Below are 71926 nucleotides of genomic sequence, written 5' to 3'. Positions count from 1 at the left end.
ACAAAATTTATCCCTCAGGATGTTGTTAAAGCAGCTGGGAATAGTCATGTTCCCTGGCAACTTGCTTTGAAGTGAGGTGGAAACCTTAATGATTTCAGTATCCCCTATAGAATGGGAACTTGTGTTATACTTTCACTATGGGCCATCTGAAAATGGAATACGGTAGAGAGACATTATGCCTGAGAGCTTCTGGCTTAAGTAGAGCTGACAGGCAAAGACTGGGAAAGGAAGGTAACTGATGCAGAAAGAAGTCAAAAGATTTGCTCAGGGTCATTCTGCAGATCAGTGGCAGTTCTGGAAATACAATTCACATCTAGTGTCCAAGTCACACTCCCTATTAGAAGAAAATCCATTTTTTCACAGGGAGCTTTTGTGCAGTGTAGGTAGCATTTCCCTTCTAATCACAAACCATTATTTTCCAGTACAGAAAGTCTGGATTGTATCCTACCAGCCATGCGTCTCACCTGGTGGATATCCGTGTCCTTTCAACAAGCTGCAAGAGATGTCTGCATTTTTAGTGACCTTAAATCCTGGTGATGGGCTAATAAATCTGCACCTGGGTGCCTGAATCTGGGCACAATAAACTTAAGCACGCTCATGCACAAACAGTACAGGAAAACCTGGATGACTTTACATCAGTCTGTGAAACAAGTATGGCATAATTTGTTTTATTTCAGCAGTACTGATTATCTAGTGAGGTATTCCAATATCTTTTCTTGCTGCTAGGTGCAGAATAGCAGAGCCAGATTTAAGCTGCAGAGACTGATGCTGCTATGTTGATAGTGGGATAAATAATAAATCAAAGCCAGATGGGATGGCTGTTTCTTAATCAAAGGCCAGTACTGGACAGTGCCTTTCTGTCACTTGAATGGTGACATGCTTGGATTACTGTCCAGAGGAACCGTTGTTCCCCTGCAGAGTCCCATTAGCTTCCCGTGGGCAAAATGGTCTGTCTTTGAGGACTTGGTTGCAGACTTTATCTTCTGCTAGAGATGACTATAAGTACTTTCTTTTATTATTTTCCTGAATTGAACACCATCCAGTGCTTGAATGCAGTAAAAATGACATTTAGAGAGCAAATTGGGACATAATTCTAAGTTCTGAAATATCTTGGAATAGAAAGCTCCATGAAAGGACAGAGTAAAAAATTATTGAATATCTTTCTAAAAACTATAACCTTTCTGTCCCATGAGATGACAAATATTTTTAAATTTCTCTGCTTTTATAAATGCAATACATTAACTTTATTCTTGCTTTTTTCCTCTTCTGGAAATTCCAGTAGTACACGAAAAAGATGGCAGCTAAAGATCAGCTAGCAAATTGTGCTAATACTTTTCTTCTAACGTCTTTTTTTCTGATTGTGGTTGTGGGGGGGGAATAAAAGCACTGAATGTGATTGTAAAAGACTTTCATTAGCATATTTTTTCTTGCAGTGCATTGCACATTACATGTGAGTAACGGAAATGCAGGAGGGCAAAAGTTGGTACCTTGATGTAGCTTCTGTATGCCTAGATCAAACAGGAAATCTGTCTTTAATGACTTCGAGTCCTTCAGCAAAAATCTTCGATTCCTAGACTTGAATGTAAGGATTAGCTACAGAATTTTATAACAGTAATTAGTCCAGAAAAGCTTGCACAAGAGCTAGGGCATCAGCGTAAGTATTACTTCTGAATGGAAATGTAGCTGGTTTGGATCTGGTTACTGGAAGGGGGAAAGAAATAGTTTTGGGATGAGGATGAGAGAGGAATATGAGTTAGCAGCCGGACAAGGCTGTGTCAGTTGCTGTGCGACTGTAGAACAACAACAACATGGTTCCTCTGTGCCTCCTGACTAATCATGCGTGTATGAAGCACAGATAGCTATGTAGTGCCAAGCACACGAGGCTTGAAAATGAAGCTGCTAATTCTGCATACAGGTGAATGAGTCTTTCTGCTGTGGAGCAGTGAAAAAGTGGTAAAACTGGCGATCCTTGTAACAATCCAGATCTTTAGTTTACCCCTTTAAGGCTTCACACTGTGACTTAAGTGTTCTGGGGCTCCCAGGCTTTGGGTGAATTTGACCTACAATGAATAAGGATTATCTAATTTTGCAGCACCTGTTTAATAGATACAATTAGAATAAAGTGCTTCGACTCATCTGGAGCTTTGAGCCACACGGGGAAGTATTTGTATTTGCTTTTATTGCTGTGTGACTATTAATTCTTTTTCCATTTCATATTATGAAACCTCATTAATTAAAGCACCTTTCTCTTATGAATGCAAAGCAGTTTGCAATATTAAAGGCCATTGGGCTGAATATGCCCAAAGATGGCATACTGTTAGATACAACATTAAGGACCTGATTAGATTATTAACAAGTAATGAGTAATTTTCTCCCAATTAGTGTGCTGCAGCTACATTTACACCCTCTACTAAGGGGCTTCAGTGTTCCAAGGCCCAGGGCTCCTCATATCAGCCCTTTCCAAGCTATGGCAGGTCAGTCAATGCTTGCCTGACAATAATGGAACATCAATTTAGTCTCTTTCGCCCCTGTGACTTGTATTTGGCAAAGCCAAGGTGCAACAGGAACTGAAGATTGACATTTCAAAATCATTTGAAAGCAGTGCTCCTAGTTTGCAGATGTGTTCTGAGCATACATGGTACACAGATGGGAATTAAGCAACCATCTCATCCCAGGATCTCGAGGGTTTTATGTACTCAGCCTCCCTCTTAAGTTCGTATTTGGAATTATAACTAAATCTAGAGCTGAGTGAGCTAACAGAGAGAAGAAAAAAACCGGCTTATACGCAGAGCTGCAGTGGGACTGATTTCCAATCCTGCTCACTATATATGAAGTGAAGACAACCACAGAGCTTAGAACTGGAAATTAATGCCAAAGGAATCCCAGATTCTGTGCAAGCTCTTAGTGCTGTCCTTCGGTGCTGTACTCCAGCTCCCAACTCTAGAGTTTAACCATTGTGTTTCAAGAACTGTTTAATAGGAACAGGAACAGTTTTACATTAAAAAATGAACCTGGAATCCATAACTGTTCTTTCTTTGGCCCAGAGATCACCACTGCTAACAGAATGCAATTAAAAAAAAAACAAAACAAACCCAAACCCCCACAACACTGAAGGAGGCAGCTGGAATGTGCTCAGATGCAATCTGAAGGACAATAAAGTGCCCCAGACCCTGAGGACTGGTATATGAATTTGGAAGGTGTGCAGAGTAGCAGTCCATGAGGTACTGTGGTCATCCCTGCCGTATTCCTAATAGGCTGCACTGATGCTCTGCAGTGGAAAGAGGGAAATTATGCTGAATGACAGCATCCAGCTGGGACTGCTGTTCAGGCAGTCACTCAATAGAAGAGGCTGGGTTTGTTTTTATATTTTATTGTAACCAAGAAGACTTTGAGCATGTGATTTATTTGCATTTTTAGAGCTGAAAATAAATTTGAAAGAAAATTTTTCTCTCTGGACTCAGTCTGCCACACTAGTCACTGTGCAAACACAGTGCCTGCCCCCGACAGCTGCTGGACTGAGCACATCGAGGGTTGAAAGGAAAAGATTCAAGTCCTTAGCAGCACAGCATGCAGGGAGAGAGGCCAGGGCTTGTTATCTCAGTTCTAAAGTTTTAGCCACACAACAGCAGTGTCTCAGGTTGGCGGATTGTTTTGGAAGTGACATTAATTTGTGGTTACATCACAATCTGATTTCATCACTACAGTGTTTGTAAGAAGCACGTTCCACTCAAATAGCTGATGTAAAGCTTGGCCTCTGCATCGTAGATTCAAGGGCAATATCAAATCATCTTAAAACAGCTCTGCTGCTTAAATTTGGTTGTCGTGTTGAAGGCAGAGCAATGTGAGCCTTATTCAACACTAAACTTACATTATCTGTTTAAAAGTCTAAGCCAAAGTCTGTGAAATGAATGGGGGTAGATCTGGTGTTGTCTGGTCTAGTACTTTCGGTTTAATGGTTATCAGCTCCTAACATCGTAAAGTTAGTGTAACAAGATCACATGGATCCTGATCCTTGATCTGTGCACGCCATTGTCTTAATGGTGTCTTTTAAATTGCAGCTTAGTGGATTAGTTTGAATCTAGTAAAAATCCAAGATCAAAAGGAAACCTAGTGCATTTAAAAAAAATAGTTTGGAGGGAGGTGATGTGAAGTGATAGAGATAGTTCAGCAAGGTTAAATACCTGCTGGAATCCATACATGATACATGTAACATATAATCTAATGATCCATCTGTGATGAAGTGTTGGGAATGATCTCTGTTGAATATGGATTGGCAAGAACCACTGTGCTATAGCTAAGCTTCCTTAGCTATTAACTGAAAGCTGAGTTTATGATTTTTTTTTTTTTTCCTTCTGGCTGATTTTTCATGTTTTTATTAGTCAAGACGGGTCTAGCAGCTCTCACGTTAGCTGGGCTCAGCAGGCATGACTCAGAATTATACCAGTGCAATGCAGTGGACAGCCAAGCCCATGAAACCAAATTTCCAGGAGTGTAAATCAGCACACTTGAGGACATGGGCCAATTTCTGCAACTACAGGCCTAGCCCACAGTGTACATGCAGGGTCTGCCTGGAGGATTCACTGAACACTGATGTTCAGTCTCTTGTTACAGTGACTGATTTGAAAGCCACTTCCAGAGAAATTCAGGCTGCCTGGAACTTTGTGTTCTTTCCAGACAAGTACTGTCTCATTAAGGAAGTAAATGATGATAACATCTTAAAACTGCAGCCGGGATTTGTCTTTGAATGAGTTTTAGTCCTGACTCTTTTTTTCTAATAAGCTTGGAAAACCTCCAGAAATAATTAATTGGCTTCCTGAGAATCTGTTGAATTCCTTTGTGTCCTGAGCAATTTTGTCTTTGGAGCACTGTAATAGTGTACTGAATGAACATTTTCTTTCTCCAATGACTGTATGAGCATGCATGACCTGCTGCTCTGTCCAGTTAATTTTGCATTTTCAAATTGGACCTTCCATCAGGACTTGTTCAGGACAACGGGAGTGTAGGTAACTGGTGATGCAAGCCAGTAACAGATATTTTGTAAAACCATGGAGCTGTTAGAGTTAACAAAATCAGTTTGGTTTATAACCTTGAGGAGGAGGTGTTGCTGCACCTCTGCATGGGATTTTCATGTTTTGTGTTAAGGGGATGCTTGTTGCAACTGAGAGAACCTACAAAACTTCCAAGTGCAGAGCAGCTGAAGTGCTGAGGAGTCAAATAACGGAGTGGCACCTTCCACTCAGATGTGATCTTGCAAGATCACATCTATCCTGACCTCCTATTAATTATCTGGCTTATTTCAGGATAAACTATGTGGAAGGCCATAAGATGGTACTTCATGACTGCGGCTGGCTTAGTTGTATGCACTAAGGCTCTCTGCTGCAAATTTTCAGTGCTTTCATGCTCCCTTAAACACCCAGCTCCTTGGTTTGTCTGAATCGGCAAAGCTTTGACTTCAACAGAATTGGGCTGGGGAGGAACTGGTACTAAAAAAAGCTCTTGAAATGGACTGGGGACCCCAGTGAATGCAGGTGAAAAATAGAGGCGTAAGGGGCCCATAGGCCTTGCACGAACCTTCTGCACAGGGAAGAATTTTCCCCTAAAGTCTTGGAAGATGAAAGGAGTGAGCACAGGGGAGATCTGCATTTAGTTTAGGGAGATATTATAAATGCTGTGCTATCTTATGATGTGCTTGGTATAATTATTAATTGCATGATTAAGTGTTTGATGTTCTTCATAGCCAAGTTATCAACATGTTCAACATTAATTTTGCTTGTACTGCTTTATGCAACTTTCATGCCCCATAAAATGCATGTTAAGTACTAGGGATGTTTAATAATGATATTTTCACTGGGGCATGATTGTAAAACTCCCTTGGGTTAAAAAAGATGAAAAATAGCAGTGAATAAACTTCCTTTGACAGGATAGGTAAGGAAACAGAGCTGGTTGTTATTTAAGAAAGGATCTTGAAACAATAAAGGTAAATGGTAAAGTAGCTTTTATTTAGTTTGTCAGTGGAACGGATTTGAACCAGCATCGAAGACAATGTAGTGATTCGGTTTCCTTGTATTAATATTAAAAGGTGAAGAGCTCTTTAGTGGTGAGTAATGAAAAACCTAATTCAATAGGAGCAGGTCGTCTTAGTTATCTTTTCAGTTGTGCCCTGCATTGCCTTTGATAGCAGGAGTAATTTTTCTGGTCATTTTAGGATATGTATATATTCATGTATATACTTACTTAGCCTTGGCAGCTGTTAAGTGGATAACAAATGGATACAGCGTCTTTTAAACTGCTCATTGACAAAATGAGATGGGGAAGATTGTCTGCGTCAGAATAGCTGAAGAACATGTAAAAGCTTCAAGCAATGTTGTTTTAGATTATTACTGCAATTTTATGGGCCAGTGAAAAGCAAAAAGTCTATTTCTCATACCTTGCTACTCTGTATAGTAAATCAATAAATAACTAATGGCAGTCATTTTAACTCCATCCCTAATGGATTCTTGTCCTCTTATTAAATGTGTGCAAATTGAAAATCCAGCAAGAGTAGAGGAAAAAATGATCTTGTGTGGTAGTTGCCCCAGAACTGCTGGGAAACACGAAATATAATTTAGGATTATTGTTTGATGTAAATATTTGTATGAAATCCAAACATCAGTAAGAAACATTGAAAAGAAGAGTTTCAACTCAAGATAGTGCTTTCTAATACTGAAAAAAATTAAAAACTGTGGGCTGGTCTGTCTTGAAGTCACGAGAAGGGCAACTGCTGGCATGGGCGAGAATGGAAAATGGCTCTTAGGGTGGCCAAGGAGATACTAGAATAAAAAGTAAAGAAAATTAATTGCAGATCTGGATGCTGAGGTTCATTTATGCTGCAGTTTCAGCTAGGAGTATAATTTGCTTTAATTTCTGGCTATAATTTGATTTTCAACATTGCTATTGAGCAACTTCTTTTTTCTAACCTACCTGCCTGTTTCAGTGTTTGATAGACTGGTTTCCCCATACCATGTACTGTTTACTCTGTAAATACACTAAGCCTTTGTTTGTAATGTGTTGTTTTATAAATATCTCTGGTGTATTTACCACAATTTACCATGTGCTAAAATTAGCTGTGGAAGCAGAGCATTAATCAATTGATATCTATACCTGACATTTTGCTGCACTATCTCTCAAAGATGCAGAGCTGTGTGTAAAAATTGCAAGCCATACCCCTGAACTAAACTGATGTTTTAGTTGAGTAACCTTCTGATTTGGATGACTTCACTTGTAGTAGAGAGTGAGCTGTCTCATAACCCACTCAGTTTAAATGTTCTCCACTGCAGAGAATTTGTTCTCTTTTCAAAGTTTTGTAACGAAAAATGCTGTGGGAAGTTGTGTAATTCATCCATGTCTTCAAAATGGTGTATTCATTTCTGCAGAGAAAGCCTGTCTTTGATATACTTTTGCCCTTAATAGGGAAACTGCTCAATCTCTTTTTTTTTTTTTCTTTTTTTTAAAAAAAACCCCAACATAACAACAAAATTCACCATTGATATTTGCGGGCTCGCTGCCATTGTCTTCAGCAGAGTTGCATCTATTTATCCCAATGGCTCAATTCATCTTTGAGGCTCAGTCTCCAGTTCCCTTCCTAGCAGGGGTGATTGTTTTTCCTGCTTCTCTGCAGACAAAGGAGCTATTGTCTACGCAGCACAATACAGTGCCAAGCAAGGACAGTTGAACTAGCTTTGAAAAAACTAACTATTAGATGCATGTAGCTTCTCCAGAGTATAATGGTTTCTGATACCCACTATAACTTGTTAGAAATTGATTGGTTTTGCTTAGTACTGTAATGAAGACATTCTCAGAGCCGATACTAGCTGAACCCCTGTCTTGCCTAGTGAAATACTGCTGTGTTCATGTGGTGGGGACTTGCAGGTTGATATTTGGTCAGTAGGCTTAATTGAATTTATAGTGAAATCAGTTTATAAGAATTAAATTTAAAGAGGGGTGGTATATGTGATTTCACAGTCTTGAACATGTGTTAGGTCAACTTCGCATGGTAATTTTAACAAATTGCCAGATTGAGAGAACTTTTACAGAATAACTTAATGTATTTGACAACATTGCGATATGCAACTGTTTTGTTCCTGCAACTGAGACTTTCTCTTGCCACAGTGCCAATACTTATTATTCATCTCTTCTTGTACATAAGGCTGGACCTTCTGTCTAACACAGATCTCTTCAACCTTCAAGAGCTTGTCAAGAGTATCCAAAAGTAGGACAAAGCTGTATGCTGTCCTACTAATGTGTTGCAACATTTGGTTTCAGTTTCCTGCCAGTCTAAATCGTAGTTCAACGTATAAACATCTCTGCAGTCATAGTAGCAAAGTGTCATCTTTTAACTTAATGCAAATAGGGTAGGTAGCTACAAGAAACTTTGGAGTAAAAATCATTGCTGGGTTGTATCTCACATTATTTTGGTTTAAAGACTAGAAGTTCCTGTGTCTGAGACAGAAAATAGCTGTCAGTAGGGTTGTATGTGGCTTTGACCTTGCTGGCTTGTCATTTATGGAGATTTTACGAGATGACTAATAATTTCAGATAGTTCTAGCTCAATAAATGAAGTTTATTACTCTTGACTCCTGCTGATTTGGAGACCCTTATTTGGGAAATGGCAAAGATTTTCTAAGTTTCCTGATGTGGCCCATATAGCAAATTTACTGCAGTTGCCTTTCAGGTGACATTCCCTTACTTTACAAATGTGTCTAGTATAATTGAGTTTTACAGCATTAATATATTTAAAGCAGTTTAATAAAATAAACAGATAAGTAAATAATCTTTTATTGCTTATAGAATATAATCTAAAACTGGTTAAACCAAATAACCAGTAAAACCAGAACCTGGTATTTAAATTCTTTCATTCAGTCCATCAACCTGGAAGGAAACCAGAGATCCAGGTAGTATTTCTTTATCTGTATCCTTGTTCAGACAAACCCTAATGAATTGGTGGAAGTGGTTCTAGCTGTTCAGAACAGGTTTTTTAAGTTCCCCAGTATCATCAATTGCAATAAATTGCTACCTCAATCTCTGCTAAGAAGGACAGAACATTAGAAGGGTAATTTGTGATCATGTTTTGTGAAGGAAATGAGTACATCTTCTTCTTCCCCACCTATACCACCCGTAGCAGAAAATTGGTAAGGCAAAATTAGACTTACTGGAATCCAGTCTCCTTTGCCTTTTAAAGCTCTGCTCCTGCAAGCTGCTTGCCAAAACCTGCTCTGAAGGGTTGGTAAGTTCTCACTCTGCTCAGTCTGTCCCGCACTGTTTCATCTTGCCATAGAGTTTACACATCTCTGTTTCACAGAAAACCAGTGAGACTTGAAGCATTTTGGTTGTTACTTTTGAACTAAAACTTGGAGCACAGGAGCTGGTCATAACTGGGTAAGCTAAGATGTGGATTTTGCCATGTGCTGGGACAGGTGAATATGAGGTAGTTGGCATTGAGTGAAGGATGTTGCTGTCTCCCAGAGGAAAGGCACTATAAAGTACCTCCTACAACTTGCTTATGCATTTTTTGGACACACATCCTGTCCCCTAAAATTAACAGGACACTTCTCATTGACCTCAATGGCAGTCTGTCTTTTATCTGTATTGGTGCTGGGCCAAAGTGCCTAGTAATGCAAATGTAAGGGTTGAAAATCCAGGGCTCCTTCTGGTAACCCAAGCCCTCGTTCAGTGGCCTGGTCGTTTATTGCAGGTGTTTTTGCTGAAGATACCAACATCTGTGACAGCCCATTTTGTCACGTATCAAGAGGAGAATTATAAAAACCACCCAGAGGATCAATGACGTTGATCTAACACTGAGCACTCTGCTGCTGCCATGTATTTGCCCAAGCTGATGGCAAGACAGCTCATAACCAGCTTGACAGGGAAGTCCAGTAGTGGTTTGACCCCAGCATAAACCATTAGCATGTCTGACAGCAAATATCCATTTAAAAAAAATAAGTCAAAGGGCAGCTGCAAGTCCAGAAGTGACTGCAAGAGACAGACAATTGGGATCTTGATACCCGAGTGCCTCAGTCTCGAGTGTGCGTGCTGGCTGCCAAAGCAGATCTGTTTTCTGGTGACACAGGGAAGAAGGGGACCTGTATGTTGCTGCTCTGCTAAGTTCAGTGTGTGCTATCGCAGTGTTTTTGCAAGTCTGTACAATTGTATTACTCTGTTGTCAGCAGCACAGGTATTGCTTTGTGCTAATTGAAGTTCATCTGAGCTTTTTGCCCCTCGAGTGGGGAGAAGAAAGGTCGATTCCTAGATCTCTCATCAGCTTGTGACTTCTGTATGGCAGCGACTGTCATTTTCGGTGAGTCCATAGAATTGCTTTGTGCAGCAGTCCCTTGCCAGGTCACCTCTAGGCATGACGCCAGTATAAATGGTGAAGGAGACAGAAGACAGAGGCTTTTCTGTCTCATTTGCTTTACCCTGGTCAGAAAGGCAGAAACTTGGCACCTGAGGGCTCCTTGGCTCTGCATCTCATGTGCATACAGGGAAGATGTGACAGTGTCCAGTGCTAGTACTTGACCCCCATTTATGTTTCTCGTAGTTTGTGAATTGTCTGGAAATAACTGAGAGGGGGACTTGAAGGTTTGTTAATAATTCACAATGTGCTCCTTTTTAAGGTGTATTTGGTAAATAAAGTTAATTTCGCACTGAAACTACGTAAGATAAACTGTTCATGGCATTCCTCATCCCAGTATGTCCAGAATTGTAAAGAGGAGGTAAAGATGGCCATCCCCTTTGGGGTCACAAAGACAAGCAAAGGATAGCTAGAGCTGGTCCTGCATGGAGCTGGTAAAAGGCAGAGCCAGAGGTGCAATGGGGTCACCTACTTCAGCCTGATTGATTTCCCACTTTACTAGTAAAATAGGTGATAGTATCTTTGTAGTATTATATATATATAATTAAATGAATATTGTATATACATACATATGTACGTGAAAGAATACTTTCACAGTATATACAGATGCACATTGAAAATTAAAACCAAAATCTTAAAAATAAATTTCAATCTTTAAATTTTTGAACACCACCACTTTTTATAGAATGCAAACTATTGTCATAATGAGCCTTTCATGTTTATGTTTTCTGCGACATCTTTCCATGCCCTTCAATGTCTTCAGTTTCATAGCTTTTAATATAGTCCTCTTGAGCATTTATTTTCAGTATAGTAAATATTGATGTAAATATTATGTGCACATGAAAGATGAAACAGGAAAGAAGTCTAATCGAGGAGGAAATATTTAGGTGGAGACTCAATGTGTAAAGATTTAATGAACACACAGAGACTCATTTTGGAATCGTGCCTTTTACAGCAAGTGAGATTAGACTGTACAGTTGTTGTAGAGCACTTTTCATTTGGTAGGACCCCAGGCCCTGCACAGAGGGGTAATGATGTTCAGTCCCTACTTAGAGAAGAGCATTTAGAAGGTACATGTTGATTTTTGTCCTGTAGACCTCACTGTCTGTTTTTAAGCTTTCTGGAGTATATAGTACAGCTGATTAATGAACTTTAAAATATTTTTGTGTATTTTTCATAATTAATGCTTGGTTCTTCATAATTGACCTCTAATTAAAACGTGTTGTTTCTAAATCCCATTAAGAATGTTATTAATTAAATGAACAGCTGGAGTGGGCTGCCTGGAGTTGCAGGCAGCAATATAACGAGTTACAGCAAGGATTCAACTGCAATGCAGAAGAAAGAAAATTCGGGGGGTATGGGATGTGGAAATTCCATGATTTATGATATATCATTCAGAATTAATTTACAGCCGTATCTTCCTCTGTCTGTAAAGTAGAGTGTTTTACATTAATGCATGGTTTGGCATCAGTAGGTTTCTTTCCCCTCCCCTACTTCTGGGAGAAGGAAATGCTGTTCTAGGTATTTGAGAATAGTAAGTAGTTTAGGAAGGTCAGACTGTGAAAACATGACGTCATTTGTCCTATTGGTGTGAGAGACAAGTGCTGATGCCATCGTTTAGCATTGCTATCTCTCTGCATTGCTGAGATGGAGTGGGAGAAATGCAATAAGATGAGGAGTATCTGAGGGTGAGTGAGATAAGATACTGGTTAATTAAAAGCCGAATCCGTGCTAAGATACTACACTGATTTTAGAAGTTTCAATTTTAAATTAAACTGACCTCAGTCTGTTTTCAAGGTTAGGATGTGGTTGGAAGGAGAGAACCAGTGAGCCCAAGGAAAATGGTGTGTTCATGGAAAAGTCAGCTAGGATTAAAACCCAATCATACTGTCAAACAGTTTCGGGGAACTGGGACAATATTTGCAACCAGTGCTTTGCATTTACAACCCCAACAGAAGTAAAAGGCCTTATCTTTGTCAGAGAATGAAGTTAGGTAGGGTATTTGTCATTTCATAGGCAAGGGAAAGTGCATGTAATTCAGAAAGTGACTTATTTCCAGTCACACACACTGTCTGCTGTAGGGTCACACGAGCTTCTGCATCCAGGCTCTTTTGTTTTATTACCGTCTGCTGCCATGTTGAATAAATATATTCACTGTCGATCAGTCTGTGCTGCACTCTCTGCTTGGAGGCACTGCTTATGGGACACAGGTGCCCATTTAGGGGGAGAAATGAGATCCCACTGTCTAATAAGAGGCCAGGAGGCAGTTACAGGGCAGGGGGAAGCAATTCCAGACCATTCATATACTACAGGTTGCCTTTATGTTGTAAGCACAGAAGCAAGTGGCTTTTTAAATGGTGGCTCAGTTGAAAGAGGTTTGCAGTAAAATTGCTGCCAATTAAGTGGGTCTTTTAAATAGGAATGTTGGGAAACATTTCCATTTGTCAGCTGAGTGTCCACATGCTTTTGATTAATGCATAAAACAAAACAAATATTATGGGAAAATAAGCCTACTGTGTTCATCTGTGTAATTCTTCATCTATCACTCTACACTGTGAAATCAAGCACCATAAATTCTTTAAATGAAGTAATTGGAGTGCGGTTCCATTTAATCCATCCATTATTTTTAACCTTGACATGAAGCTTTTTGATGCTGCTTTTCCCCCTTTTTCTGTTAGTTTTTCTTAATTGCTTGTCTTGGCAGCAGGACATTTCAGCTGTCCCAGTGTAATCTACAATACCCTCTGGGAATGTTTCAACAAAGGTTTCTGCAGAGTCAGCCTTTCTGAAAATAAAGCAGATACTGAGGTTAACATAAGAGGTGCATGCCTTGAGGTCACATTGTAAAATTTTTTTTTTTTTAAACTGCATTTGGGAAGGACAAGATTGCCTTGAAATCCTGTCTCTCCCTGGGTGCCTTGAAAAGAAAATTATCTGAGATGGTGTTAAAGGGTTGCTTGGTTATTTGGAACCTACTTTTTGTTTCTTAAATTATAATACTCATGTAATCTTGTAAAATAATCAAAGATTTCCCCCTAAGTCCTGAATTACATGACAAGAAATGGTTTTGTCCCATTTGTTGCATATCACTCTCTCTTGTAAAAAATCCTGTTTAAAAGGTGAAACTGTTTTAAAGAGGGAATGGAGGGTGAACCACAGAACCTTTGAGCAGCACAGACATCTTCAGCTGACACATAACATGATAAATTCCAGAAAGATTAATTCTTTGAAATGAAGCAGCTGCTGTTCTCAATGGTTTCCAATACCTGCTGTGGAAGGACTCTCATCAATCATGCTATTTTGAGACATCAATAAAGAGGCTTAAGGTGTTGGATTTAAGCAGGGGACATTTCATCTCAGACCTGGAGCAGCCTAAGGTGTCTGCATGCCCCTTCTGCAGCAGGCATTTCATTAAAGACAGACCTTCTTATTAAGATTTATAGGACACACACTCAGCCTATTTATTACAGATGTACTTGTAAGATAATAGCAATTATTCTATCTCCTCATTTCACTGAAGCACTGCAAATTAGCTCCAGTATATCTCCACTTCAACATCTCTGGCTTTACCAAAGCTAAAGTTCTTGATGTGTAGGATTTATTAGGCATCAATTTTCCTTCTATTGAGATTTGCCACAAGATATTGTAGAGATCAAGTGCTGCTTGTAGAATGGACATTTATTTTAAATAATAAACATACCTGGAATTAAAATAATACGAAGATTTTTAAGTTTAGACTGCTGCTTGGAATTGAAACCCAGTGTGTTGGCTGCAGAACGATCAGGAACTGGAAGAGGTTTTTTGCTTGTCAGCATGTTACTCCATCACTGCCTGCAGCTGGGCTCCTTGCTGCTTCTGGAGACACTGGGCTTGGTATTGCAGATGGCAACATCCCAGGCTGGATAACTTGATCGAGGTAGCGGCTCTCACCGTACCGACACACTGACAGTGACACTGAATGCGTCACTGGGATGGGTGGGTAGAACATCATGTCAGACAAAGCACTGTATTTCAAGTTCTGTGTAGGGAAGCTGTGGGATTCACTGCTGTGTGAAATTAAATGTACTTGTTTTCTTGAGTGTGATTGATCATGCTATATATGATAATCAAATGCCTCAGGAAGTTAAGTAATTCTTTGCAGTGAAATGATCCCTCGTTATCCCCATGCACAGGTTTGCACAGGTTTACCAGATTTAATATTTCTCTCTGAATGACCTGATCTTTATAGTATTTTTGGCTACAACCTCCTTTGAGGATTGAGACTCGATCTACACTGACAAACCTTATATTTCTAAACCATCTGTTTGGAGCCCTTTCCTTCCTGCTGTGACTGATGTGTTATTTCTGTAGAAGTTGAAACATTTGCCAAGAGAGGTGTAAGGCTGCCTGTGAAACCTCTGTTTTCAGGTGTCCCTGATCTAAGTGCTTTTTGCTGGAGCAACCCCCTCATCCCAGGATTGTTCAGCTACTTGTACTCCTCTTTCTGACAATATAATCAGTGAAAAGGTGGAAGGAAGTTATATGGAATCATGCAGTAATGTAGTAAGGCTATGCAAGCTGGGAAATAGATTCTGTAGTCCAGTGAGTCTTGTTATGCAAAATAAAGTTGGCGTGTGCAGTCCTAGATTTGAATAACAGCAGTAGTTTCATTTGGTCAGTGGCATTCAGGAATGATGCAGGCTGCGTCAGCGTGACCTGCTGCTGATTTGACACTGGACTGTCTTTGAGAGGACTGAGTCCTGTGCAGGCTGTAAGGCTGTTCCTGGGGATGATCACCAGTCTGAATAAAGGCTGTAATAAAGCGGGAGTCGCAGATAAACCTGGTCGCATGCTTGGACATCTCTCTATCATCAGCAAAGCACTTAAGCATGTACTTAGCTTTGTGAACTTAGCCCATCCTGAAGTGCATTGGCAAATGAGGTCACCAAGAGGGTGCCTCTGCACTTATTTTTGAAACATCCAAGGTTGGCTCCCTGCAGCGTGACACCCTTACTTTAACTGTGGATAATGCCTCAGGGTTCAGCACAATGGCACAGTATCTCCTTGTGCACTGCAGAGTGCTCTTGCCTTTTGTCCATATGGTGATATTTACAGCTTGAGTTTTACACGTATTTACTTTTACTTACAAGGCTTCCATTGCAAGAGCATGCTGCAGATCAAAAGGACGGCACGCCGTGTATTTTAATTTAAAGATATCGTTACTTAACTCATAATATTTACTAATGCCTGCAGATAAGATCACTTACTAATATTATACTAATATCACACAAAATAAATTAATACTAGCAGCTCCCTAGGGTAACTGATTAGAAAACAATACTCATTCTGTTGCTCAGTTCCTTTTCTGTCAGACTCAAATCAAAAACTCACTGCAGCCTTTTCTACCGATTTAAGTAATTTTTCGATCATTTTTTTATCAGAGAGACATAAATTCTTTTCTTCCAGACAAGGAGATGCCGCTGACATCTTGTTCAAAAGCTGATGTCACACAGAAAATCACCCCCTTAATTGACAGTATAGGCAGCTTGTTGGTTGTTTCACTGATGGCTTGAAAGGTCGCACCACTGCTACTGTGCAGTTCAGCATTTCTCCAAAGAGCTGACCTTACTGAAAAGCACCCTCTTGTCCTGTGCTTGCAGGTGAACACAACACCAGGCAAATACCCAACTCGGCATTTCTTTCTTGCAAAGTAACTGTTTCTTCTCAGAGGCTGATGTTGATAACTCTAAATCAAACTTGGAAAGCAAGCAACAGCAAATAGCACCCTTCCTGCTCTTACCAGATGTGTAGATTTGGGAATAGACTTTCATTTCCCACAGGCCAAAGGACCGAGAATTTGGGATTGTATATGAAAAGAGGAGAGGAGATGGTCTTGTGAGCACAGATTTAATTGGCATTGAAAGGTTTCTTCCTCAGGCTGCACAGGGCATAGTTATAGAAACCTGGGTTTTAACAAGTTCCCATTTTGCCTTTGACGGCCGCTTCCCTCGTGATTTTGGAAAGATTGCATAAAGTTGCTGCCTCGCTTTCCCCATCTGGAAGGCTAAAACGCTAATAACATGCTGACTGTGCAGGCCTATTTGGAGGATTAGTTAACGTTTTCAAAGTGTTTTGTAAATCCCATGCACTAGTCAGACAATGCAAATAGAGCAATAGTCTGTGATTTCTTCAGTATGTGCTACTCCATTATTGAGCTGCTCTTTCACAACTTTTTACATCTGCCAGGATGCACAGTAGTTTCTGTTTCTTTCTTCACATGCCCAGTTTACACTGATGTTTATAGGACATAACAGTTCAGGACTAAAATGAGTTTTGATAGCTTCCTCTTGCTAAATCATCACTTAATTTCTAGAGCCTGCGGTCTGGATTGGGTTCCAGCTTGTGTGTGAAGAAGCCCACGTTGCTATCACATGTGACTGAGAAAGACAGTGCTGGGGCACTTTATTTTTTAGAGTGGAATAAGTTGAGGATCTGAAAGTTGTGTGGTAAAATCCTTGTGACACTGTTTTAATTGAATTTTCATGGTGGGACTGGAATAGAACATCCCCTAGATAATAGCATCCTTCCTGAGAGCCCTTGCATGGCAGACTGCAAGGATTAATCTTAACCAAAGGGGGACATCCCTCCATATGCAGAGTCCAGCAAGTTTTCTACATGCTGTGGGGTCACACTTGCATCTTGCGTCAGGAGCTGTCTGTCCTCCTCAGACCAAGAAACAGCCTTGTGCAATGGCTGCTGCTGCATTAGTCAGCAGGGGCTCCATAAAGAGGGTTGGTTCACAAGTTCCCATGAAAACATTCCTGTTTTTAAACAGCAAATGGCTTGTCAAGTAAATCGAGTCTGGCACAGATTATCCTTATTCACTTACAAAACTGATTTTCAGAGATTAGAAACTGTGACATGAGTGTGAAGTACTTTGAATTTTTGAGTTGCTGCGTTTGGATTTTTTTTGGCAAACTGACAGGAAAAATGAGGGGGTTGCTTTTTGCCAAAGAAGGAAATACAATGTAATTTTGTAGCAAAATCTGTCTTGTCTTTTCTTTTTAACTAACACTCTTAAACAATGCAAAGTAAAGCACCAGTGAAAAGAGATTGATGCTTTTTAATTGCATTTTTTGAATGGAGATATATCTTCCTGAAGATCAGTCTATAGTCACAAGTGCAATTAATGGCTCACGCAGCAAATGCTACACTTCAGCATGCTGAAGCTTATGGAAGGCGAACCTTTGCACACGTTAGATGTGGACAATCTTGGGTAGATGCAAGCTCTTTTGCCCAGGCACCAAGTCATCTAAGTACAGCCCAGCTCTGTTCTGGAAGTTGTATCTCTGAGTTAAAATGACAGAGAATAGATTCTGCTTCTTAGACTTGTGTTATATCAGTGCATCTGTGATTTTTCACATTGAATCCAGCCAGTGTGGAGCTCAGTGCAGTGCGAAATCACATCTCCCTGCACCCCCTGGAGCAGTCATCAGCTAGTGAAATTCCTGAGGTTGCTCCAAGTCAAACGCTGAAAATTTGGAGTGGTGGCATGTACCACTTGCATAAAACTCAGTCCTGAGGCCATTCAGGCAACATTCACATGCCAAATGCTTCCTTCCTGCTAAAGCCTCAGTGGCTCTTTGCAGGAGAGCTCTCTGCAGCACAGCCTGAGTTCCCTGGCTTTGGGAATAACATGCTCCACTGATTCGCAGCACCAGCATGATGGACTGAGGTCTCACAAGGCTTACGTGTGAGGCACTGCTGCCTACTGGCAAATGGTGCCATCAGCACGAGTGGAAGATGACAAGCTGGCTTGTGCAGAGAAAGAAGCTGCCTCAGGATGTTGCAGCTTGTGTTTTCTTGCAAGCTGGGGTTAGATCAGGTGCTTGCAAAGGGATGTTACCTTACCTGCACCCAAGGCTTTTAAATTGAACGTAAAGGTGTAGAATTTAAAGCTGCACAGGAGAAACTAAATAAAGCTTTGGTCTAGTCTTAACATATTACAGCCAAGAGTCTGCCTGTGCCTGTGGGAGCTTGGGAGTGGAAGGTCAGATTTCTCCTCATCTCTCTCCTGTTCTTTCCCTCTGTATGCAGACAAACAAACAATCGTGCAGACCTAGGCAGTTTGAAGTTGCAGAAGTCAGGTTTTTAGCTTTTGGGAGTCACAAAGGTGTGTAGAAAATGAGCTACGTGATTCAGGAGGAGTTTCTCTTTCCTGAACACCCTTAACCCCAGACAAAGTGTTTCAGTAGCATCTCTGCAGCCTTGAAAATTGTGCCTTTATGTGTCCTGAAATTAAACGCTCAAAACACGAGTACAGTCTCTATTTTGTATATGCCCCAACCATGGCTCCTAAAGCTAGCATAGCGTGGTGAGGGTAAGTGAACTTTCAGTGCAGCCATCCATTTTGCGTAACTCGTGTAGCTGTCCTGAGAAATCCTGGGGGCCCTGGATTGTGCCTGTTGATGTGTGGTAGTTTGCAGAATTGGAAGCTGCTTATAACAGGTGTACTGTGGTCAGATATTCAAAGACGTCTAAATGTTTAACTACCATTTTCATCAAAATACCTTTGATTTGGGTTTTGTAAGAATTTATAGTTGGGTTGGGTTTTGTTTTTTTTTAGCTAAAATAGGTCATTTCTTACTGTTTGCAAAATAAGCTACACACACTTTGAATTATTAATTTCTTTTCATTTTGCATGTCCTTTCAAGATCCTTTCTGAAGAGGGTGTTTGAATATATATATTTTTTTTTCAGGAGTCTGTGTCCCCACCTGCTAATGTGTTTAATATAAATTCAGTGTCTGTCCTTGCGGATTATATTACGCAGTCTGGGGTTGATGGACTTTTTAATAAAGTGAGTATTGGAGACAGATTTGATAAAAGACATGCCACATCTAATGATGTTTAATGAAAATAAAAGCTTTTGGGCTTGGTGTCCTGCCCATTAACTTAAGTGTGATTATATTTATTGTCCGTCAGGCAGCTCAACACAAGCTCGGTCAGAAAATGAAATTTTAGTGTTACAGTAAAAATAGAAAACAGGATGAATGCTTTGGTTGGGGGACAAATAGCGTTTGTGAAAGTCACATTAAATCTATGGAAACATTGCCACTGACTTCAGCAGGGATTGAACTGGGTTGCAAATATTGCCAGGGAAGAAATGAGAATAACACTGCAAATATTTCTGGTCATGGTTGAAGTCGTATGTTTGTGTAACAAGATCCTAATATTTTCCCTAGTGTTCTTTGCCTGTTTCTGGTGGCTCTTTCTGGAGATACTGGAGTATCTGGACATGGCTTGTTCCACTTCTCACGTAGCTTTCCTGGCTGTGATGAAGGCCATGGGCTTGGCAGGATACAGTCACAGCTGAAGGTGCTCTGTAAGATGAGCAAAAAAAGTAAGACAAGTGAAAGCAATGATACTATAGAGAATGAGGAGACTTTCTTATAAGATCTAAGTACGTGCTTAAAACTAAGCATGTATTAAGATTCAAGGGCACTTGCTTCATTGGAGTTCCTATAATGTGGGGCAGAGATGGATACCCGGTGTGTGTTTTCTGCTAGTGCGTTTGTGGTTTAATGCCAGATCAAGTTTCCTTCCTGCCCTCTGCTTCCCTGTTCACGATGCAAAACCCAGACCTGTGTTAGAGAGTTTCTAGAGCTGGTTGGAAAAGCATAAAAGACTTAGGAAACGCATTTTTTAAAAACTTCACCATAAAAATATTTAGAGTTTTCTAATTGGTCTAATGAAAAGTGATAATTTTGGGGAGGAGGAGGGAGGTCAGTTTTGTTCTATTTTTTTTCCTTTCCTCCCTTCTCCTTTCTTTGTTTTCTTGGTGTAAAAGAAATTATAAAGCAGAAATACAGACAGCAAGGAGAGGGAAATACAGGAGCCTGGGTAACTGGGAATAAAACTGCTCCTATTCTCCCTTCAAAATAGAGAAAGTCTGCAACAGCTGAAAAATGCCTCAACAATCATGTTGAAAAAAGGACCATTTTTTTCACTGGATAAAAATCAGTAGCCGTATTAATTTCAGAAATATTGCAAGACGAAGTAAGTTTTGTCCAGCTGAATATAGTGAGCCAAAGCATACACATGGGGAAAATAAGTAAAGAAAACCTCCTGACCATTTTCTTTTAAGTGTAACAATTACTTCAGTTGCTCATCAGGTTTAGAACTGCTTATAGATTTTGTTTTTCAGAGAAATCACATACAGAATGACTTAAATTCTGTTGAAAGGTTTTTATAAATGTCATGTGCAAAACACACCAGGTCCCACTGGCCAGATGTCAATGGAGTGGCTGGAAGAAATAGTAGCTGACTATAAAGGAGGAATTAACAACTTGAATAATACATGTGATAGAAATAAGGTTCACTCAAAACCATAGCACTATAAAAACATTCTGAAATTAAGATTTCCATGTTATGTTAAATATTTTCTAAATTAATATATTCTATACATAGAGATGGCATTAAATACCCAGTGTGCTGTGCTTTCATATGCAGTTCCACATGGTCTATATAGGTGTGTTTGTGTCTATAGCAGTTATACCCGTGTATGTTGCGGTTAACACATGCAGCAGCCTTTATCTCCATGTACCAAAGTGTTCTGTGAGTGAACAGAGCATTCTTTTCATGGTCTACACATATCCATGCATAAATATGAATACATACATGAATGCATAAAGCACCTTTGAATCTTTCAAACCCTGGGGAAACACAGCACTCTCCAGAACAGAGTAATACTTCTTGCTTTGTTCCAAGAGCAGAGACAGCAGCAAGCGTCTCTCAGTGTGTTCTAGCCCTTGGGTGAGATGAGCTGAGCTGGTGCCTGGCAGGCAGGTCTCGACGAGGCTCCCCCAGCAGTGCCTGGCAGGGAGAGGAGAAGCTTTCCTGGCTGCGGTGGGGAGCTGGGGACCAGCACAGCAACCTGTACAGCTGGGGCTGTCTCCTGCCACCGCATTTTTGGGGAATGCTGCAGCTTGCTGGGAGTCCTGTACTGTTCCAGGCCAATGATTCGTGTATCACAGTGTGTCAGCTTAAAACTCGCTTGTGTGCAGGGAGGGTACAGCCCAGTTCTGTGGGCTCCAGAGAGCATTGCATCCTGCACAGGGAGAGGAAGACTTGCCAGAGAATGGACAGGTGTTTATTTCTCTTTTGTGGCTACCAATTTCAGATAGGAAGATGGGTCAAGTCAAAGTCTCAGATTAGACCTGCTCCAAAATTGAGTGGATTTGCAAAGCAAACCCTGGCTGGAGCGGATGAGATCTGCCCTTGGTGACAGCCACAGCTCACTGGAAAATGAGCAATGTTAGCATTGCCAGCTGGGGTTTCTTTCTTCTGAGATTCACAGTGACAGGACCCACTGCACCACCCACACTTCGCAGCAGGGTCGAGCACCAGCAGCTCTCACTTTATAGAGTAAGGGTGGTCCAAATCCCCAGCTTTTGCAAAACCTCCCACTATCTGCCTTCTACTGCAGCTCCTGAGATACGGTTTGCATAAATAGTTTGCTGAACATGTCAGAATCAGAGTGAACGAAGCTATGCAACTTTGAGACAGTTTCCTCTCCCCAGGATCATATAATGACTTTCCTAACCAGACATGATACATAAACTCAGCAGGCCAAATATTACCACCTTTTTTCATTCTGAGTAACACTTACTAACAAGTTTATTTCTGGTGTAGAGAGGCAACTGCTGGCCCATGAATTTTTTAAGCTAATATTGAAGCTTCTATGCTACTCCTACATGCCATGAGGTACTCTGCAGATGCTTAGAAGATGCATATATGTAATGCCTTTTTTTTCTTCCCTCCTTTCCATTGGGCATAATTTGGCATATATTTCACAAACGTCTATGCTGCTTGGCACATGTTAAATAAGTAATGAGAAGGCACTATTCTTCTGATTGCAGCATTCCTAATGATGGCAGTGATAAAGTAGATGACTCTAACCCCAGGTCAGGATGGCTTTTAAGGTAAGGAAATGGTGACATGAATAAGGAATAGGTGTGAAATTAGTAACGTAATCATTCAAGGGAAGTAAAAACCATGATGTTGGTATGAAATGGAGCGCTTGCTTGTTTCTGACAGAGGTCTTGCGTTTCCACTCTGGTTGAATTTACAGAGTTTTGGGTCAGGTTTTATCAGTGAGAGAGGGAGGTCTGTCTGCTGGTTTATAATGTCTAGACAGCTGCCGAGATATGCTGATAAGTGCACAGTTAGATCCCCCTCCCCTTCCCTTTTCTGTGGGCTTTGTCTGCCTTGTGACTTATGCTGCTCTGACCCATGGTTAGGAAGAAGGCTACTTTCAGCACAGGGGATGCTAATCCAGGCCAAGCCGTGGCCGAGAAGCTCCAGTGACAACCTGGAAGGTTTAGCTAACCCGGGTTCCTGGCGTGGCATACAGACCAGCTGCTAAACAACCCAAAACCTGGAATCCAGTGGTCTTCCTTCCCAGTGCCTCTGGGACAGTGCGAGTTCATTTTAACTCACCTGTCTTTGGATGAAAAGGGAGCAATTCCACTAGGCTATCTAAGGTTCCCTGTCCTCATTTGTAGATCTTTTCCTGCCTGCACTCTGCAGTGGATCATTAATATTTCAGGTTTATTTTCCATTCGGCTACGTGCCTGCAGCACACAGCTGATTCTAGCATGAAATATTCACAGCAAATTACAGCTATCTGGAGGTCTGGTGATTGCCGGATGAGTCAGGCGCAGGGTCCCACTGCAGTTTCTCCCTCTCCCTCTCCCCTTTTCTAGGTGCTGGGCTGCTGCAGTGTACTTGGACCTGTGCAGGGTTATTTGTTTTCCTTTGTAGGGCTTCAGCCTAGGGATTATCAAAAATCAATCCTAGCAGATAGGTGCGTCAGTAGATTGTGTGTTGAGAGGTGTTGGCATCAGAGGTTTTTAATATACACTTTAGTGTTGTTACTGCAAGTCATTCTTGCTATTATAGACTGGAAAAGACCAACACAGGCCCCTTTGTGTGGGCTACTATAAATGCACAAAAAAGAGTGTGGGGATCCAGAAAGGTACACACAGCATGGAGGTTAGATAACTGGTCCCAATGGGCTCATCCCAAAAATGGGTTTGGGCATCCCCTCTGCAGCCAGCAGAGGCAAGTGAGGGCCTCTGAGTTTTGAGAGATGAGACAGATGGGGAGAGGCAAGAGGAGCCGGTGTCCTTATTTTGAACATGCAAAGCTGAAGCACAAGGAACTTAAGGCTGGAATTGAGTTTCCAGGTGAGTGAGCTTAGTGTGCTGGGTGTGTGGAAGACACTGAACTCTTCTGAAAAGCCAACCCTTGATTGCAGCTGCCAAGTGCTAAGAAATCTGACCACTGGCATGGGAGTCAGTCCCGTAGCACCATCTGAGAATCGAAGAGGGACTGTTGCCTTGAAATCTGTCTCGAAGCTACATGAGCAATGTCACCTAGACAGTGGGAATTTTCTTGCTGTCCTCAGGTGTGTGTGTTGGGAGTGAAGGCATCATAAGCAGAGAATGGAGAGGGGTGGACTCATAACAGAGATGCCTGCAGCAAAGCATGTAGGTGCTCAGTTGGTGTCTCTGAAGGGGGTGAGTCATGTTCATCTGTTTCAGTACCTTGACTGGGAGACTACGCTGTGGGGTTTTTGTTTTCTCCTCTGTTTAAGTCATCTCATGGGTTTTCTACTGTTATGAAGCCTTATCACAGAATGGGGCTGGGTAGCAGGGATTTTTGGATGATCTAATTTATAAAACATGTTTAGCAATTCACTGCAGCACTTCAACGGGATGTACCCACTGATGGGATTCAGGGACATGTCTCTCAGTAATAGCTGCAAAAAGTAACATGGAAAATACATTACTCCAGTGCACTTAAGGACATCAAAAAATAGATTCAGTATATGGCAGAGCGCAGCTCATTTCTCTCTCCATGCATGAACAGATGAAAGAGAGGGATCTCTTCTGTATCTGCAGCACAGAGTAAGCGCACCTGAGCTCTGTCCTCACTTGTACTGAGGCTTGCTTGAAAAGTTCTCCAGTCTTTCACGACGTTTTTTGACTTCTGAAGGGGGATGCCTCTATTTCTGAAGTCCTGCAGAAGCTGCATTATTCTTTTCATTAATCCTGTTGCTTGGTGCTGTGCACCGAGATCTGTTTTGTCAGGCATGTGACCAAGGTTTCCCTCTGGTCCTGGGTGCAGTGGCTTAGACCAGTCCCATGGAAACTGCTTTCCCTTTCTTAATAGCTCTTGCAGACACATCTATCAATATTCCAGCCTCCACTTTTTTTCCCCTAGACCTTCTAAAGGCCGGGGCCATGCATTATGTGGAATTATTTATGGATCTAATGTCAGTAACAGCCTGTTAATATCTGTGCCACTTTTCTGAAGATTGCTTTAAAGTGATCTGGGAGCCAGGGCGACTGCTGGCAACCCAACAGCCACCTCTGCTCATTTCCCAGGGCCTCCCATTTCCTTGGCACCAGAGGAAGATTAGAAGCATCCAGCAATGCTGTACTCTGGAAGTTATCAATAAACTGATGATTTAAGACTAGCACTTCTCAGCCGCGGGTAAATAACACTAAGTAGCTGATGGCTGAGGTTCACATTTACTGATATTATCAGGCAGTGGCAAAGGCCATCATAGTAAGAGCCATTTGTTTCGTAGCACTGGAGAGCTATTAGGCCCAGCTGGGTGGTAGACAGACAGTCAGGTCTGAAGTCTTAGGGTCCGTCAACTTGGAAATCTGCAATATTTCCATGAGTTTTCACTGATTTGCACATCAGTGGATTCAACCTGCAGCCTTTTATTCACTTATTTGTTAAGATGGTAATGATTTATGCAGTACTATGAGGCTATGAAAGATCTACTGGCATAAGGAATCAAAAGGGGAAGAAAATTCTTAATTTCAAGTTGCAAGTGACATTTATTATTCATTTTGATAAAGGCTGGTAGGACAGTGTTTTGTTTTCTGGTCAGTAAGACCTGCATCAATTAGGACTGCCTCTTGCTGTGTAGAGCTTAAGGCATGTGCTCTCTATGGTGTCATGTTTGGAAGGTTGGGTTTAGCCTATTTATTAGTTGTCTGGTGCCTCTGTGTCTGAAAACCTGAATGTGCTCCAATCTCCCCACTCTTCCTGGCTGATGGCATCCTTGTTAATGTCTCTCAAATCTATAGCCCAAGGTCAGAGGATGCAGTAAATTCAGAATTGATTCGTTTGAGGTAATAGCAGTCATCTGATAGCAAGCAGGAGAAACTTCTTTTCCATGCCCCATTGCCCTCTAATGGCCAGTGGTGAATTTGCACAGCAAAGTGGGCAATTCAGAGGGCCGGATAGGAACTACTGAGTAAATGGGTCTGTTGCGATGGTCCAGTGTGTGCCTTTTTTTCAAGAACCCCCCAAAACTATTCACAGTGGAGATTGGTTTGGGGGTGCAAAGAGTAAAAGGTTTGCTCTCTCTTGGTAGCACTGTCACTCAGAGATGGAGGGAGGGAAAAGAGGGATGAAAGAGGGTGGTAAGTTCAGAGATTGAAAAGGAACAGAAAAAAAGACATTTTTGTTTTCCTGTGGAGTAACGGGAGAGGGAGGAGTGGAGTGCTCACTCATAGTAAAAAAACCCACCCCAAAACCAGTGGTAAACTGCTTTGCTTTTGGGCTAGGAGCAAGACAAGCGTCTGGCACGTGGCTCCGGCATAGCAAATGCAAATTCAGTCAGCTTCAGTTCACTGGTGGTGATTGCACTGTGCCAAAATCCCTTCTGTATCTTACTATATGATGCCAGCAGGTGGGCTTGCTGCTCTCCTGTACTGTGTGTGTGGTAAATCATCCTGAGGAAGGGACCGTGAACCAGTAATAAGGGAACTGCTGGACCCGAATCAAGCTATTGCAGGTCAGTGAAAAGTGTGAGACTACAGAGGGAAATGCATCTGATGAAGTACTAGCCCTCTGGGGCTACATACTGCAGGCTCTTGACAATCGGAGTGCTGAAGATATGTCTTCAGTTTCCTTGGGTTCACTTTCCTCTTGCAGTAGAGGCTTTTTAACAGTAGATGTCACGTTTGCATAACGGAACAATAGCTTGTACATACAGATGAGCCCTTTTGTGCCTGACTGGAACGACAGAACATGTGCTCCATCGCAGGGGATACTGTCGTGTCCTATGGATGGTGAGGCCATGAAAAGCTGTAAATCATAAACTGCTATGGGTGTGTGCTCTTATATATTTTTCTTGGGTTTCTACTGCAAGTCACTGCTGAAGATGGATGCTTGGTCTCAGTACAGCACTCGCACTCTGCTTGGGTGCTGGGGTGCAGGCTTTGCTTACTGAAAGTGTTCATATATTAAGGAGTTTTGAGCCCATACAGGTCAGACATAGAGTACTGGTTTTCTGCAGGAGAGAGTAAGCCCAAGCTCCATGGTTTGGGAGTTGAATCTGAGAAAGGTAATTAAGAAAAAGAAAGTCTCTTTAGCTTGCTTCAAATCTCCATATCCTTGGAAAATTCTGGATGCTCACAAAGTGGAAAATGTTGCAGACTATGAAGAAACAGATTTTAAGGTTGCAGAAAAATGGTGATTTAGTATCTTGTCAACCCTTACTATAGATTTAATTCAGCTTTACTGGCTAACTTTGGCAATGCCTGTGAATGATCTTTTTGGTCCAAGTTGGGAGTTCTAGGGATTTGGCAATGTTATAAATGATCCCCCTTTACACTGTTGTCATGTGTTTTCATGCAAATGATGATCTTTAAAAAACAAAACAACTACTTCCAATTTAGACAGAATACTTCTAATACATAAATCTTTGTAAATACATTAATTAGAGTTCATAAAAAATAAGTTCTGAATCTTTACACCATAGTCAAATACAGATAGATTAAAATCCATTTCTTACTCAAATAAAGAAGCAATTATCCAAAGCAGAAGAAAGCTAGGCTCTTCCAATAAAATCTATCCTAAAACAAAAAACCCACCTCAGTCCTCACTGGAGACTGTAATTTCATCACATCTGTGTTTTGCAGAGCATACAGTACTTGATTGGCAATCTCAAAGCAAGCCTGTCCCTAAAGAAGAAATTGGGGGTTTTATATGCATTTCTGTATCAGAGACGATGGATCTGCAGCGTGCAGCTGCAGTAACAGTCACTGTAAATAACAAGGCTCTGCATTTGAAAAGTAAATGTACAGTTAGGTGTTCAGTATCTGAACAAGATTACGTGGATCAGGATTTCAGCAGGTGTGAGGTGGTTAGCAAACTTTAGTAGAAGGGTTCAGGCCCTCTGAGGATTGGGCTTTTTTAAAAGTCCTAATGGGCCCTGGTCAGAACCAAGTACAGGTAAATGTTAGTATGCACAATGCTGGCCTGAAGCCCCAGGTCTTGTTTTGGTAGTTTGGCAGGCATGTGGTCTTCTCTAGCAAAGCCACTATGCCTAAGGGCTGGAAACTGCCTTCCTGAGCCACAGTGTAATCGATTTGGATCTGTGTTCTGGTTTTGATCCTGATCCAAACCCAAATCCAGTTCAAACTGGAATCTCTATAAAATCTCGAGTACTTTGGGTCCAGGGCAATTTTGTGTGTGTCTCTCTCTCTTCCCCCCCCCCCCCCCCCCCCCCCCCCCCCCCCCCCCCCGGTAAAATTTTTGTTCCTTGAAAAACACTTCTGTGTGCTTTAACTTAAAAATATTGATGCCAACCACATGAATAATATCAGTGCCAATGGTAACAATAGCATCAGTGCCAGCACCCTCACAGTATTATTAATGTCAATGCCAACAGTATCATGCAGATCTATGCCAGCAGGCCAATAGTGTCAACAATGCTCATGCCAACAGGCCAGAACGAATGAAGAACCCCTCAGTAATAAACCAGTGTGCAAAGCCTCATGCTGTGATGCTGTCCCACAATAACAAACCCTTGGGCCCAGCCTAGTTCTCATTAGCAACTTTACAATAACACACCCTGGTGCAAGAGCAATTAAACAAAAACACGAAGGTGTGTATATCCTGGAAGGGAGAAATACTCAGATATTTCTGGAGCTGAGGGGCAAATGAAATAAATGATTAAGGATTTTGTTGACACTGCTTTTCTGAATTTTTCTGTCCAAGTGCAATGGTGGCAGCTGGAGCTCTTTTTAAACTGGCACAGCCTGAGCTCTGGGAGCACTTGCAAGCAGCAAGTGGTTTGACTCCTGTGTGCTTTGCTTTTGAGCGTATCTCCAGTTCTGCCTGTTCAACAGAGGAATCTTGTTTAACAGGTAACCTAAGGATTAATGAGAGAATCCAATCCAAAAGGATCTTTCCAGAATCAGTGCATTTCCAGTGTGTAATCTTATTATTCCAAGGCTAGTTCAGGTCTTGAGGACACAAACTTTTCTCCGAAGGGCAGGAAGGACTTTTCTCTTTCCAGAACTTGCAGCTTGCACATGAAGGAGAAGGTCTCTTCTGTTGCTGAAGAGAGGGCTGGCAAAGATCCAGAAATGTAGCCAAAAGTTTACAATTTACAAACATATCGTAGCCATACTTTCCCTGATCTTCTCAGGTCTGTACCCAGAAAAGCAGTGTAGATGCAGGGCATCCCAGTGCAGCCACATCTTGCAGTGGTGGCCTAGGAGTTGGGATGTGTTAAGCAGCTTTTATAACTTACTCCTAGTCTACACCTTAGTGCAAGTAGCGATTCTACTTCGTTTCCTTTTGGACAGTAGCTTGATGTCATCCCCAAAGAGTTCCTCGCTATTTGAAAACCAAACTTTTCCTTTCAAAGCAGCTGTCAGTCAGTTGTTCTTTTTTAAAGAGAACAGGAAGACTATCTTTATTGCCTTTGCCAAAAGTAGAGGAATTGAGGGACAAACAAATTGTCCCTGAAAATTTCAGGCATCTTGATCAGCCCTACTGCAGAAGCTTCATACTCTGGGATTAATTGGAGGTTTTAAAGCCTACATGAAAAAAGAAAGAGTTAAACAAATCACAGTGTGCCTGGTGCAGTTTCAACAAATTACGTCCCAGAAGAATTGCTATTCACATTTGAACTCCAGTTACCTTTGGTGGAGGTGGAGGTTTGCCTTTGGGAACTGGGAGATGAGGAGGTTTTCTTTCTGGTGCCTATAACAAAAAATGTAGTTTAAATGTCATTAGGCTTTCCTGTCTGAGGAGCCGCAGAACCTCTGCAGACCTCAGCTGCTTCTACTGTTATCTCATGTATTTACTCCAGCATTTTCCTAGTGGAAAAGCTAGGGGTGAATTAGATTAATCTGTCCACACACAAGAAGGCACAATAGTACCAATACACAAGGCATATAGTTCTCCTGTTTCAGAAGACCACCAAGCTATTCTCAGTGTTTAAATTCATCTGTATCAAGTATCAATGCTCAAATAGACTGCTTGGGAAGCTAAAGCTGATCATATGCTCAGGGTGCATGTTGAGGAAAGCATCTCTAAAGACAGTGGGATTTAAATGTATTTTTATAATCAAGCTGATATGTGGGGTTTTTTTCAGTCCCGATGCATCATTCTTTATGCAGGCAATACCATGCAATTATGTTGCTAGTTTGAAGATGGTTTTTACACCCTTATATCGGGTGGGCAGGGGCTCAAATGCTGAGATGGTAAATATTTGAGGGAGGCATTTTCGTTTAAGTAGGATGCTTTGGGTTTATTAATGGCAAATATTCGTATGCTTCTGGTCTCCAAATTGTTTTTAAGAATTCAAAAAATATATATATGCACATTGATGGAGATCCCCTCGCAGCTGGCATCTTTAGAGACTACCACACGTCCACAATACAGGGACCATTGCAGACATCTGTAGTAGCAAAGATGCTCATCATGTGCATTGTGTTTACACCTGAAATCCCTGTTGGTTTGGATTCCATGTACTATTGCTAATGAGATGTGTTTGTGATGGCTTACAGGACTCCTTGGCACAGATTAAGAGTATCTTTTTTAAGATTAAGAGTTTAGGATTACATGGCAAAAAAGGTGACTCCTACCCTAAAGAATATGTGGTTTGAATGTCTGTGATTTATTTCTTTTTAATCATAGTCAGAAACTGAAAATACTAATTGGCTTCTGATAGTCATTTGCAACTCAGATGAAAGATGTGAAACGTTGTAGGGTTACACTTACAAAAATCTCTTCTGTGTGGGAAGAGGTTGGTTTGGTAGAAGGAATAGGAGGTGGGGGACCTTTTGGTCTTACGATAGGCTGTAAAAGAAAAGAATATAAAAGATAGTGACCCTATATACGTACTGCGTATGTATGCATCTGCGTGTTCCCATGGGAACGTGTAGGCTTGTGTTCTATATAAAAAGTGCATTAATAGGGGTAAAAGGATGCATTCATTTCAGAAGCGTGGATGCTTTATGCTGTCTGGCCCTGAGAAAATGTGCAGGGCCTTATCTGGAGTGCAGTGATTTCCCCAGCCTTTGGGATCAGATTGTCATTGCTGGTCTCTGCCATGGCATGAACTGATATGTGCTGTCTTCCCCAAAGCCAGTGTGAAAGCAAAGAAATTCTCTAGAAGTACTTACGCTCTGGAGCTGTGGTTTGTTCTCCTGCAGTGGAGGTACAGGAAGGAGAAGTTTCTTATCATTCATCTGAAAACAGGGAACAGTTAAAGTGGATGGAGCCCTTATCTTGTGCATTATCTTTGCATGCCCCTTTACTGCGGACAGATTACTCAGGGACTTAGTGCCATGTGCTTTTCCGACTCCCTCCCCATGCTGGGATTCGCAGCACTGTCCTCTCAGCCCAAGACAAGCATTTTGAAACCCCTGTGGAAGAGTAGCGCGCTTTGGCTGATGAGTTTTGATGTTTCGACTCTTTGGTTACAGTCCCAGGGAGACTATAGCTGACCCAGCGCCTCCCTGCTCTTACCTTCTGGTCAGGTACCGCCAGGACAGGGTGTTCTCTGTGTCTTTGTTCTTGATCCACAAAGACTTGGTTTGTGGCTCCAGGTCCCCTTCTGGTCTGGCAGCTATGCAAATATTACATATAACTGTAAATCTTACCCTGACTGAAGTAAAAAAACCCTTGAAGTTGAATGCCCCTCTTACTCCTATAGGTGTGTTATATAGCCATGTCCATCCTTTCTTTCTTTCTTTTTTCCCCTTGTTTTAATTATTTAGGATTAATCTTGAGAGCTACAGTTTCAAGTCCTTGGTCCTCTCCCAACTATGGGATTTCTGAAACAGCTCAACAAAGGTCATGGACCAACTTCCTTGGCTTTCCAGTGTCTAATTCCCTCCACCCCCTTTGAAAATCCCAGCTTAAAACCTATCCAGAAGTTGCTTGGCTTTAGGGTTTTGGTTTCCCCCCCACTCAATGGGGGTGATTATTTTACCTCTTCTTGAATACTCGGAAGCGGATAAGTAACACCGCTGCAGTTGCTGTGACAGCGAGGACAACCAGCACGCCAGCAACAATAGCAAAGCCTGTCAGGGAGAGAGAACACAAGTTGCTATTCCTTTAAAGATCCACTATTACTAAGCAGTTTCTCATCAAGACCACTGGCAAAGTAATTTTTTTCAAAAGGTCTGGACCCTATTTGTCCTCACTATTGCTCAAACTTAAGGCTTTTTCTCCTGCCACAAATGGTGATGGAAAGGAATATATTCCTGCCATTTTTGCAGGCTGTAGTTATTGCCTGAGCTGTCCTTAGGCTAAACAAACCTAGCTCTTTCAATCCATCCTCAAAGATTATTTCATTGTTATTCCTCTCCCCTTTCTCAAAGGGTGTTACCCAAAACTGGGCACAGGCCTTTGGCTTTGTATGCAAGTAAGGCTTCACCATTTTCCTTCAACAAAGCTATTCTAAAGCCTCAACCAAGCCACAATGTTGAGAGCTGACAGTGCTCTAGTGAGTGTGGAGAGAGGACAAAAATATTTAATAACAAGGGCTTAATTCCACCCCCCACCCCCCCCAACATGTGGAAATCTGTACACAAAGTGTTTTCCCTCAGAGGTGGATCAGTTAAAGGCCAGCTCCATGCAGATGATAAAGTAATAAAACTTTCCCATCTCCCTCACAGCAAAACCTCTGGGAGCTTGCCTCCACTCAAATTTGACAGTGAGCTAATATGGTGTGCTTGTTATCTCTGGGTGGAGAAAGGAAAAGCCTGCTACTCTAAATAATCTCCTGAGTGTATCACTTCTGTCAGGTTAGAAAGAAAAATAGCTTGCTCTAGTCATTCATACAAGCTGCCGTGACTTAAAGATGCGCAGAAATCGGAGACCTAGATATGCGACATTTGCAAAGAAACAGTCTGGCACCCAGTGCAAGTTAGGGCTGTTTCACTGGAATTAAAGCAGCTCATTTCAGCCAGCGGAATACAGTACCCAATGTGTGGCCATACAGTACTTACTGGTAACTGCCGACGAGCTGTCACAGGTTGGTGGTGCCCATCCTTCTTCACACTGGCATTGCAAATTGTGGTCGCACACCTAGGGAAGCACAAAGCCAGGAATATCTTCAGGTGGGAAATACGAGTGAAGCTGTGATGCCATAAAGTTTCAGCAGCTCTGGATCAAGGTCCTGGGCAGCTTATTGAAGCTAGGTCTGGAAACCCCCTCTCATTTTAGTTGGACCAAAGTTTCGCACAGAGAGTAGCAGTTTTGTACAGTAAAGGACAGGTCTGATTGTCTGCTATCGTGTGCCTTTTGCAGGTGTTTCTGTAGTGAAGGCTTCAGTACAAGGCACAAAGCAGCAGAGTTAGTCTTTACATCTGTAGGTCTCTGAATGTTCAAATAAGATGAGCACAATTATCTTCCCAGAATGGAAGATGACCTGGAAGACAATAGCCGTGATACTGTAGCTCAGAGGCAGGGCCAGACACAGAATCTGTGTGCATCTCCTGTGATCTCCTTAGCAAAAATATTGATGCTATATCAGGTTAGATTTGCTTTCATAAAAATATAGGAAGCTTCTGACTCCACAATTTTTTGCAAATTCCTATCCCAGTGACTTAAATACTGTCATCAATAAGGTCTGTAGCTGATATGCGTAATTTTCTTGGTTTTTTTTTTTAAGTTAATAGCATCAAGTGCTCGTATCTTACAGCATGTCCAGTACACTTGGCAGAGCAGTTGGTAGATCTAAAGACATCTTCAGCATAGACACATTCTCCATTGCTGCACACCTGAAATGTACAGGGCAAATGTTAACAAAGTCATTTATAGCTTTCAGAACATGCAGAGCTTGCACATTATTGTGTAAAGTGATGAAGAGTAAAAGGAGGCATAGAAACAGGTCTGTAAATCACTTAAACCTACCTTTGGAGTTTGATATGTGGATATAATTTTTCATTTGATCTTTGGGTATTTTATAGCAAAGGGGAGTCAGCAAGATGTACAGACATCACTGCTTTCCACTCCTTTTCAGTCCTTCAGCCTTCCCATCAGCACCCCCCCTCCCCCCCCCAAGTAGAAACGTATAGCAAAGAAACTGGAAATAGCACTCAGTGATGCCTAGCACATCCATTATGGAAATAACTAAAAATAGTAATATACGTATGATCTTTTAACCCTTCATACAAAGGTATGTTTCTGTTGCCACATATATTTGTGTCAGTAAAAAATAATAAGATAGCAGTCAAGCATAAGGAAATCAGAATGATAGCAGTTCCTGTTTGCTACTTATTTATGATAGATGTAAGGCAGAAGGTATGGCAAATCAGATCAGCAGATGTTTAGTGTCCACTTCAGTATTCCCTGTTTAAAATTTTCTTGTCTGGTAAAAGAGCTAACGATATAAGCAAGACTGAAAGAGAGGAAAAAAGCTCTTCTCTACTAACCATCCCATTCCCGCACTTTGTTCCATCGAGAACCATCCCTGCGTCTGCTTCTCCGTTTCTAGGAAAACTTGCTTTGCAGGACTCAAAAGTCACTAGGCTCATATCCCGAGGCATCTCCGTCCCCCCGGTACAGAACAACTTTCCGCACATTTTATCTCTGGAAGGAGAACAAGAGCTGCTAGAACAACGGCATCGCACAGCAAAACTATCTGAGCTGGCCTCTCCTCTAGCTTGAATTTGTTGGGTACAGGAACTCCAAAGAAAAAGTTGCGTAGAGGAATTTTGGTTTGTGGTGTTCTCGGGTTGGTTTGTGAGTAGAAGGTGGCATGTTCTTAATTCCTCTTGAGCTTATCAGGGAGCCCACAGTAATTTGCAGAAATGAGTATTTAACTGACCTGTCATCAGCTTCTGAGGTTCACTTGAGGTTCAAGTTCCCTATTCAAAAATCCCTTCCCTGTACTTACCTGCACGTGCATGCACACACACGCAGTCATCCTCACAAGTAGGCTTGCACATATATATGTACACACTTGCTCTTTCTCAGACTGATCTCATGATTTGGAAACTAGTTTTCTGAGAACTGGCTTTACCACAATATTCAAACTGAACAAGTAGGGACACATGGACATATGTGCCATCTAAAATAGTGTGCTCTCTGCTTCTCTCTCTTAATTTGAATAGGAATGGTCTCTCTTCCCAAATCCCAGCAAATTCTGTAACACAGTGCTTACTTTTTTTTACACGGGACGTGACTACCTTTTTCTTTTCTGCAGTATCCATAATATACCCCTTTCTCGTTCATCTGGTAACAGGAAGCTGCAGCATCAGTAGCCTCTGTGAAAGAGGGAAATGCAATGGGATTAGTTCAGGTTCTCTGCCTGTGAGAATTAATAGTATTCAGTTTCCTTTACCTGTTTAGGAAATGGCCTTTCCCAGTGAAGTTACCCATGGGCCTAAATGACTCTCTCTGCACTTCATGCATTAATTCTGCAATGTTATTGTGTACACACAGCAGAACCTATCGGGTGTGTTCTCTCTCTATCCAGTACGAACCAATAGACCTTGCCTAAGAAAAAGGACATAGTCAGGACTGGAGATGGTTTAGGACTGGGAAGAGGGTAAGCCGCCACACTCCTTCAGAAACATAAGGGCATGCTAAATTTGGACATGAACTTGAAATACAGACATTTCCTCTTCCTATCAAGCAAAGAATACTCACCCAGCTCCCCTCCAAATTTACCTTCAAAGCACCGTGCAAAAGAGGAATATGCTTACCACTTCCCATTTCTCTAGAAATACATTGCATTATATGCTCTGAGCTTCAGGTCACATGATTATAATCTCATTATACTCATTTATGTAGATATTCTGTTCCTGATTTACAAAACATCTTTGATGATTTGCTAGCAGACAAAGCCTACCTCTCTCTTTCTCCTTTGACCTAGGCAACCTTATCTTTCCAATGCCAACTTGTACTCACGTGGTCCAAAAGCAGCTTTGCACTGGTTTTCTCGGGTGGGACAGTTTCCCATGTAGCAGTAGCCTTCACCGTAGTTGCAGGGGTATCCGTTCACACGGAATCGATCCGCTGGGCAATTTGCAGAAAAGCCAGTGCACATCTCAGCCAGGTCACAGTCATGCTTAACTGCTCGGCAGATAGCACCTGGTTTTTTATACTGAAGTGGGGGAAAAGCAATGCCACATTTAACACAGTGCTCCTCCATGCCATTTAAAAACGACACTGAACTAGAAGGCTAAAATTAGGGAAGACAAATCTCATCCTCACTGTACAAGTTGCATGAGGAGCAAGATCCGTATCTAATTTAAAGTTGGTTTTGTCACTTGGTAAGATTTTTGCCTGATTGTGCTTCAGCTGTTCTTTCCAGGAGAAAATGGGTGGTAAAATGCTCCAGGACATTGAAAGACTGAGTTAGTTGATAATTGTGGTGTAGTTTGGGATGGACAAAGTGCGCTTGTCATTACAATGCTATGTCATTAATTACAAGTAAAGAGGATTGGTTCTTTTGAAAGGTGTATTACTGCTTTCTCAGAGGGAAAAAAAAATATACCCTGGAAAATATGAGAAGCTAGAGATTAAAAGGAGTCTTACTTGGCAGTTTTCACAACACTCTCCATGCGCACATGTGGAACCTGCTGTCAGTTTGCACGTCTCGGGGTTGCAGCAGTGATTTGTGCACTCCTGTGACAGAATCAGCAATCAGAGCTCTGGTACACTGCTTCAGGGTTTGGTCCCCTCTGTACTGCATTCTCAACAAACCATCCTGTACTTGGTTATCAAGGGAGGGAAGGATATCTTGGACCTGCACTTTGCTTTTCTGAAAACCGTTTTCACTAAAAACCATGCCAGCTATTGTGACTGAGCACATAAAGAATACAAAGTGTATTTGATTATGAAAATGCTAATAGAAGTTGTGCACGGAACTTGCTTATTTCTGCTGAGATGGTTTTGTATGTATGGCTTTTCCCTATTCTCAGTTCCTCTGTCAATACCGCATGACAAAGTATGTAGTCGTCTTTTCCACCATTTAGCATGCACTTTATGGAGGTGCCTGCACTGCAGATCAGCCATTTGATGACCACAGTTTCTACAGAAATATTTCAGCTAGCTTTGAACTGGCTACCTCAGAAACTAACAGAAACCAGCTACTGTACAGCCTGAATAAAACTCATTGCCTCTTCCAAGTATTATTTTATTCCCGGTTATGCATATACCTCAGGAGTACCACAGTCGCATTCCTCTCCTCTTTCCAGAAAGCCGTTTCCACAGGATGGAGGTGCTATGATGCTGCTTATATCTGGGATGTTAGTTAAGCATTTTGGCATGTCACTCAACATGTATTTCTCAAAACTTTGGAGGCTGCAAGAGCTGAATTTCTTGGGGATGATAGAGCTATATTGAGAAAGCAGGAGGATTTACGTTAGGGTTACCGTAGGCAAGGAGAAGCAATATCATTTACAAGAGAAACGAAACAAGTGACCGTCTCCCAAATTATTGGGTGCAACCATTTTTCCAAATACATATATTAATAAATACAATGGCTATCTCCCACTTATAGCAGGAAAAAAAAAAGTGGAAACAAACAGATCAGAAGTAGTTAATGTACTAAGTATAAAAATTGCACGTAATAAATCCTGCATCCCAAAGATTTAAGCCTGGTCTATACAGTTTGTGCCTGGATGCTTCAGGCATTAGGAGTTTTCCACTGGGCCTTCCAGCAGAGGCTCAGGGTGTTGAACTAGAATGAAAACTGAACTACATTCCTATCTAATGGGTACTTTATTAAACGGGCAAGCACTCTATGTGGTTTTCACAGGAGACATCTCCAAGGTAGAGAACAAAAATATACTTTAGGTAAATCTTGGGGAAGCTCTGCCGTCTGAGATACCATAGCAGTTTTATGCTGTCGTCATCGTAAGGAAGAAATTATTTATGGTTTAATGTGAAGGCTCCCACCATACATGCAAAGCTGATGTTAGCCAAAATTGACTAAGGTTTTTGGTTGGTTTGTTGTTTTTTGGGGGGGAGAGGTTATCCATCTGGGAATATTTTACAAGGGCCTGGAATTTCTTCATTTTTCCCTTCTTTTTGTATAATTTGAATGGAATAATCTCAGAGAAAAAAAAAATTACTACTCCATTTTGGAAACTGGCAGCTTATCCAAAGCCCATCCTTAATTGCCCCATGCATTAGTGCCCTCGCCTTTTTATCCAAACTCCTACCTGACAGTATCTGTCATGATACAAACTTGATCATTACACGTGCAGGCTTTGGTGTCATGACTCATGCCAAGGTTGTGTCCCATCTCATGTGCCATGGTAGCTGCAACTGCAATTTCATTTCTGTTGTGATCCTGTAGAGATAAGAACAGACTGTTATATCTGTGAGTATTTTAGAACAAGTAGGAACATCAGAGAAGCCATGTGGCTAAGAAATAGGACAACTTTTCTTCAAGTGAAATTATCCTCACTGCTACATAAGGATTGATATGTTGTTCAATCCATGCATGCATCTATTCCACAGTTTATGCTGGATTATATTGTAATAGCACTGAGATGATACCACTAACAAACACGAATAAATTGGTATAATTAGTTTTTAAATAAACATGAGGAAGTTAGGCTGCCAAGTAACAACTGAGTGTTAAGGGGAACTGAACATCTGAAACTCTTAATCCTTTCTCTGGATAGCTGTCTCTGTGCTTAGGGTAATTACGTGGGTGCGATATAATTATTACTCATTACACCAAGGTAACTATTGTGGACAGTGTTGTGTGTGCACAGAAAGGAAAGGCAGATGCTGTGCTCCATCTTTGCTCTTAGCTTGGTGTTTCGTGCTGCTTGGTGGGAGGGAGGAAAGGAAAAGTCCTGCTCTTTTGAGCGAAATTCAGACATATAAACATCAGGTGGTAGTGGAAATGCATAAAGCATGAGGCAGCGTACTGGTCATACTCTTCCAGCATGGCATTGCAAATCATGCTGCTACAAAACGCATCGCTGCACCTTGAAAAGCATTCTGGTTTTAAGATCATCCTAGATTTCCTTATGGTATGGGAAAGCTGGAATTTCATGTGGGTTATTCCTCTTAGCAACAAGCCCGGCCTCTGAAGCTGGGTGCAGCAGTTGAGTTCCCGGTGGTGTTGGTAAAGTTTTGGATCTATGTTCCTGTTTAGGCTGAAGTTTAAGTACAGTAGTTTAGGCAGCTGTAATTAAGTGGCTAAACTGATGATATGCATTAAGACAGTCAGAACCAATTCCCTGTTCAAAACAGGGAACCTTAAGGTAGAGGCACAAAATCACTTATTTCTCTCCGACTCTATTGGAGCCTGGTACTCCAAATACAAGTGTCTGAGTTTGATGTTGGCATTTAGATAACGCAGATGCCATGCTTTGTGTGTGCTGTCTTTACCCTCTGCACTTCATTTAAAATAAAATCTCTGACTGTGAATTTCTACAGTCTAATAAAATAATGATATGAATCGGACAGAGAACTGAAAATGTTGCACACCCAATAATTTTCATAAACATTCTTTGCTGGTTCGGTAAAAAACATAGAAAAACCTTTAACAAGTAAAACAAAAATAAATCAGACCTGAATAATACCTGCGGAATATATATCACTACATATGGATTTTAGAAAGGCTAATCCAATCGTTGTCCCCTCAAAGTCATAGCCTCTGTAAGGAAGAAGAAGGGCAGAGTGAAATGCAATGACGTGACCAGGAAGCAGATCTGAAGGTGTCTGCTTTCTTAACCAGGCTGAAGGCTTTAAGCATATACTCATTTCCAGCTCTGGTTTGCATCCCTGATTTAATACAATATTTGAGGACATGGTTAAGATCACGGCATATCAGAAAACAATTGAATACACTTTTCATTTTAAATTTTTACTTAAATTACATTGCAGTTCATCAGACCTAAAGCATCTGTATGAGCGTAAAGAGCTTGATGAAGTGCTCTAAATGTAGCAAAGTGCTTGGATGAATCAGGGCCATTGAACATGAGCCAGAATAGCAAAGCGAGTGGTGGTTTCGTTTGGCAACGTGCATTTCCCAGCTGTTAAACTTCATGTCATGGCTCCTTAGGTTGTTAGACTATGCTGCAGTCTTCAGGATACTCAACTGTTCTGGGACCAGAGCAGGGAAAAGGAGAGACTGAGATGTAGTGGAAGTTTACGTGGCCTGTTTTTGCAGGGGTTCAGATAGAAAGATTAGATACTGTGTCCTAGCAGGGAATTGTATTCCATGGCGAAAATAAAAGCAAGAAAAGAGAGCCTGCATTTTTGTCCTGGAATTAGCACAACCTGGTACTGGAAAGCATGAAATCCAGTTCAGTATAGACAGCGTCTCTGGTTGGTGACCAATTTTAAAAGAACAAATTCCTTGAACCTATTTGGAAATGCAAATAGGAAACAGAATGATACACACGTGATTAGCTGAGCATTGTCGTTTCTTTTCCTCTTTAATAAATCTGATAGACGCCACTTTGAGAAACTGTCCAGAGTGAATCCTGCAGCACGACTCAGGAGGCATTTATCACCATCTGTCCAGATTTCTAGGCCAATTAAAGCCACGTAGGTATTTATGGCCTTATAAACCTGCAGCAGAGAAACAGCGTTGCTGTAAAAATGTAGCACATTATGAAGACTTCTGAAACAAACAGTTGTCCTGGTAATTGGTTCACTTCTGTCGCTTGCAACATAGTCCACTCCAGACCTGATTTAAGTTTTTCTGCACTTTGAAGTTGCAACAAAAAACCAAGAAACAAAACATGAAATCTTATTTCCCCCCCCACATTTAAACCAACTATAAAAATGGCTTTAAAATACTTGAAAATTCCAGCAGTATTTTTGAAGAAGTTTGACTTGCAAAAGAAATGAAGACTTGAGAATCAGTTCATTCTTTTCAAAGGATTTCAATCATTCACTTCAACAAGTGTTAAGAAAATACAGTATAGGTCTTCCTTGCTAGAAATCTCATATCTGAAGGCAAAGAATGGGATAATATGGACAGATGTGTTAAATTTGTTTCATAAATTACAATGAAGTTCAGTTTTCATTCTTTCCTACATGTAATAATGAAAATTCATGATGTTTGCAAAAGAAAAAAATTATAAATCACTTCTATTTCAATTTCACTTTGCTGTAGTTGCTCTTACCGTGTTGACATAATTGACTATTCCAAATATCCTTTGTCTAACAGTTTGAACATCTTCCTCATACTTCTTATACTAAAAAAGTAAATATAATATGTTAGGAAAGGAGAGGAAAATAGTGATTTATCAGAACATATACCACAGAAGATTGCATTGCAAACCACACCATGCCTGGTCTACATATTATTATCTTTTTGATGTACTGTTTGATCAGGCAATGTGTTTAAGGATCAAGCCCTTCCAAAATATATATCTATGTGTATGGTGCAGAAGAGGACAGGCACGGTATGGTGTTTTCTGAGTTCTTGTCATCTCCAGGTGGGATTTTCAAAATGAGTTGACATTAGGAAATCCTATTCGTAGCCAAAGTCAGTGGTAAAACATAGTATAGCAATGTAATTGTAGTAGGAGCCCAGGAACATGAGTAGTACCTGCTTCGGAAAGCTTACCTCTAGCTCGTCAAATGAGAAAAAAAAATTGTTTCAATACTCACCAAAGTATTATCTGCAACTATGTAAAGTTCCAGATACTTTTTTGCTTTCAGGTATGCTTTCACCTAAAGAAAAGATACATTTAAATGACTTGTAAGGCCTGTTTCAGTCTCAACATTTGCAATTCAAACCCATGTATTAGTTATGAGGGTATTTCTTTACCCAAGTCATTTAGAATGGGGACTGCCTTGTTTTAAAATGATGAAAGGTAGGCTAGATATTAAGAAGTATTTAGATGTTTAAAGATGCACATGGGCACCTATTAGTACGTGCAGGAGGACTTAACTCAGGTGGTGACTCTGAAATCTCAGATCTGTGAGATTTCGCACTGGATCTTTAAGATCTGATTATTATTCTTCATTGTTTGCAATTGCTTCTTTTCTGGAGGTGCCACCAGCCAAAGTGGGACTTGTGCTACTCACAGAGTTCTCCTTTGGCTGCAATTTCTTTTCTGACATGTGCTTACTGGACTGTTGGTTAACTACGTACTTACTTCTGGACTATTGCTGGATTTGAAGATGTCATTGATGGGGTCATTTGAATCTGCTTCCCAGGTGTTATTGATTAGACCACACGTTTTTATGGACTTTTGTTCGAGTTTCTCGTACTTATAGACCGCATGTTCATCTCTGTCTGAAGTTCCCAAGGGTTCGATGAGGTACTTCTGGCCACGGGTCTCAAAATATCCACTAAGAAAATTAGTTAGACTGTGGTCTTTTGAATCCGCAGGACTGAGTCAAGATAGCACCATTATCTCTAAGAGCATTTAGCCTAAACGTACAGACCATTGCACACACTGATGCAATGGAATAGTTTAGCAGCATGCAGGCAAAACGTACAACAATTTAAAAGCAGAAATCAAAGCTGCTGAGTCAATTGGAAGATTTGGCTAGTCAGTGAAGTCTCTGAGTAGGAGACTGTCAGTCAAAAAGAAACCGGTTTAGGAATTAATTAGATTTAAATTCGGGGATTTTGTGCTAGCAGAGGTGACTGAAAAGTGAATTTCAGTTCAGTGGGGAATTCAAAGATATGTTTTCATCTTGAGTTGAGATGAAAATCTGAAATATTGGAAGGAATTAAGAGTTTTGAATCATTTTGAGCAGCAAATGTCAAAATAAGTGTTCTGTGTTAACATGTAAACTTGACAAGATATGCAAGAAGTGTTCACAAAGAAAGTCTGGGTTTTGGCCAAACTCCACTAACCATTGAGAAAATGTTCTGCTGCAGCTTCTCGGACTCAACAGTCATCCTCTTGCCTTTTTATGTTATACCACTGTGTCTTCAGTGATTAGAAATCAACAGATTCTTTTAACTGAGCTTTTCATACAACAGCTTGAACTTCCTGACCCTGTAACTGCTGTAGCACTGAAAATAATGTAGCCTTCTCTTGAAGTGTCAGTGGAGCTTCCTACATCTTAGAAGCGTCAGCCTTAACTGTTTGCTGTAAGCATCACCAAGTGCTATGATTTATGACCAGATCTAATATGGAATTGGTCATATAAATGTATTGATATAGATGTTTCTTTAGCTTCCAATTTATAAACTCTGAAACTGAAGTAGAAAGGTAACTTTTTTCTCCTTCCTCCCCCCCCCCCCTTTTTTTTTTTTGGTAAACTGGTTTCCCTGTAAGCGTGAATAAAAGATAACACCACTTAATTACATCCTGATTCTTTTTATATTGGAAAATTTGTCCTCATAGAGTATGCGTATTCTGCCATTGTTACACTTTAGGAATGAAACCTCCATCTTACCTTAGACCTTTGCAAGCACTGATGCTTGCTATGGAATGAACATCATTCTGAATGTAACCTTCATAATAACAGTGATCCTGTTTGGAAAGAAAGAATACATTGTCAAATTGGGCCATGTCTCATTGACTGCACTGAATTGGCCTAGATCCAGCGATTTCAGAAGACAAACTAGACCAGCTACAAGCTACAATAAACTGCACTGTCTGAGGAAATCTCTTGTTAGAGGAGATTCTTAAAATGGAAAAAGCTGGTGACCATTTCCATGTTTGCTACAGTACCATTACTGTTATCCTTCAAGACAGAGTGACCCAGATTGTGACAAATCCAATCATGGTGGGCTCTGGTCAATACACAACAGTACATGCAAACAAGAATATGCATACTCACTGCTCAAAATTAAGCATATACTGATGTGCTCTGCTGAATTAAGGTCCATACCAAATGATTTTATTGTGGCCAAATTTCAAGGAAACACCCTTTAATATTAACCCAACAATTAAATGCATTAACTCCAATGAGATTAAAATGCATGTATTATATTAAAACATACGATGAGGGTAGAAATTTTCATGTCTTAGTTGACTTAAGGATCTAAGGTCTAATGAACATTTCTGTCTTCAAAGAGACTTCAAAGTCACTGAGGTATTGTGAAAGATTTTACCCATAGCATTTTCCTTAATATATTTCTTGAGAGACCTATAACGCAGTATTCAAACCCATATGCATTGTGCCTTTTGTTTTCTCATAGATGTTTCATTTCACTTTACCATTTATTTGTCTTCCTTCCATCACAATGTGCCAACTTTCTTACAGTGAAAAAGACATCAGCAAAATGAAAATTACTAGAGAAAGAAGTGGAGAATTACTCTCCATCTCTTGAGGATAGAAGAAAAACAACAATGATCTCAATCATAATAAAGTATATACAACGTAGGAATTTCTTATTCAGCAAGCTGCACAGGTAGGCCTGTTTGAGATTGACTTTGACCAGGTGTAGGTGCTATTTGCTTTTCACAGGATCCATTCAGGGAGTAAAAGTAATTGGAGCAATCAGAAGTGGCATCTTTTTCCACAAAAAAACTAACCCAGAATTCTTTATGCACATTTATTTCACTCAAGATCCTCCTGTTCCTGCTGATCACTCCATGACAAGAAATATTAGGCTTTGTTTTCCAAATTACATGTGTTAAAACACATAGCATGACATTGGACAAAAAGCTTCAAGTGAGAGCTTTGTTGAAGGTAAGACCCGTGAGTGCACAGTTAATTAAAAACTAACTTCTACAGTGACTTCCTCTGTGTCTGGATCTGAATGACTGATTCGTCATGGCTCAGAGAAGCCACCTGGGGTAGCCTGCAGTGCATTTGCTGTGAGTGTGGGCGGTAACGTGAGCCAGTGAGGAAATGTGTCTTTATCAGATTCTGTGATCTCACTGAGATTAGGGTGTAAAAGCAAGTCATGGAGTTGTGCAGAATGAGCAAAGTCAGGAGGGCAAAATCAGAAGGTAGAAAGCAGTGGAATGGCTCTGGCTCCACTCCCTTTCCTGACAAAAGAGAAATTTGGCTGAGAAAATGTGTTCGTTAGTCACTAAGGTAAAAAGTGGTTGTCTTTCTGAGAGACAAACTGCGTGTCTCATTCTCAAAAAGTGTAAATCAGTGTAGCTCTGCCAAAGTCAGGAGTCACATCTTCCCTGTCCCTTCAGAGGCATCCTAACAGTGCTCAGAACCTTGATTTAAAATCTTTTCTTTCTGTCTGATATGTGCTATTATTTCATGGACCCATGAATCTCATACAGACCTCCTCAAGACCGCAAGTATGAGTGAGGGAAGGAAACCTATTTTTATTACCTTGATCTGAGGACTTGTTGTTATTTGTCGACCATCATCAGAATAAACTGTTTCAGTATAGTCTCTAGCTAATAGATGCCTGCAAAGAGTCAAGTGCAATTATTATTCAAAATAAATTGTAGCTGTCTAGAAATGAGGCAATTACATAACACACAAAGTATGTAAGGAATTCAAATGATTACTCAGGTTATTATTAGTATCGAAAAACTAGGGAAGCAAAGCTGCTGGGTGGGGAGTTCTGCCTGTTCATAATCCTTACTCAAACAGAGGGACATTTCTAAAATAAGAAAGCAATTAAAGTCTACTTATTTCATTGGTATAAACTAATCTCCTAGTAGATCTGAAAGTAAATGTATAATTACATATGCAGTATTGATCCTTTTTTGGCCTCCCAATTTGTGTAGACATTTCTACCACTCCACAGTGCATGTGAAATGGTGCTGTTCTGTTCTCTTCCCAGTTCACCCCCACTGATTATAAATAGCAAAGATTAGGTCAGTGGAAAAGCTGCCTCATCTGTTCCACATGTGCCGGTGCATACATGTATGTGTACATGTACACACGCTCAGAGATGCTGTATGGAGATCACACTAACATATCTTTTCCCGATTTTTTTGCTCACAGCTTTTTTATAACTTTGCTAGCGCAAGTTCTCATCTTTCTAATCATTCTACCTGAACTTGTTTTTTCTTTTCTGTCTAAATAGAATGCTACTTTTGTACACATACACGTTCCTGAACCTTCAAAGGAGAACATCATGACTATGGAATAAATTACTGTATTTCCGCCACCACTGGGAAAGGTGTCTTTGGGTTTCTTGTTAGCATACACATTTGTGATTTGCTATGGAAGGCCAGATCCTGCAAGGCTCTGTGCACTCAGGCTCCTCTGCAGCAGAGCACTAAGCAGGTGCTTAACTTTAAGCCAGGGCTGTAGTCTTACTAAAACTAGCAGCAAAGCAAGTCTACACTCACTTCTGTTTGGGCAGCTACCTTAAATTGCCACAATCCCATTTCTTTTTAAAGAGTGGGATTTAGTACAATATAATTTCCCTTCCCCTCCTTCCAAATATTTAGATTAGATTAAAACAGGGGCAAACAGTTAATTAGAGTCTATTTAACATGAACTGATTATAGTACTATTGTATTTACACAGCCATTTGAAAAGTACCTATTAAAGCAGACTTGTTTGATCCCTTGTTAAATATAATGGTGGAGCCAGCAAGCAGAAAATCACAACTGTGCTTTGTTTTGTGTTGCTCTGTACGGTTCTGGACTTTGCTTTGTATGCTTTGTTCTGTAACAAAGCCTGCTGCTTCTCTGTACCCTCTGCATGTCCTGTTCAAATGCTGTTAATCTCTTCAGCCAAGGAGGCGGCCTCTCCTTGCTTTCAATTTCCATAAAGCATTTTGTCAATGCCAGTGTATATTAGACTGCTCAAAGTCCAACAGCAATAGTGTTAAGGTAGGGAGTGCTGGAAGCTGAATTATTAAGGATTATTGCATTTCTTCCTAATGTTTTCCATTTTCTGAAAAGCACACAGAGCCAACACAGCCCCATTTCATGGATATTTCTCTTGTTCTTCTCTGTAGTTTCTGCCGGCGTGGAGTAAATAAATACAACGCAGAGACTATCCATGGACACAGAAAACTTGTGAAATAATATGAAAACATTAAACATTCAGTGTATTTAGCCATTTAGGAAATAAAAGGGAGAACAGAGTTAGCAGTCATATGCCTGCGTAGTTATTTCACATTACCAAAACAGTGACATGATGCTTTCTCTCCCCTCTTCTCTCATTGGAGCTGAAAGGTTGTATTTACCAAAATACCTCTGTCTTACAAGAACCTAAATCCTGTTTCTTAATATCCTGAATGCCCTACAGAGCCACTTACAGTGAGGAATAACGCTCAAGGTAAAATTGAACTGAACCTACTTGTTTTTTTGTAGGTGCAGTATGACTTCCTCTCCATTGGCTTTGAATTCATACTCCATTGTGTCATCATATTTTGTCTGTAAACAGATTTAAGTGTTAGAATATGGACTGTTACAATTTCTGGCCTCACTATGAGCTGCCTGTTACTGAGTTGCCAGCTGCATTCTTTTCCTCCTCTTCCCACCAGAAATAAGTATTCTGGCAGTTATAGAATAAGCAAGAGATCACTCTGTTTCATATTTTTTAATTAGAGGAACAAATTTAACTTTGCAAATGTATTTCTACAATCATAAACACATACCTGCATATTCGGGAAGGAGCTCAAGCAGATGCTTAAATTCAAACATTTTCATAACTCTCTTGCAGTATGTAAGAACATGTTTAGTTTTAAGCATTTGATTTAATTTACTTCAAATTAAAATGTCCATAGATTATTCAAAATCTGAGTAGTATCAAACCCTACAGCTTTGCAGAGATAGAAGTACAGAAGACCCACTGATGGCATACAGGTACTTCACAGCATACTGAGCACACCTCACAGCCCATCTTTACTGGACATGGGGTCACTCTTCCAGGTTTTCTCTTTCATGTCATTTTGCAAGATCAAGTATCTGGCTCCACATTCTCTTACCCTTGAAAACCAAGGTTACTCTGACTCCAGAAAACCTTCCGCATATCCCAGCAAAAAAAAAAAAAAAAAGTTCTCTCTTCTAATACCTCTTTATTTCTTTCTGTATCTCTTTTATGGACTGTGTGCAATTTCCGTGGATAAACTATTTCATATTGCTCAACTCCAGGTAATTTCTTGCTTGTGCTCCCTAGGGAGAAACAGACATATGTTTATGAAAGCACAGTATTAACTTATTAAACACCATATTTCGTGTCTGTCAAGACTGATTCTTTTGGGCTGTATAGTGATTCATCTGTTGCACCACTCATTTCTCTTGTATTCTCTGCACTGGCTCTGACATGAGTTCATCTGGTCTGCTAAGCAGTGACCCTCATTATGTGACCTAACATGAGGTTTCTTACAGTCTGGATTTCAGATGAGTTAACATACCTGGCTGTTTCCAGGTGTCAAAATATTTTATGCAATTTGCTTTGGATTTCTTCCCCAGCACCAATCAGCAGTTTTGAGTACCAACATGCTAGACGAGCTATGCAAGGTGCAGCCTTTGCCTTCACGTTTTGCAGATGACATGAAATAAGTTACATGGTTCTGTCAAATTAGTGATCTCCAAACCTTATCACATGATGACATACAAGTTAAGACTGCCTCTAGGTAAGCAAGTAAACTCATACAGTTCACCACAAGTCTGGACCAAGCCTAGATTTCTCATTTAGAAAGCTTTTCAGCTGGTCTTTTCATGTAAATATTTGTGACAGTTCTTTAATAGATACACTCTTACCTATTGAGTCAGATTGAGGGTGGTTACATGTGACAGCAAAAGGACTGGAGAAGGCATTTGAACAAGGCTAGGTAAAATAATAGGAGATAAGCTGTAAAGTAGGAAAATCTTGAAGGCGGTAAGGAATCCTGATGATTCCTTAACTCACATAACCCTTTTTACTGGTCTTAATCGTAAGGTGGGTTGTGTGTCTGCAGTGGCTATAAAGAACTTGTTGAGGAAAAACAGTGATGATGAAAAGCTTTTCTTTTTGTTTTCCGCTTCTGAGCCTGAGTGAATCTTGACAAAAGTTAATTTGTGGCATGACTTGCAGGGGTGGTCAGCACATGTTGCATCATTTGAAGTTAATAATAGCAGCTGGTGTACGGCATTTGGGAAAGCAGGGTCGTACAAGGGATGTGTTAGTTTTCCAACAAGGCAACAGCAGGTTTTATATGCCTCCTAAGCTCTTTAATCTCCTACAAAAGGTCATTTCACCTGAATGGGCAAATTCTTGAGGGCTCAGCACTAAGAACAAGAGCCTGTATTTGAGAAAAAAACCAAAAAACAAAGGGAGAGTGCAACTCCCATTTTAATTGTCTGCCTCAAGGCCAGATTTTTACAGGAGTGGGGCATCCAATTACTGTAATTTTCTGTATCTGGAACAACAGAGCACATCCTCATGCAAATTGTTCCCATAAAATAAACAGATTAATTCTTCATAACTGGTTTATTTGATTAAACCCTTTCCAGAAATAATTGCAGAATAAACTTGGTTGTATCTTGACAGAGCTGAGTGCTGTAGAGAAAGGTATGATAGTATAATGGTAGTAAGTCTTAAGAAGTTATCTTACATCAGCTGGGTCTTTACGCAGGACACAGTAACTATCCATGCCCATGCTGTTAGCAAATACCAAGTGCAAGTTTGTTGCTGTAATTTACAATGATGTTCTATTTTAAGCAACTAATGTTTACATTTTAAAAAGTCTTTTGCCTTGCAAATGTAGTCTTTCCATGAGCTTAAATTTGTTCTTACATAATAATCACAGTAATATTTTAGGCCTCCCAGAACAGAGTTCTGTGCTCCAATTTTATCTATCCACTCCCTGTTGCAGACTCTTTGTACAAGGCTAACTGTAGCCCAGATGATTCAAGTTTAGGCTAGATTTGAATGGAGACTCAGAACTAAACTTGTCCTTTTCCTGCAGTGTGATACAGATGTTTCGAGGAAAACGGGTTGGTTTTGTTCTAGAACAAATCGTTTCTTAGAGGTAGTTTTTTAATCAACTCAGTATATTGTCTTTGTCTTGCCTCAGGCAGTGTCTTGAGTCAGTAGCTTTAAGGAAGAAAGAAATTCCTTTGGCCTCGTACAACAGCTAGAAAAAGTGCTAATAAGGAACAAATAATTATGTACTTTTCCAAGAGCCCAAACCAGGAAGAAAAAACTGTAGTGAGGATTTCATTGACAGTGAAGGTTTGGTTTTGTCAAGAAACAAAATCTATAACACCTTAAGCATTAGTACTGTACACATTTCAAATATTCTGTGCTACTAATGAAATCATAAAGATACCTGTCTGAATACAAATTACATGTCTAATTATGTATATAAAACCTGTGCATGCTTGTGCATGCCAAGCTCTGAAAAAATCTCTTCCCTGTTGACATGAACTGAAAGAAACAGTGCACATGGGAAAAAACCTGTGGTCTCTTAAGGTTAAGTCATATGAATGCTCGTAACCCAAAGCATCACACAGATAATAAGGGTGCTAACTATTTTAATTCAGGTGATGTCATTAACTGAATTCAAATAAAAGTCTTTTCTTTTATAGCCAAAATGCTGTCAGTTTAATAAGTTGTCCCAATTGGATAAATTGTCTGCTTATTTGCAGGGGAACTACTTTCTTAATTGGCTCACAAAACTAACCAGTTCTGCGTCCTTAGGAAATCTATGGCCAGTTTTCACACAAGTAAATAATTCTCTAACTAGAGAATTTTAGATAATCACTTTGAACAGAAAGAGAAAAAAGAAAACATCCCTAACTTCAGCAATACCATTTTTTTCAATGGCTTTAATTCACTGTTCTTCAGTATTATCTACATGTTAATAGTTAAAAATTCATAGAATTGCTGTACAAAGTTTCAGCAACTACTGATAAAGGATTTAAAAAAAAAAAAAAAGTCATACCTTGGAGAAAATGTAGTAAAACAACAGAAACAAGAAGTATGTTAGTCATCTCGGTTGCGCTTGTCTAGCAGTGGTCTTCGTGGTCTGGGAAAGTTGGGTTCCCAGGCTGTCTGCTTTGAGCAGTCCTCTCTTGGGCAGTGAATGAGAAGGGAGTGAGTTGCTCAGCTTTATCCTTGTTCCTATATGAGGAAGTGTTTACTAAAGGTGTTGCACAATTTTCAAGTCACAGTGTTACAGCAAGCGGAAGTTCCTGCTGGTTAGTTAATGCCACTTGAATTGTGATATATTGATTTCTTCTTTGAAATAAGTTCCCTAAAACTGTTCATCAGAAAAAGTAAAAATAAATAAAGAGGGAGATTGGAGTGGTCCTTACATTGTCTTTTTATAGACTGGCTGGTAAAAAGCTACAATAGAAACAGTGGATACCACGGGTGGCTCAAGGAATGGGAAAGTTTTCAAGAGGTGTAGGGTAAAACAGGTACGCAGGGCTGATGTTAAAGATGTGTTTCAGTTCTTGCTGATTACCATTTAATCTGTACGGAAGGGAAGGGCTTAGAGCACCAGTAAAGGTAAATCTAATTCTGTATCGGTGAATCGTATCTACAGTATAAACACTGAGTAGGTCCTTTTCTGCCCCTTCCATCTATATTAGTAATGTTTGCTTGAGGTTCACATGAGAATGTCTAAACAAAAGGGGATGCAGACAAGTGAGTAATCAAGGTGATATCTGTCAAATAATATTCTAAAAATCTATGCTAGAAACTTATCACATTGACTTAGTTGTAATAAAATAGTACCATGTGCTTCTTAGGGCTACAGCTATCAATATAGAGCTGCTTTGTAGAAGTTTAACTTTTCATATGTTAGAATAGGTACTACAGAGTACATAGAACTAGAATGGATCGTGCTGTATACTGCAGTATATGAATATAAATTTATATTGGTATACACATTACACAGTAATTAATATATTAATTATTACATTCATTTATAAATAAATATATCTCTATAAATCTACAGGAGAATTTTTACTGCCATAACTAACAGAAGTTCACACTTCTAATGTAAGTGTTATTGGATAACTATTTCTGTCTCTGGTATGTGTTGAAAAGTTCTGATTTTTTGAGCATTGAAATCTGAAATTGTAAATTCAAACTTTCCCCTAAGATTTTACTAAATCTCCAGACATTCTGGGTCAGATTGGAAGCTACCAACAAATGGGCTCTGAGCTTTCCTTAAGGTTAGAGTGGCACTAATTAATAACAATTTATGTGCAATGCTGATTGCAATAATCAACCTAAGTGTAGAATGGCAATTTAATAGTAAAACTTGATTCTAAGACAAGAGCCTGGTTACCTGTATGTCTTTCTTTTGTTTAGCCATTCATAGTGAGGCAAAGTGATTTTAAAATGGACATAAAATGCTGCTGAACAGAAGCAGGAGAGCTTCAGATCACTTTGCATTGCTTTGGAGTGGTGTAGGTGATGGAGGCTAGGTGCAGAATAACTTCCTATCATCCCCTGTGCAAGTATTGCACCCCAAGCATTGCTTTGGCTTCAGGTGCTCTGAGGGATGCTGGGCTGGGTGCACATACAAACCCTTTGTGGAGCTTTTCTTGCCATTCAGCTCTTGGGTCTTCCTTCAGCATTTGCATTTTACCAGTCATTTTTTCTGGTCTGTTGAAGGGTATGCTCTGCTTTGGCAGTAGCATGACACTTTTACAGGGGAAGTTTAAAATACTCCTTCACAGGACTAAGTGTAGACCAGACACACTGTCTGGCCTCCAACCCTGGTCCGAGACATGCTGGTGCAAACACTGTGTTCTTCACGAGTAACGTTGAGTTTGAACGGTCTCTGCAAGTGGTTGAGAGCCCCTGGAGCAGGATTTAGCGGCAGGAAGAGGGCCTGAGAGAGGAAGAGGGCATCTGTCTGCCAGAGACATGGTAACTACCCTCAAACCCCTTCTCTGCTGTAGAACTGAAACCCAGGAGTTCTGGTGAGCTGCAGCAGCGTTATCATAACTCGGATCAATATTAATCTCCCACCTGCTGTTATAAAAACACTAATTTTAGCTAGCACTGTGCTCTGACAAAGGACACCTTTCTAGATGGACCTTCTATCTCCGAGTGCCTTGGGTGCTGAGCCTTCCCAGGACAGAGCCGCAACCTGACGCTTCTGGGACAGGAATGCTTTTCGGTACCAACTTCTTCAGGCCACTATAGCTTGGAGATTGAGTGAGCTTTCTTTCTGTAAGAAAAGTCACATACCACACCAAACTGTGTCGCCATCCCAGGTTATGAAAGAGCACTTCAGGCAAAGAATTCATGAAGCGTCATTCTGAAGGGTTTGGACATACCCCTGCCAAGGTGTTCATTTCAGTTGCAGCGAGCATCAGAGAGGAGCTGTGTAATTTAATTTATGTCAGTGTCTTTTTAGTTCTGTCAAGATAAAGCCTAGTCTAAAAGGTAGACAATTTAGTATTTTAAATGTTATATGAATGGAAATAAGCAGTGCATTCTTGGACTACATCTTTGCCTTACAAAAATAATTAAGAAAAATAACTGTGAACAACTGGTTTTAAAAATGAGTGGCTGCTATCCAAGCATTTATCTCAGCTCATTCTCTCTGTGTGACGCGCTTGAAAACCATGTACTGACCCCACCAATCTCCTAAGCTAATGTTCTTAATAAGCTGTGCTTTCGAACAGTATATGAAGGAGAGTTACTTTATGAGTAGACACAACATCCCAACAAAGAGCTGGTATTAAGAAAGGAATGTGATGTGGTGAAGGTCTTGGGTAGACTTGAAAGGGAATTGTATGTAATTTCCTTTTGTGAGTTGAGAAGCATTTGATGTTTCTGCCCTTGCTTCAGCGATTCTGTAATAGTCAGATAGTAGCTTCTTCCCCCGGAGGTGGTCAGAGAGGTATCTGCGAGGTCTCAGCTGACAGGAAGGCTGCTTCTGACTTTTTGAAACCCCTTAATAATTGTGCAATGTTTAAGTAAGCAGTTTTCATATTCGTGGGGGGGTAAAACTGGATGACGAGTTTGTCTCAACATTTAGTAACTAGAGTATTGGTATTTTTAAATGGAGTGCTATCTGCTTAATTAAAAGAAGGAAGCAGAAAAGGGTGAAATTCACCCCTACGCTGAGGGTCTGCACAAATCCTGTGTGAGATTAAACTGAGTATTAAAAGTAAAATGAGAGTTGTATGCTGGGGCAGTAGACTGAGCTCAGGAAAAATCAGGGTTCAAATCACTTCTCTGCTTCTGCCTTGTCCTGAAGTTCACTTTGAGCCAGGTTTGCAAAGGTACTAATGCACCTAACAGGAATTTTCAGGAGTGCATAAACAGCGTAGGTATCTGTTTCCCCTGCATTTCAATAAATGTATGTTTAGCCACAACAGTAAGGACACACATATAACTACTACAGAGATAAGCAGCTGAGAGATACAGTCTTGTTCTTCCATGTATCTCCATTTGTTCCCTTCTGCTTTCCCCCCCCATCTAACCCTGGGACAGCTTCAACAAACAGCTCAACAGCTCTGCCTCTTAGCACAGCATCCACATCCTGTTCCTCCTGGGAGCACGTTCAGGGAAAGAATGTGGTATTTCACACGCAGCTGCCACCAGACCAACCATGGGTCTATTGGTTCAACTCAAATAGTAACCTGCCTTCCTCCATTTTCTTTTCCCCAAGCTTCAACCAAAGCCAGCCTGCAGGTTATTTTTCTCTTGACATACAAACAAAACCACGTGGCTTTTGCATCTGCGTTCCAGCCCTACGGTCCTCTTTGCTTCCTCCGTCTATTCGCAGCTGCATTCCAGCCTCCCCGCAACCTGCCTCTCCGTGCCAGCCCCAGGCCCTTCCCCTCCATTTCCAGAGCTGATCCAAAACCCATTGAAGTCAACAGAAGACCTTCTATTGCCTTCCAGGGCCCTTGGATCAGCTCTACAGTTCCTCTTTAAAGCCTACTCTTTACATAAAGCTTTTTCTTATGCTTGCCTCTGTTGTCTCACACATTCCCAAAGTGAATTATTCTTCTTTTCCTGAGCTACCAGTCTTCAGTGTTTTGTCTGTCTTATTTTCTGGGTTTCTGTTAAAGGATATAATCAAATGGCTGCTTTAGACCTGTTCAGAGTGTTTGGAAAAGTTACCTCCCTTCTAGATATTGGTTACCTGCTTCTCAGCTTATGTGCAGCACTTAGCTACATTTGTATTGCCAGGGTTTAATATAAAGTAAAATGCTTTCACCTAAACTGTGATTGAAACTAACTTACTGAGCACCAGCCATTATTTTTGCTGTGGCTCCAATCACATCACAGACTGTCATCTGATTCTGACTAACGAAATCTCATTGCAAACTTTTTACATCTTTGTCACCCTTTTTGCCTTGGAGAAGATCATAGACATATATGGTATGTTACAAGTATGTTGCTTCCTTCTTTCCTTCCCTTTTCTTCAAAATGTAGGACAAAAAATGGTTACTTCATCTTCCTTCTATATCCCTCTTGGTTAGCTGCATTTTGCTTAGTTCTCCTGCACCAACGTAATGTAGTATATACAGTAGCAATCTAATGCAGACTGTGGGCAGTTAATTGAAGGTACAGGACCTTTCAATACATTTCTCAAGAACCACTAACTTCTCATAACTTCTTAGCATGATGAATGTGATTTTTTGAAGGTTAATGCTTCAAAAACACATGCAACCCCATTTCTGGCTGTGCCACGTGTTGTGCAATTGTGTGCACATGTACAAGCTGTTTAAAGTTCTCCATCTGTACAGCAGCACGAGTGGCAACGCAGATCACTGTGAATTAAGCACTGTGACCTTAGTTCTTTTTTTTTTTTTAAGGTGTTGCTTATTGTATTGTTTATACTTGTAGTACGTGAGGTCTGCCTCCATTTTGCCAAGGGACGGGGGAATCGTGCATACTACAGTGTAGTATATAGCACAGTTCTCTGCTGGCTGGCATCCACCTGGGACTCTGCTTGCTATGCACAAAGGCAAAGAGTGGCTCAATTCTTTGAGCTGGGTTTTAAGAGGGAGGAGGCACCACCCAAGGCTATGGGTAGACCTACTAGGTTGTGTTAGAGCTGTGCAAGGCAATGTGTGTGCATGACAAAGAATGGATCCACACCGTAGACCTCCACGAACTGAACCTCATCTCTGCCCATCCTCTCCCTCCTTCACCCCCATGTTGCCCATGGAAGCTCTTGCACCTGCCTGCCCTGCCTGCTGTCCTGCCAGCTCTGCCACAATCAGGCCTTTCAGCTCAACTCCTTTCCCTCGTGGGGAATTTGGAGAGAGCTGGCAAGACATGCAGCTTTTTTCTGGCAAACAAGAAAGGGGAAGCAGACCTATTTTACCTGGATGACCTGTCTCCAGTCTGATGGACTCCAGTTGCTTCCCACACACATAGAGTACATAGAGAACATTTTATTGAGTCATCTTACCTCTGTGCTTGAGGCAAGGACATGAACAAAGAAGCAACTGTCCAACCTGAGCTACCTCTGCAGCAGGAGATTTTTCCTGGCATAGGAAACTTGATGTAGTTACTGACAAAGAGCTCCCAGTGTGGACAGGGCTATCCACCAGCCAAGATGTGCTTTGGACCAGCAGAGTAAAGGTGCCTTCTGCTTGAGTAAAAAAAGCCCTACAGGTAAAATTGTGTCTTCATCAGGGTGGCATATCTAGCACGGTGGAATTTTCTTTACCCCAGTCAACATCCTTATGTGATACAGACTACATACTACAAATAGCCTGGGCTTTTACAGCAACTGCAGCTCCTCTATCTCTAGCCTAATAGTTCTTCTTGGCCCAGTCTGCTGCCTCAAATGATGTGTGGGCTTTGCTGTTCATTTTCAGTAGCTGCCTTTTGCTTTTTAAGGCCTTGATCCTGTCAAAGAACTCACCCAAAACACCTTTAGACTGCTCTGACCTCCAACATATAGATTCTGTATTCTCCTGATGGCTATGAGAAATGTCTTCAGAAGATAAAAAGCAGTCAAAAATCAAACACATTAATGACCATTCTGAAATTATCCTGGTCTCCATAATCTCAGCAATGTAACAGCGAGCAGGTAGGCATGTACCCACTTCACAAGAATGCAGGGTAGCTGAAGCCATTTCCCAACTTGCTTAATCCACACAAAAAGAAGAGCTGTGCAGAAATAAGTGCATGGCAGGTACTCTGCAGTAAACCCAACGGTCATGTTTTATTGTACAGTGAGAGACCCCTTGACCTGCAGTGAACAAGCACATTCTTTCACACTGAGATGAAAGCATGTGTGCAGAGGTAGCTGAGGAGGGGGTGAGCTGCACATTACTCCTTACCTTACCTTGCAATAACTTAGTCAGATGTGAATGCTCTCAAGACCACTGAGTAGGGAGGCTAGTGAGAAGGAGCTGCCTCTGGCTAAGTTGCGTGCCGTCTTCTGCTGACTTCCTCATGGAAATGCTTGCTGTGATGAATGTATCCCGAAGTGACATTTGCCTTTTGTTTCTGATGTTAACTGCTTCCTCCTTTTGCTTCCAGCTCCTTGTGAGTCTCAACCCAGGAGAACAACAGTGGCTTTGTGCTATTCCCTCTGTTACCTCTGGAACCTTTGGAAAGGCTGGCTGCTCAGAGACAAAGTCTACCCACAAGGGTGAAGAGACAATTCTCCCCACTCCCTCTCAACTGCAGCCTTCTGTAATTATCTGTGGCTTTACTAATCTTTTTTAAAGCCTGTCTGTGAAGCAACAGACATGGCTGTGATTGGCCCCAGATACTCTTTGACACTATCCTTTCAAGATTAAAGGGCCACCGAGCAGGTGCAAATGCAGTTAAGACCATCTCATACCTCCTTCTTATAAGAATCAGACCTCAATGGTCTAATAATGCCTAGCTTTTATATAATGCTTTTCATGAGTAGGTCTTAAAACACTTTCACGATAAAGTTAATATTTCCCCATCTTACAGGTGGGGAAACCTGGGATGTACAAATCGGGTGGTTTGCTGCAAGTGACCATCCAGTCTGGTGGCAACCTTCTGGACCCCAGACGTATATCTTTGGGATTGTACGAAACTGAGCTTGCAATGAGTTATCACACCTTGAGAGAGAATATGGACAGTGTTTACACTCAGGGCAAGATGCTGGTTATCTGTTTTTTCATCTTGTTTTGATGTAAGCAACTATAATGAAAGCAAAAAAGCAAAAAAAAAAAAACCACTGCTGATGAGCTGGAACATCTGTGGATACTTTGGCTACAGGGATTGCAATGCTTGAACGTGTGTCGCTACTTCTTGTGTTGTCTTCATTAAATAGGCCTTGAAAGTGCTTATTTGGTATTGCTGACAACAGGCAACCCCTAGTCAGTGTAACAGGATGGATCAACAGATTTGAACGACGCTGTTTCCTTAAAGATGGATATCTGTTCTGCCTTAACACTTATTCAGATCATCTCATTTTACTTACCTAAACTGCTCTGCATGCTTCAGCTGCTCTCAAGCAGTACCTGAGACTTTTCTTCGGTATGAGCATGTTAATGATGTATCTGAAATGCTGTACTAACTTGGGGATTTTTGGTCCCTTTGCATTTCTAGTGGGATGTGTGAAGGGTGTTGCTTCCAATCCTGGTACTGAAGGGTCAAATGTGCCTTTCAGTGATATTTATGCTGGGATGACTCCAGCAAACTGGGGGGGACCAGACAACTGGGGACTGAAAACCATTGCTCTCAGTGTATATACAGTACAAGCGGTGAGGACAGTGCCAGAAGCCCTCTGTGATACACGAAGGTGTGTCTTTCTTCTGAGAAGGGACAACCTTTTTTAACAATAGCGAGATAGAAGTTATAAATGGCTCTGTTTACTGGGGCCTCATCCTGGTAGACATGAGGCACAGAGTGCCTGCCAACTCATGTGGTTTTATGATGAGTCTCAGTACATTTATTGCTTTCCCTAAAGTCGTGATCCCTGGAGTCGTGTGAATAGTTTGCAGTCTCAGCTTTCAGTTATAATTATTATTTTAATTAAAAAGAAAGCAGTTTTCAAGAGAAATGCTTGAAAACTTGAACCTGAGCAATGTAAAACTGAGAAAGCAAATAAGAACAACTCCAAATGCATATTTTTTTTTTAATCTCCTGGTCTCTGTTTTTGTTTTTTTTTTTAGGCCTGGCCGATGGTTTTGAATGCTTGGAGTTGGCAGTCCTGAGTCCTGATTTGAGCCCATTCCCTTTTCCAAAGAGGCTGCAAACCGTCAAAAGATAAAAGGTGAATTAAAGCATGTATTTAATCCTGCTTTACAGATGTAGTACTTTGGGGAGTTTGGGACTAAGGACTCAAGCTCTTATAGGAAATCCGCAGTGGCATAAAGAACTGATTTCAGATCAGCTCAGTCTTCTCTGCAGTGAAGTAACCTAGAGCCTCTAGTAATGATGCTGTGTTGCTTCTGAGCAGCTCAGAGTAAACTATTCCTAATGTAAAAAAAAAAAAAAAATATTGTAAATACCCCTTGACTGGGTATAAATGAGCAGAGCTTCAGTGATTTGGTCATGGAGGGGTCAGTTCTAAAAGGAGAGATCCTGAACCCAAAATACAATTCAGTAAAAAGTGATCCCTGCCTACCAACTCCCCTCATCTTGTGATCAGGAGCTCATTTTGTGTGGATCATGTTTCTCCTGCCACCCTCCACATGCCGTGTGGGAAGGACAGGCACTGAGCATAGAAGAGAAGGAACAAAGGCAAGGCCCAGTGTGGCTGTTTACTCACTCCACGCACTGTTGTCTTCAATCAGATAAGCCTGTGGCCATATGGTGGAGTATTTCCAGATCCAAATCGGCCAGAAAAAAAGTAAGACTACTAGACAAACACCAGACCTCTCGAGTTTCATCTGTCCCAGGTATGTACCTGCCCCATCAAGTCACATGATAGGGAACTGGCTGTGATTCCCATGCAGAGACTGCCTTCTAGTTTCATCCCGCTCTAAGGTGTGCCTCTTACTGCAGCTGTATTTTCCTACATCAGGATTTTACCCAATAAGTAGGGCAAACTGGTGAGAGGGAATGAAGGAATTGGGTATCAGGAAGAAAAACTGCCACAAAGTAGGTAGGTTGTTGCTCTAAAGCTGCCAAGACATGAGATACAGGAGGGCTACAAGAGCCAAGCTTGTGAATGACACTTTTGGTGGCTGGGGCCTGGCAGGTTAGCAAATTCTTGTGTTCGCTCTCCACAACAGCATCTCCAAACAGAGGCAACAGGTTAGTCCATTGTCCTAACTTGTCCATACTCAGTGTGTAAACATTAGCTAATTCAAAATTTACTGACTTGCATTTATTTTTCTTTCTAAGCTGGAACACAGCCAGGCTTTAACTGATGTTATTCAGCCAAAACTTATTTACCACCTTTTCCTGGTTTCCGTGTGACTTTTGGCCTGTTTGAGTATTTTAATTGCAGGTAAAGTAAGAGAGTGCTTTAAAATTACATTTGTATGGGAGAAGTTTTTAACCATCCTGTTTAAAGAGTACATTTGCTGAGTGCCAACCCAAACATACACAGGTACATTAAATAGAAAAGGTCCTTGCAAATTATTACCTGCAAAAGGTGAAATTCTGAAAATTAAATTAAATAAAACAAACTTCCAAATGCATTTAATTGAAAGTTAGTCAATTTTACAGTATACCATACATCTATTAGCTGACTATTTTTGAGCTGCTAATCCACACTTCCCTGTTATTGTTGCTGTTTTAATCCTGAGAAAACAAGGAAAACTATTTTTAAAGAACAGACTTAGTAAAATATTTCATGGAGAAGATAGCAAACAGCAGTAATGTGCACTCCAGCTTAGCACAGCTCACCAGCTCTGTATGAAATATTTCATATGCACAATGGTAGTAGTTCCAAGGTTAATGCTGATGGGCAGTTGCCATAGAGTGGCTCTTGTTGTTGTGGTCTTTCCTTGTATTATTACAGCTCTTGGCTTTGGTTGACTTTTTATAAGCTACCACTCATCCTCATCTCATTTACTGGAGGCTCTGACAGCACTGATAGTATCAGTGAAGATTCCCTAAATCCCTGCACTGTATTAATGTGCTGTTAGCAGTTATTTAGGTTAGCAAAGAGTGGCAGCGATACTTAGGTATTTTCTAATACCATTCAAATACAGCCATAAAAGCATTACTATAAATGAGAGATGAGACCTCAGTAATTCCTTTTCCACTGCCCCAACTCTATTCAAACGGGGTGATGACTTTAAATTTGCACCACTTTAAAGAAGTAGTGGGAGAATGACTCATGCATTTTGCACAAGAGTTATACCTGTTCCCTGTGTGCCACCAGCTACAGGCACCATTCTCCCTAAACTGAGGCATTTAATGGTTTCATGCTGCCAAGGATGAACATCCAGCACTTGTCTTTCACATACAGCCTATGTATTCCTCATGTTGCGGTTTCAGCCTTCAGGTGTAGAACTATGGGCTTTGACTCATATGCACAAATGCAGGAAGAAATATTAAAACAAAACACAAAACCCCCTTGAATTCTGGCATGTATTTGAACATGTGGCCCCTCACCCGAGTCTTCATTATGTTAGCATTTAGAGTCTTGATTTGTGTGTGGGCATGTAGGTAAGAGGAGGAGAACATGCATAGGTACAGGGTAGATTACAAAATCTTTAAGTAAATACCCCATGTAATCACTGCTTTTGTGTGTGTGGCAATTTCTGTAGTGGGTTTAGTTAAACATTTCCAAGTTCCTTTCTTAAAATGAGTCTGGTAGATATTTTTGAGCTCTGATCTGATGCCTAGGAAAATTAATGTTTTTTTTTCTCTTTTTGTTTTCAATCATAAAAATTTGGGAGGGGCATAGTAACCTTGGAAGCTTGCTAAGATACTAATCTGGAGCCAGACTTTTTTTTTTTTAAAGTTCCATAAAACTTCAGGGAAACTTTTTTTTTTTAAATTTTGTTTTCTTTTGAGCATCCCGGCCTTGGTCAGTTCTGTGCAAAAAGTGCCAGAATGCCCCAAGAAAGGCTGATTTTGCAGTATTTCCAAGCTCACTAGTGCCGTGAAGTAGTAAAACAAAATTCATGAGAAAGAAACATTACAAGATTTCAGGAATAAAATGTTTGCAGAAACAGTTGCCCAAGTATTCTACTAAATGAACAGTGTAACTTTTAAGGACTTTTATAAGCTATAGAACAGAGCAAAAAAATTTAATACAAAAACTTTATAATGTTTATTCATGTTAAAGGTACCCAATTTTACAAAAGATTCTGGGGTGAGTCCAGTAGGGACATGAATAAAAGTGGAAAAATATAAAATGAAATTATGCTTTATCGAATTGCAATGGATTCTTACTCTCTACTACCTAAATAACTTCTATGACCTTACTTAATCAGTATACCCTTTCATTTATATTGCATTTAAAAAGAAAAAACCTGCACTTTTTTGTTTTCCTAAGTCTTTTTATATTCTACCATATATGATGAAAGTGTCAGCAAAAACTAAGTTACTCTGTGTGTTTAATCATTGTGGCTGTCAACGTCCATGAGAATTTGCAATCAAGGGTATAGATTTTGTTGTTGTAATCCCTGGGAAATGAGGGCTGCGGTGCTTGGTATCCTTCGAGGAGATTGCTTTGGTTGAGCTAAGAGTGAGCCAAGGTATCGGGAGCTGCTTCTCAGCCACGTTGCAAAACAGCTACCACTGAGTCTGGCTCGACACCTGAAGAGGGGTCAGGCTGGAGGAGCTGGAGGGGGCAAAGCAAAGGGCCTTGTGGAAAAGATGGGATCTTCCCGGGTAATTTATATCCATATTTTGAAAAGATCCTAGGATTTTTAAGTACTGAACCTCCGATTTCTTTCTGTGAAAGCCAGATATATAGTTCACATATGGCTCTCAAAGTCTCTGGTTTCGACTTTCTGGGTGTTTTTCAATTACTGCTAAGAGAAGGAGTTTGCTGTGGTAGACAGCTCCGGCAGCAGTGTCTGTCTGGTTGAAACCAGAGCTCACAGGACATTGCTGCTTCAAGGGAGCAGTTCCAAGTTGAGTTAAGAGTTGACTTTTCTTATGTCATTATTCTTTGACCATGCAAGAGCATACAGGGGCAGGAAGAGACCAGGACTAGTCATCTACTTTTAATCTCACATAATATGCTTTTCATTGGTGTCACTGTCTAATTCTCTATAATCTTGTACCCTGGCAACCCACCTTTATCCTGAGGAAAGGATAGCCCTCTTCTTGGAAGAATGGGTACTGTAATGAACAATGCAAAATGCTGTCTGTGTTCAATATCTCCATTAATAGCTGAAAAACTTAAACAAAAGCTTTTCTGTGATGTGAATGAGAAAACCGTGTGCTTGTGGTGACATTTGGATAGTAAATATGTGGCAGTCTATCCCATAAACAAAGCAGGAACATCTCTGGAGTGAGATCCTCTGCTCCTTGTCCTTTTTACGCTGGTTAGGGCAGAAATACCTCCTGTGGATCATGGCTTGTTTTGCACTATTGATCATTTTTGCCCAGTTGCCATCCTGTGAAGCTGGAACTGGCATCCCAGGGGATGCTGCAGCATGCCCTCTCTGACCTGCAAGGCCATCCCTGCCCATGAGCATGTGGTGTACTGGCAGGTACCAGTTACAGATCCTTCAGAAGCTGTCTGAAGGTGGCATGGGGCAGCGGACAGGCAGGACACGGAGATCACCAGACCTGTAGCCATTCTAGAGACCTCTCTTTCACTGCAAGGTAGGCTTTACTATTAACTCTCATTGACAAAAACCCCTTGGACTGGCAGCCAGCTTCTGATGGGAGGAAGAAGTCGAGAGCCAGGTCACTAAGACAACTGCCAAGATAACAGCTTATCCAAACAGGTCTGTTTATTCTGCAATTTATTCAGTAAATTGCCCTGTCTAAATGAAATTTGATGGGAAATTATGCCGGGCATGGAACATAGCTTACAGTATGTCCACAGCTGCCATGTATCTCCCTATTTGAATTTGAGCAAATCTGATCCTTAGATGTTATTTTAACAAGTTGAAATCTACTTCACATGTTTCAGAAAATCTGTCCTGTTGATGAATGCCGTGAAAGCAATTTTCTACAATATCAGCATTTGCCAAAAATTTAGGTTATGAGATCTCTGCTACATCATTGTTATTTGCACTCAGTAGATTCATATTTCCTTCAAAAGGTTCTGGTAGGAAATTAAAATCGTGCCATAGAGGTCAATACAATGAGTGTCATTCTTTCTGTTAAAATCTTAAACTTCAGTACTATACCCTTTTTAAAATAAACCTGGTGACTTTATACTTCCAAAGCTTTAGGTAACAGGTAGAATGAGTGTAGAGGGTGAAGCCATAAAAGAGCTTCTTGTTACAGTTCGGTAGCCTGTGCTGCTGACTTGTCTTCATAAATACGACCCAGAGATACACCTGCCTGTATGGTAACACTAACTCCTGTGCAAATAAGGCAGCTTTGCACTCTGGAATCCATTTTTGGCTGGGATGCATTTCCTGAACGTTTCCTTAGAACTTCTTGCTCACATACAATGCAGATATACATGAACACGCATTTGCTTACTTACTCATTCACACAGCACTCTGCTTCTCATACAAACTAAACCTTCTTGGACCACTCCGTAAGAGGAAATAAAGTGGCCATAATTTACAATAATTTCTTCCTTAGTACTCTGCATTGCTAACAGCCACTGCCATACTGGGTTATAGGAGATGCAGTGTAAGTGAGCTTTGGGGACATGTGGAGAAACACACACATATGCTTGTAGGTGCACAGAGACAAGTATTTTTATGTGCATGTGTACGCAGAGAAGGTAGTCATCATCTTGATACAGAAAGCTCTAATTTCTAGGACAAAAAAGAATAAATAGGACTTTTCTTCTTCTGTTCAGGAATGTATGTTTAATCCCTTGTCCTATGATCATTTTCTGCGAGCACTTCAGAACTTCCCACTCATGGGACCAGATTTTTTAGCCAAGAGCAATCAGCTGAGGATCTAACTCATTGTTTCACCCAGGAGACTCTAAATGTGAGCCTTTGTTACCACACTGCACGTTTTAAAGACATGCTTGCTTTTGCTGTAACACCAGAATGCTCACGCTGAGCTTCTTCAATTAGTAGTTTAGTAAATGTACCTTTGTGATTAATTGCATGAGCCTGTCCAAGCATTTTGAAAAGCTGCATAAATATTATTAGATCTTTTTCACAAGGTGGACAACAGAAGAGCAAAGCTATTTACCTGAGTTATTAACAGTGCTATTGTCGGGCGTGGGGATGGACTGCGGGGTGTGCCAGTGCTGGGATTGGTAATGAAATCCAGACGCAGGTACCAGGAGTGATTTGGGAGTGAACATCAGCAGAGATTGTTCTCCAAGCTCCCTGTGGTTTTGGTTTCTGTTGATACCCAAGTTGATGAGGTTAAACGTAGCATAGAGGTCTCTAACTTCACTCTGGGCTCAGTCTGCTGTGTAGGCTCAGACACCTCAGTAAAGCTTTTAGGGTCAGGTTCTTGAAAGAGTCCATGGGAATACAGTGTCTAAATGCCAAGGAAGTGCAAGTCAAGTTATAATGACTGGGGAAGAGGGAAGAGGGGGAACGTTTATGAGTGATTTAGAGGCCACATCATCCTTCTCTTTCCCCAAAGTGGCAGTAGAATTTTAGGCTTCTTAGTCACACCACACTGTTAGAAATGTTACCCATAGAAACTATTGTCATTCAGGAATTTCAATGATACTCAAGCACTTCAGAGAAGAATGGTTTTCCAAAAACTGAAATTCACCCTAGAAAATATTTTGAGACTTTGGAAAGGTGCTCCAGACTGCAACTTTCCTTTCATGTATGATTTTGTTCAATATGTACCACAACAAAGGAAAACAGAGGAAAAGTGGAGAGTAAGATGCAGAACTGATTAAAGAGTGTGAACAAAGTCAGTTCCCCACTTTCTATAGCTCTAAACATTTTTGAAAAGTACTTAAGATAAGGATTTATTGCTGAACAGTCTGTTGGTCTATACTTTGCCAGGTTTCACATCACTGACTAATGCTGTTCAGGGGTTACAAGCCAATGACTCTATATTTGCGTCATCAAAGCACTCAACCCAAATAAGTCTGTAGGAATTCATGTCTGAAAAATTCAATGGAAGACCTTATGGAAGGGAAAGGAAACCTTTATTTTACTTAACTTTTCTAAGTTTTATCTGCCTATTCATGTTCTCATTCCTGCAGAGTCAAACCCACCAGTACGTACATGTCTAAGTGGTCTGGGCAGGATTGCTTGCGGTGGCACGGAGAACAAGGGATACCAGCTACTGTGTCCCCATTATATCTGCTGTGTTCCTCTTGAATGGTGACAATGAATTGGGTTTTGAATAGGTCTTTTAATACCCTTTTGAAGTCAGCAGTTATTATGGCAAGAAGAATCTTGTTTACTTTACCCTCCCTACATCTTAGGCAATTGTCTCTTGTTTCCTCATTTTGGATGTCTTACAGCTACACCCTGTTTTCCTGTTAGGGTAGCAGGAAAGAGATATAGTACATACAACTCCCTTTTTTGCCATCCTCTTGTCCTTCAATAAGAAGCACAGGTCGTCTACTGACAATTCGTCTGTGCTGTGTTCTTGATGCAGAAAATACCATCCTTGATGTTTGCCAGCATAATTGTGCTCAATTGTATCCTTAGTTCTCAACGGATGCCATTTTTTTAACCCTTGCTTATTATTTTTCTGGTGCTTTCACAAAAGCACATTTACATTCACACCTTGCCCTTACCTATCTCGAAATTTCTGACAATAAACTCTACAAGTGTTAACTATTGCAAGGCTGAAAGAATAAAAAGGAAGCACCAGAAAATGCTCTGTGACTGCTAAAAGTAGAATAGTCAGGAGAGAGGAAGGATGTGGGAGGAGAAGGAAGATGCAAGAGAGACTCTCTCAGAGATTTTCCTAAGACTTTTGAGCATTATCTGTAAAAATCCTGCAAAACAAAAGGTGATAGCACCTACTCAGGTCTGTAGCAACATTTCTGTTTACTCCAAGGTGAGTCACTCTGAAGGTAATATTTGTGCCCTCAGGTTTACAGACAAGTGAATCAGTTCTGTTAACAAAAAAAAAAAAAAAAAAAAAGCCCAAGTACAGTAGGCCCTTCCAGTCCTACTTGCTGTGACAACTTGGAGCCAACTGCATTTTGGAAACTGAGCAAGTACAACTGATGTTAGATAAGTTTCTTCTCAACTTCCCAGTGTGCTCCTGGGTTTCACATTACTGAGGAAGATTTAAAGCACTCTTAAAAGGTCAATTCTCATTAAGATACTTGAGCAAGGAGAGATGGATTCATTTGCTAAGGGCAAAATTTGACCATTACATAAGAGCAGAACTTAAATAGTTTTGTGGAGAGTGGGTTTTACTTTAAAGCTACCTAAGCATATCAGAGAGCTTTGATATAAACTTTATCAGAGTGTAACAAGAGTTTATCCTCCCTGGAGAACATTACTATTATTTCATTTCTTACTCGGTTTTTATTACCTGGTGTTTGTGACCAGAGCTAGATAGAAGACTGCTTATTATTTATAATCCTGTGTTATATAAGCCTTCCCAGAAACAGTTGTTGAACTATGTTTGAAAAATGTCATGAAAAACGTGTGGAAAGCACAGTTAAAATCAAATTATATATTAGTCATATTTGGTTCAACTGCCTTGAGGAATGGAGGATATTAAAGCAGACAATATTCCCTTTGAGCAGTTAGCTGTCTGATCATAGTACAAGACACTTGCATGTTAGTGTTCAGTTTTATTTGATAGGTTAGGGACAGGTCATGTGGTTGGAAGGTGAGACTTGGAGCTTGTACTTTTAGAGATGGCTTGAAAATCTCTTTTTTGTACGATCATGCCTGTGGTATGAGGCATGAGGGCTGAGTAGATGCTGCTTTGCACTCTGAAGTGACTGCTTTTGATAGTGTACGTATAAAGTTAATGAGTGGTGGTGTTCTTACAGTAGCTTTGCACAGCAGGGGGAAAATACTCTCTCCGTTGCCCCTTTAGATGCTCCGTTGCCCCTTTAGATTCTCATAATGCTAGAAAGGTTGTTCAGTGTCCAACCCATCAGGAATTGCAGAGACAAGGCAAAGCTGTCTCTTTCAGTTGCACTTATGCTGGGGTACCTGTCCCGGTACTCACGCAAAGGATGCGAATTTACACCTGCAGCATTGGGGCCAATGCTTCTATGTTGTGTGTTGCTGCCATCCAGAGCTCAGTGGAGTGAGGTGCATTTGAAGAAGATTTTTTGCTTGTTCTACACATGCAAGATAAAGGCAATAAATAATAAATGCCATAAATAAAGAATGATGTGCCAAAATAGCTTCAGTTTCCAGTAAGAACTGGAAGCTGCATCTACCGCATCTGGAGAAAGTCTGTTCTCATTTCATATTCAATCCGTTCTCTCTTCCCCCAGACACTGGCTTCAGTGAGAACATGATCTCTTCAAAAGAACCTGCAGGAGACCAATGTTCATAGATAATAATTTCTACAACCTTATTCAGTTACTCTTACATGACTCTTGATAGTTCTGTATAAAAAAAATAGGTGTAACTTTGGCTGTTGGCTGCCTATTATTATAGCGATACATCTCAAATGTGAAGAGTACAGAGCTACCATTTCCATTATTGCATGAGGCCGCCTGACTTGTCATTTCAAAGAGAACAGAAACTCGAGAATTGTATTCCTGGGAAGATTGCTGTGGGGTCAGACACAGATACTAGAAACTAAGGATGTAGCACTGTGGCCCTCATTTCAGACAGCAACAACTATCTGAAACATGGTTGTGTTGTCAAGATACTCTTTCTGCCATGGAGGGAGGCTGAGGAAAGCCATCCCAGGGAAATTTGTGGCCAGTGAACTGCTTGCACTTCAGGCCATCTTTGTGAGCTCTTGTAATGTCAAGCATTGTTGGAAGGAAAGAGCTTCTGGCCAGGAGCTCAAGGTTTTCAGGAAGGGTATTAATGTGGCTTGCTTCTTGCTTATTTTTCAAGTGCTGTTCTTAAATCGAGAGAGTGGAGATCATGCTCTTACTGATTCCTGTACACCCAGCACACTTAAATTCATGTTCTGTTCTGCTGCTTCTCCGCACCCCATCCACATGAAAGGACTGGCTTCTGTGAAGGGGCAGATCCTTGGCTGGTATCAGGCAGCACAACTCTGTTGAAATCTGTGCAAATGACCTAAGGATATTGCCTGGAGTGTTTACTGTAGCATTACCTGATTATACCTGCACAAAGAGGCACTTGTGACCCACGGTCTGACTGGGGCTTGCTGATTAATTTTAAAACTACTGATCTGGTGTAAGAGAAAGTTCAGTCGTTTTACTGGAGAGCAAGACTTTGTTGTGAGAGCATGCATGGGGAATGGGGAGCAGAGGCAGTGCGAGAAAACAAATACCGAGAAAGTGAGTCATCGGCTCTTTACTTGAAAGCTCCACACTCCCCCTCTAGCAATATTCCAGCTCAAATCCAGACTGTAAATCACTACCTGCATGAACTCGTGAATTACTCATTTGTCATGTGTCCGGCCAAGTCATGCCAGGCTCCATTGTTTGAAGTGGTTAACCCCCTCGCCTAGGCTGCCTGAGTGCAGCCATCGGTGTGGGGCTGCTGGAGCAGAGCCTGTGAAAGCTGCTGTAGTTGCTCTGCTTGTACACAGGGGAACTGCACGGAAAGCCTTGGCCTTCGGTTAATCTGGGGAAGGCAAAACAGAGCCCTAAAAGGGGAGTGAAGGTCACTGGAGAGGTCTGGCTGTGTTGTAGCTGTACAGTAGGTGTCTTCAGAGTGACAGGTCAGTAATTCCCAATGCAAGTGACTGATGAATTGACAGAGCGTTAACTTTGTTTGCAGCACAGCAAAATGGTCTGGCTTTCTGCTTCACTTGCAATTTTATAGTGATCAGTATTGTCTCATCTCATTTCCATTTAAATTGGAGGGAATGCAATAGGAGGGACTGTCTGAGTGTCATAAGGAGCAGACGTCTCCCAGCTTGTTTGGGAGATCTGAGTTCATTCCAGATCATATTCCCTGAACTGTCCGTGATTTCAGAGAGGGGATCTAGAGCTGTGCAGAGCACGGGCACTTCAGCATGGTAGGTCAACCATGGAGACACAAAGCCTTACTGGACTGTTAGGCAAGACTGGAGATTTGAAGGACCGGCTTTCCTTCCCCTCTCCAAAGGGTCTGATGCAAAAGCAGGTCAGCCTCCCGCCCTGATGAAACTACAGAAATCGGACAACGCTGTTGATTCATGGATGTTGTGTTATAAGCAAAATGATGCGGGCATGGGTGGTGGCATTGCACTGAGACACCAGAGTGGCACTGATACTCTGAGAGGCTGATCCGGGCACACTCAGGCTTGTTTTGGCAGTAAACGAACGGGAGAGGGCAGCAGTAATATTCCTCTCCAGTCCCACCGTCCCCCAGGAGCCTTCCCAGCTTGTGGGGTGCCAGGACCCTTCAGCTGCAGTGTTCACCTGGAGTTGATCCTCCTCTGCATTTCCAGAGCTGCTCAGGCTCTGATGCCTGTTCTCTCTGGGTACTTTCTGTTCTCTGTTCCCCATCTTAGGGGCAAACCCCCCCATTTTTGAGGCAGGGATCAAAAAACTTCCTAACTGCTGCAGAGACTAAGTTTTATAGGGGCTCTGAGCAGTGTGATCTGCTGCAAATGTGCTCCCTTGGAGCTGCTTTCCAGTGCAGTGATACGGATAAGATAGAGGTGAGGCTTATGTGCGCTCTGGGTGCCTGTTGGGCTGCGTTCGTGGTGATGTCCAGTGCAGTAGCAGTGCTGCAGCTCGGAAGTGATCTCAGCATTTTCCATCTTCTGAGTTTCCTGGTTGAGGTTGTCCCTGCTGGAGGTCTTGTTCTGAGACTCCTGGAGTCAACAGAGCTTTTCAGTGGAAAGTTGATAAAGCATTTATCTATATGAAAATGGCTGCAAGATGCAGATGATGACTTCAATCCCAGTTTGTGAGAGGAAGCTAGTGTGCAGAAAAGAAAAATTACTGGGCTTTCACAGTTATCCCTCATTTCTTCCCCAGAAACTGCTCCGGACTGCTGTTACTTGGAGTTTCACAGTGTTACAGAGACATGGTCTGGGAAGACTTGCAAGAGGAATATAGGTCCCCACTTCCCTCCTTCCTCAGCTCCCCCACAGGCAGATGAAGCATCTAAGCTTTTCTGGAATAAAAATCCAGGGCCAGTCCTCCCAGCTCTTTCTGAGGAAGACTGCTCAGGTGAGACTTCACTGTCCAGGCAAAGTTAATGCTGTCCAAGATGTCACAGAAAACCTCCATGAAATGCTGTTTCAATTCCCATTCCAGAAGGTTGTGGCTCTCTGTAGGGGCTGAATTTCCGAGCCTCATACAAATGTCCTAGAACCTCAAATGGCATTAGCTATCTGTGTCTTGGCAACTGTTCTTCTGAGCAAAATCTTCTATAAAACAATACTGATTATACCTCATACACATCCCAAATTCCCTTTGTGGCTGTAGAAACCACGAATCTGGAACTGGGCTCGCTTAGTCTCCTATAGCAAATTACTGACATACAAGGAAAGGGATGAGGTTTGGAGGAAACTCTCCAGAGAAGCCTGAGGGAGGGCTATCTAAATCACATGGCAAATGCTGTTCACCTGCACATTCATTATTTTTGTGCTTGCAAAGAAACTAGCTGGCAACTAAAGCAGCTCAAGCAACTAATCCTGGAAAAAAAAGAACATTTTTAAGGATTAAGCAATACAGAGACAGTATTAAGTTGTTATTTTTTATGGTTTGCATGATACATTAGCCTTGCAGTGGCCTAGAGTTTTTGCTCCATGGGACATTTTCAGAGGAAGAACAGGACAGAAACTTCAGTTTCTAGTTCTGGGGAGAGGAGCTCACGTTCCCAGCTGAGCTGGTGCTGTTGGTTTGGACCCACATTGAGAATATCCAGGCTGGGTTCTGAAGAACTTGCACATATTCCTGGTTTGGTTTTGTTTTGGTTTGTTTTGGTTTGGTTTTCTTCAAGTGATTAGTAAGGACAGCTAGCAAACAAAGAGTTAAAACTTCCTGAGTTTATTCCATTCAGTAGTTCCTGGATCCTGAATAGGAAATAATACTGGAAGGTACTGACTTGAACTCACACTGAGAGATAATAGAAAACTATATAGTAACATTTGAGGCCAGTAAACTGCTTACCTGCATTCACTCAGGCAATATAGCATCAAGCCACCTCTCATATACTTTAAACAGAAGAATTTACATGCTTTGGTTCATTCCTGCACAGTTCTCTTGTTTTAAAACTGCTGTGTGCCATTTGCACATTTCTGTGGCATTGCTGGTAATGCTTAAGCTTAGGAAACTCTTTGTTGGCCAAGTGAGCACAGAACTCTGCCAGGGGAAGGGTGGATTCAGCTGTAGCATTAGCTGGTATTATTGTTTTGTTTAAATCCGATGTTTCGGGAGATTAGCAACGCTGGTGCCCACAGGAGGGAGCCAAATACATTGCTCT

General features: G+C 41.0%; 1 protein-coding gene across 2 annotated transcripts; it reads right to left on the bottom strand.

Moving 5' to 3' along the window:
* Positions 1–27965: 27965 nt before the first annotated feature.
* Positions 27966–50578, bottom strand: ADAM28 (ADAM metallopeptidase domain 28). 2 transcript variants are annotated; one of them, XM_052806391.1, is made up of 24 exons: positions 50410–50578; positions 47553–47653; positions 46836–46912; positions 44901–44979; positions 43053–43129; positions 41795–41990; positions 41304–41366; positions 40814–40885; positions 40084–40253; positions 39249–39333; positions 37880–38010; positions 36872–37049; positions 36249–36338; positions 35619–35814; positions 34870–34972; positions 34139–34295; positions 33404–33484; positions 32711–32789; positions 31690–31780; positions 31224–31323; positions 30878–30943; positions 30474–30551; positions 29388–29450; positions 27966–29284 (listed from the first exon to the last, which is right to left on the bottom strand). In XM_052806391.1, exons 1-24 carry the CDS (start codon positions 50456–50458, stop codon positions 29252–29254), a joined length of 2415 nt encoding a protein of 804 aa, XP_052662351.1. In that variant the 5' UTR covers positions 50459–50578; the 3' UTR covers positions 27966–29251. The 2 variants fall into 2 exon arrangements, 1 of the variants encoding a protein (XP_052662351.1); XR_008238014.1 differs by lacking the exons at positions 27966–29284; positions 31690–31780 and having other exon boundaries at positions 29393–29450.
* Between the last annotated feature and the right edge of the window lie 21348 nt (positions 50579–71926).

Source organism: Harpia harpyja, chromosome 13 (genome assembly GCF_026419915.1).
Source record: "Harpia harpyja isolate bHarHar1 chromosome 13, bHarHar1 primary haplotype, whole genome shotgun sequence".
NCBI classification, from domain to species: domain Eukaryota; kingdom Metazoa; phylum Chordata; class Aves; order Accipitriformes; family Accipitridae; genus Harpia; species Harpia harpyja.
Note: the sequence above shows the minus strand (reverse complement) of the source record. Positions and strands in the feature narration are given on the sequence as shown.

What these genes read in the sequence shown, in the direction of transcription:
- ADAM28 (XM_052806391.1), bottom strand. Translation starts at nt 50,458, where the DNA reads ATGACTAACATACTTCTTGTTTCTGTTGTTTTACTACATTTTCTCCAA. An exon ending in ATCATGACAGATACTGTCAG is followed by an intron (nt 37,050 to 37,879) that starts GTAGGAGTTTGG and finishes TTCTCAATATAG; the next exon opens with CTCTATCATCCCCAAGAAAT. An exon ending in CACGTCCCGTGTAAAAAAAA is followed by an intron (nt 34,296 to 34,869) that starts GTAAGCACTGTG and finishes TTCTCCTTCCAG; the next exon opens with AGATAAAATGTGCGGAAAGT.